Here is a 61,868-nt window from a genome sequence, read left to right on the forward strand (position 1 = left end):
GACCTGAGCCGAAGGCAGACGCTTAACGACTGAGCCACCCAGGCGACCCTGGCTTTAACCTTTAAATTAAAAGAAGAACCCATGAGCCCTATACTAATACAAATGAACAAATGAATAAATAAAGACATGGGGAGGAAGGGAAAACTCTTCCTTACTGTAAAATCCAAGCTATACATGTAAAAGAAAATCATCATTTGGCCACCATCATAGTGGTAATTGTTTCAGGTAAGAATCACCAACGGAGGGCGCCTGGGTGGCTCAGTTGGTTAAGCGACTGCCTTCGGCTCAGGTCATGATCCTGGAGTCCTGGGATCGAGTCCCGCATCGGGCTCCCTGCTCGGCAGGGAGTCTGCTTCTCCCTCTGACCCTCCTCCCTCTCGTGCTCTCTGTCTCTCATTCTCTCTCACAAATAAATAAATAAAATCTTAAAAAAAAAAAAAAAAGAATCACCAACGGATGCTAAATTAGTAAGTGGAAATTCAAGGAACAGTAGCAGAGTTATGTAATCTCAAAGTATGTCCCTACAAGATACACATTTTTTTTATGTTCTTTATTTTTTCTAATTTTTTAAAATTAACATGTACTGGGCGCCTGGGTGGCTTAGTTGGTTAAGCGACTGCCTTCGTTCGGCTCAGGTTACGATCCCAGAGTCCCAGGATCAAGCTCAGTGGGCTCCCAGCTCAGTGGGGAGTCTGCTTCTCCCTCTGACCCTCCCCCCTCTTATGCTCTCTCTCTCTCTCTCTCTTATAAATAAATAAATAAATAAATCTTTAAAAAATAAACAAATTTAGGGGGGCCTGGGTGGCTCAGTCATTAAGCATCTGCCTTCTGCTCAGGTCATGATCCCAGGGTCCTGGGATCGAGCCACGCATCGTGCTCCCTGCTCTGCGGGAAGCCTGCTTCTCCCTCTCCCATTCCCCCTGCTTGTGTTCCCTCTCTCACTGTGTCTCTCTCTGTCAAGTAAATAAATAAAATATTTTTAAAAAATAAATAAATTTTAAAAATAAATTAACATGTAGTGTATTATTAGTTTCAGAGATAGAGTTCAGTGATCCATCAGTCTTATATAACACCCAGTGCTCATTACATCCCATGCCCTCCTTAACGTCCATCACCCAGTTACCTCATCCCCCCAACCCCCTCCCCTCCAGCAACCCTCAGTTTGTTTTCTAGAGTTAAGAGTCTCTTGTAGTTTGTCTCCCTCTCTGATTTCGTCTTGCTTTATTTTCCCCTCCCTTCCGCTATGATCCTGTTTTGTTTCTTTTTTTTTTTTTAAAGATTTTATTTATTTATTTGAGAGAGAGAGTACAAGCTGGGAGAGAGGCAGAGAGAGGGGGAGAAGCAGACTCCCTGCTCAGCAGGGAGCCCGATGTGCAGCTCGATCCCAGGACCTGAACCGAAGGCAGATGCTTAACCGACTAAGCCACCCAGGCTCCCCTCTCTGTTTTGTTTCTTAAATTCTACATATGAGTGAAATCATATGATATTTGTCTTTGTCTGACTGACTTATTTCACTTAGCATAATACCCTCTAGTTCCATCCATGTTGTTGCAAATGGCAAGATTTTATTTTTTGATGGCTAATAGTCCAGTGTGTGTGTGTGTGTGTGTGTATCACATCCTTTTTTTTTAAGATTTTATTTATTTATTTGAGAGAGCGAGAGAGAGAGCGCAAAGCTGGGGGGAGAGGGAGAGGGAGAAGCAGACTCCCCCTGAGCAGGGAACCTGATGCAGGGCCTTATCCCAGGACCCTGAGATCATGACCTGAGCCGAAGGCAGCCACTTAACCAACTGAACCACCCAGGCACTCCCACATCTTTTTTATCCATTCATCTGTCAGTGGACATCTGGGCTCTTTCCATAGTTTGGCTATTGTGGACATTGCTGCTATAAACACTGGGGTGCAGGTGCCCCTTCAGATCACCATGTTTGTATCTTTGGGGTAAATACCTAGTATTGCAATTGCTGGGTCGTAGGGTAGCTCTGTTCTTAAGTTTTTGAGGAACCTCCATACTGTTTTCCAGAGTGGCCGCACCAGCTTGCGTTCCCACCAAAAGTGTAAGAGGGTTCCCCTTTCTCCGCATCCTCACCAATATCTGTTGTTTCCCGACTTGGTAATTTTAGCCATTCTGACCGGTGTGAGGTGGTATCTCATTGTGGTTTTGATTTGTATTTCCCTGATGCCGAGCATTTTTTCACGTGTCTGTTGGCCATTTGTATGTCTTCTTTGCAGAAATGTCTGTTCGTGTCTTCTGCCCGTCTTGATTGGATTATTTGTTTTTTGGGTGTTGAGTCTGATAAGTTCCTTATAGATTTTGGATACTGGCCTGATCTGATCTGATAAGACAGTTGCAAATATCTTCTCCCATTCTGTCGGTTGTCTTTTGGTTTTGTTGACTGTTTCCTTTGCAAAAGCTTTTTATCTTGGTGAAGTCCCAGTAGTTCATTTTTGCCTTTGTTTCCCTGGCCTTTGGAGACGCGTCTAGCAAGAAGTTGCTGCAGCCGTCACAGAGGTTGCTGCCTGTGTTCTCCTCTAGGATTTTGATGGATTCCTGTCTCACGTTTAGGTCTTTCATACAAGATACTCATTTATATTTTTTTAAGATTTTATTTATTTATTTGAGAGACAGAGAGTGTGAGCGAGAGAGTATAAGCAGGGCGAGCAGCAGAGGGAGAGGGAGAAGCAGGCTTCCTGCTGAGCAGGGAGCCCCACGCGGGACTCGATCCCAGGACCCTGAGATCAGGACCTGAGCCAAAGGCAGACGCTTAACCAACTGAGCCACCCAGGCGCCCCACAAGATACTCATTTAATTACAAAGGGGAAATAGTGCTTTTACAATGGAGAAACCTGGAAGGCACCACCTTAATCAAATGATCAAAGCTAACACCAACAATTTTGCAATTAACCAGTACTTTGAGCTTCCGGATATGCGGAAAAGAACACAGTCACTTCTGTGGAATTCCTGCCAAAAATGCATAATGCAAATCAAATCCTGAGGAAACATCAGATAAACCCAAATTGAAGGACATTCTTCCAAAGAACTGCCCTGTGCTCTTCAAAAACATTAAGATCATGCAAGTTAAGAGAAGACCGAGACATTGTTCCAGATTGAAAGAGATTAAAAAGACCAGATAACAGAATGTATCTTGTGACCTAGGATTTCCTTTAACTATAAAAGGACACGAGTGAAATAGGTGAGGGAAATTAAGAGGTACAAACTTCCAGTTATAAAATAAATAAGTCACAGGGATGAAAGGTACAGCATAGGGGATATAGTAAATAGTATTGTAATAACATTGCATGGTGACGGATGATAACTACACTTACAGAATAGTCAAATCATTGTGTGTACACCTGAGATTAACCGTAACATTGTATGTCGACTATACTTCATTTAAAAAAAAAAAGGACATTATTGACACACTCACTAGGATGGCTATAATCAAAAAGTCAAATAACAAAGTGTTGGTAAGGATGTGGATAAATTGGAACATTCATACTTCACTGGTAGGAACGGAAGAAAATGTCCTTGTTCTTAGTAAATTCATATTAAAGTATTCAGTTGAAAGGGTATCATGCTTGCAACTACTATCAAATATTTAGAAAAGGGAAGCCTGGGTGGCTCAGTTAAATGTCTGCCTTTGGCTCAGGTCATGATCCCGGGCTCCTGGGATCGAGCCCTGCATTGGGCTTGTTGCTCAGCGGGAAGCCTGCTTCTCTCTCTGCCTGCCGCTCCCCCTGCTTGTGCGTGCTCTCTCTCGCTCACTGACAAATAAATAAATGAAATCTTAAAAATATATATAAAAGGGCGCCTGGGTGGCTCAGTCGTTAAGCGTCTGCCTTCGGCTCAGGTCATGATCCCAGGGTCCCGGGATCGAGTCCCACATCGGGCTCCCTGGTCCGCGGGAAGCCTGCTTTTCCCTCTCCCACTCCCCCTGCTTGTGTTCCTTCTCTCACTGTGTCTCTCTCTGTCAAATAAATAAATAAAAAATCTTTAAAAATATATATATATATAAATAGTTTAGAAAAAATATAGATAGAGATGATAGAGATATAGAGGCAGAGACAGAAAGAAACAGAGAGAGATGTTGTTATTATTATGAGACTTGCATTTTTTTGCCAATCTATTAAGTGAAAAATGGGATCTCATTTGTCTTAATTTGCATCTCTTTAATTATGGGGAGACCATTTAAAATGCCCCAGGAACCATAATCTGGAATGACCACAAAGGCTAAAAGATTTGGCAGATAACCCCATCCTTTACTAAGCTCCAGTGATAAAAATATGAAACACCAATCTAGTAGATGTGAAATGGAATCTAATTGTTGTTTTAATTTTTTTTAAGATTTTATTTATTTATTTGACAGAGAGAGAGAGAGAGCACAAGCAGGGGGAGTGGGAGAGGGAGAAGCAGGCTTCCCGCTGAGCAGAGAGCGCCATGTGGGGCTGGATCCCAGGACCCTGGGATCATGACTTGAGCCGAAGGCAGACACTTAACCGACTGAGCCACCCAGGCACCCCTAGTTGTCATTTTAATTTTGCATTTCACTGACAACTAAAGAGATCGGGTTATTTTTTCATATACTATACATGTTGGTCATTTCAGGTGTCTTCTGCTCTGAATTACCTACTCGTGTCCACATTCCATTTTCTAGTGTGTTGTTTGTCTTTCTCTTATTGATTTGTAGATGTCCTTTAGATGTCCTAGGGTCTAGATACTAGTTCTTTGTCACACACATCAAAAGACTAGATGGAAACAATTAAGTCTGTGAAGCTCAGGGTCATCCATAGTGAGGATCTTCCAGTTTAAATGCTAGGTCTTACAACTAAGGGAAATATTTCTGGCATATGGTGCCAGTCACTCTTGACTCTACTTGAGTATGTTTGAAAACTGAGGAAAAAATTAAAATGATAATTCAAAAAATGTATGGTCTGTATTCTGCTGTTAAGGAAAGGAATTAGTGTTTGTATCTGGATCATGTAATCATTCATTATATATATGTGTATATATATATTCTTACTGTGTTAAATATTTTTCACTTATAATACATGAATATTAATTGTATGAGTTAAATGCCTATTTAACTTTATGTTAACATTTTTTATTTTTATTTTTTAAAGATTTTATTCATGTATTTGACAGAGAGAGAGAGAAAACAAGCAGAGGGAGCAGCAGAGGGAGAAGCAGGCTCTCCACTGAGCAGGGAGCCCCACGTGGGGCTTGATCCCAGGACTCGATCCCAGGACCCTGGGATCATGACTTGAGCAGAAGGCAGACGCTTAACCAACTGAGCCACCCAGGCGTCCCTATGTTAACATCTTTTAAGGAATTGAAGTATCCATTCTCTTCAACTGCCATTGGTATTTCCAAGCAAAGAAGAGGTAATCCCACTCTTGTTTAACAGAAAGGGACACTGAAGCCCGGTGTTTTATCAATCTGATTAGACCCTGTTTTCCTTAGTCCCTCAGGTCACGGTGGGGTCCAGCTTGACCTGGGCTTCCTTCTCTCTTCCAACTCCTGCTAAACATGCAGTATGTGCCCAATAAATGCCCCCCTTTGTAATAATAAACGCTTCATCAGCCTAGGGACAGAGTGGAGTGTCAGACACTGCAGGGTAAGGGAGGTAGACACCAGGTGCAGCATAAATCCTCAGTGTCGGTGCAGCTGGAACTCAAAAGAAATCATTGTTGAGGGGAACTGTTAAGCGCTTTTTAAACATGCTCCCGGATTGATGCTCTGTACTAGCCTCCTAGTTCACAGGGAACACTCACGACTAGTTGCTGGGGTCACCCTCAGGGCAGGAGTGAGTCCAGTAGGGAGCTATGCAGGCATATCAGTTCTCAACGACAAGCCAAGTGCTCACGAGGAATCCCTAGGGGAAGCACAGGCGCCTAATTCGTGCTCCTAGGTGACACAGTAATTACGCTTCTGGCCCGTCTCTGCGGGTGGGTAGGGTTGGAGATTCCTTTAGTTCCCTCACCGGATGGGGAAGGAGAGATCTCGATTTATTTTCCCATCTGGGAAATGGGGGCCGGGGGGGGACAAAAGTGGCCAGAGGACTTGCGCGGGTGGGCAGTCTGGCCGGCTCGCGGGAGCGGGCTTTCCTTCTCCCTCCCCCATCTCAGCTTCTTCAAGGATTAGGAATCCGACGCCTGGAAAGTTTGTTCCCGGGCCGCCAGAAGACCTCCCGGCGCGAACCCTCAAGGGGCTGGAACGGCCCCAAGAGGCCGGATAGGTGCGGGCGCGAACGTTCCGCGCGCCGACGTCCTCCCGCGCCCCGCTCCTCTCAACCTCCCGCTCCTCCTTCCCTCGCTCCTCCGGCTCCCCTCCTCCTCCGTCCCCGCCCCTCTCCTGCCCTCTCATTGGCCGAGCTGGCCGGCCGGGCCTCCCCGGGATTTAAAGGGCCCGCTCTCCGCGCCGCCCAGGGAGCCGCAGCTGGTCCCGGCCTTGCGGCCTGCGGGGGAGGCTGCCCGGAGGAGGCGGCGACGGTGGCGGCGGCGGTGCGTCCCCGGCCCCCAGGACCGCGGCTTCCTTCCTGCCAGGTAAGTCGCCAGCAGTCCGCGTGCGGCTGCCCGGCTCCCATCCTGAGCCGGCCTCCCCGCGCGGGTCTGCAGCGCGTGTCCTGGGGCCCCCTCTCCATCACCTTTCCCACTGCTCCAATTGCTACATCCCCTAGTGCCAACTTCACCTCCCTGCAGCTCCCGGGCTTGGGCAGAGCTTTGTTGGCGGCTGCAAGAGGCCAGGTGGGGGTGAGATGGGGCGCGCGGAGGATACAGGACACCCCCCACATCCGTAGAAGAAGAGATGCACACGGCCCCCAAGTGTCACAGGATCTCCCTCTTTGCCCTCCACACACAGTGACTCTACCTTGGAAACCAGGGGGGCCCCCGCATTTGATATGTGGGCCTAGAATGTACACCGTTCAATTACATCGGACCCGGACTGTTCACAGCATACGAGAGACACGGGTCCTTCATTCACCACAGGTCATGGGCTGTGTGTGTGTGCACCCAGGACGCCCATTCACACACACAGTTGGTGGCTCAGTCTGATGTACCTGACGTTCACACCCTCCCCCAGCCCCCCAGGACCACGACTCCACATGGACAGCCCCAAACTGAAATCTGAGTGTTCAAGTCCATCCCTTGAGCATGGTCTGCCCCATGGACATCCTGGCTCCCTCTGTCCCCACTTTGACAGGTCTGTCCATCTGTCCATCCATCCGTGGGGGTCCGCAATGGCCACTTTCAGCCGCCAGGAATTTTTCCAGCAACTGCTGCAGGGCTGTCTCCTGCCTACTGCCCAGCAGGGCCTTGACCAGATCTGGCTGCTCCTTGCCATCTGCCTCGCCTGCCGCCTCCTCTGGAGGCTTGGTAAGTGCTTGCCGCACCAGGTGCCGCCACACGAGGCCATATCACACCTACCACATTTCATCCATCCCAAGCCACATTTTATCCTGCTACATCTTGCCATGCCAAGCCGGACGCCAACGTGTCTAGCCCACCACATCCCACCAGCCCAAGTGCCATTCCATTACACCACGTCCCGCTATGCCCAGCCGCCCCATGCCACACCACACCAAGCTACGTCCTGCCATGGCGAGTCATGTCTTTCAGTACGCCTGGGTTCTGGGATTCTAGAAAGCTGAGCTTCTTGGATCTTGGGATCCTGAAATGTCTCCATCCCAAGGTTACAAGATTCTGGGATGCTGTCAGTTATAGAATCCCAAAGTACCATGTTACAGGGTTTGGGCATTTTGACAAATTGAAATTCTCACATCCTAGCCTTCCAAAATGCTGGCATTCTGGATTTCGAGACTCCGGGCATGATGAGATTTCTGGATTGTAGGATTCTGGAATGTTTCCACAATCGTGGCAAGCCTATATCCAAACGATAAGATTCCAAGTTCCCAAATTTCCCATAGGATGCTGAGAATTTTGGAAATCTGAGATTCAAAGCTTCTATTACTTTCTTTTTCTTTTCTTTTCTTTTTTTTTCAAGTTTATTATTATTACTTTTTTTAGTAATCTCTTCACCCAACGTGGGGCTCAAACTCATGACCCAAGATCAAGAGTTGCACGCTCCCCTGACTGAGCCAGCCAGGCGCCCCCCCCCTTTTTTCTTTTATTTTAAATGGATGTTTTTTTCCCCAGGTTCATCATTTTGAAATATTTCGAAGTTACTGAAAAGTTAAGCTGAGAGAATAATGTTATGAGCACCGATATATGCATTAGCAGATTCTCCAATTGTCAACATCTTGACACGTTCGCTCTATCTGTATATCAATCTACCTATCATCTTCCTAAATCTTGTGAAGAACGTGCTGACACTTCACCCCAAACCCTTCAGTGTGTGCGCCCCCCAAGAACAAGGACATCTTCCCCCAACAAGCACACCCTCCACCCTCACGTCTCAAGAAATGTAATCTGGGTGCAATAATAATTATCCAACAGAAGTTGATATTCACATTTCCCCCAGGGTTCCCAAAATGTCCTTTATAGATGTTTCTTTCCTTTAAACCCAAGCCCTGCCACCTCTCTGGCTCCCCTCTCAAACTCACTCGCTTCGGGGGCCCCCCTGCAATCTCACCGAACATTCCAGCCTCTCTTCTGCCCTCTGCCCACTTGCCCTCCCTTCCTCCCAGCCCACCCAACTTCCCTTTCCTGTTCTCTTTCTCTCTCTCTCTCTCTCTCGCCCCCGAAGGGTTGCCATCCTACCTGAAGCATGCAAGCACCGTGGCAGGTGGGTTCTTCAGCCTCTACCACTTCTTCCAGCTGCACATGGTTTGGGTCGTGCTGCTCAGCCTCCTGTGCTACCTCGTGCTGTTCCTCTGCCGACATTCCTCCCATCGCGGCGTCTTCCTCTCGGTCACCATCCTCATCTACCTACTCATGGGGTATGGGCACGAGTCCTCCTCCCCACGCCTTCGGCCAAGGGGCCAGCAGGGCCCCCAGGCCACTCCTCCATGAGGCTGTCCAGGACAAGGAGGGCATAGGGGATGGGGGGGCAATCTGGGAGACTGGTGCTTTCTGAAGGCTCCGGTACTGGACAGGCTGGGCTTGGGCTCCCCCTGGAGGAGGCAGTCCTGGAGAATTATTCCTCCAGGAGATTGTGCGGGACGGGAGGGGGGGGGATATATAGCCTTCTCTGCACCGTGGTTTCCCCCACTTTGTGGTCTCTGAGACCGTGGGAGTCATGGAGCCAAGACCACCTTTTTTCCGTAGTGAGATGCACATGGTGGACACTGTGACATGGCACAAGATGCGAGGTAGGCAGCCCTGGCCCTCTCACCTGCCCTGGTCGTCCTGCCCCACTCCACAGCTCCTAATTCCCCCAACCCTGTCTGTCCTTCCCCGCTTTTCTCCCTCATCCACCCGCCCCAGTGGACATGCGGGCCTCAGATTCCCCTTAAATCTGTGTCTCTCCCATGCCTCCCCCCCCCCCCCCCCCCCTCTTTGTCCTCCCCCCCCCCCCCCCCCCCCCCCCCCCCCCCCCCCCGCCGTTCGTCTGTCCTATCTCATGTATGCACGCGCCTGACACTTGAGTCAGGGCATCTGCCGGTCCTGGGCCCACCTGCTCACCTGCCTGTCTGACACCGTGCCCACCTGTTCACACTTGACCTCCTCTTTTCCTACCACCTCTCACCCGGTGCTCCCCATTCCCCAACGCGGACCTGCTCTTTGCCTGTCCACTTGACCATGGGCGCCACACATAGGGGCCCAGATGATCGTGGCCATGAAGGCGGTGTCTCTGGGCTTCGACCTGGACCGGGGCGAGGTGGGTGCCGTGCCCTCGCCCATGGAGTTCATGGGCTACCTCTACTTCGTGGGCACCATCGTCTTTGGGCCCTGGATATCCTTCCACAGCTACCTACAGGCTGTCCAAGGCCGCCCGCTGGTGAGGTCCTGGGTGGACAGGTGGGCAGGGACTGTGGGAGCCACCGTGGGGCAGTGTTCACGGAGCCTTGATCCCCACAGAGCCGCCGATGGCTGCAGAAGGTGGCCCGGAGCCTGGCGCTGGCCCTGCTGTGCCTTGTGCTGTCCACCTGTGTGGGCCCCTACCTCTTCCCATACTTCATCCCCCTTGATGGTGACCGCCTCCTTCGCAAGTGAGCACAGCCTTTGAGGCCTCTGCCCAACAGTGAGGGGGTTGGGTAGGGACTTGGGGTCTCCCCGGCTCTGAGCCTGTCTCTTAATCCTTCTATCTGTCTTCTGTTACTACAGCAAGAAACGCAAAGCCAGGTAAATGAAGGCAGGTGCTAAGGGCGAGTGGGGCTGACTGGGGGTTGGGGGGGTCACAGTCTGTGGCCGGTTTGTTCTGTAAGTCCGAGACTGGCCGACCATCTGTCCCACAGCTAGACAGAGACTGAGTGTCTATGGCTGTTGTTTGACCACGGTTGGCTCTGTGACTCTATATGACTGACACTCCCAACACATAACTGTGCCTGGCTGTCCATCTAGTCCACGGCTAGGAATAAATTATGTGACGACAATGGGGAGTGACAAGTATGTATTGGTGGGTGACGCCAACCTGCCTGTGACGCTGGCTGGGGGTGTATATGGGTTGTTTGCCCGTCAGCCACTCACCCTCCATGTGGGACTGGTGTTCCGGCTGTCTCGCTGTGCCATTGTCGATGATGGGATGTGTGCCTATCCCTGGATAAGATAAAGCGGGGTCGTCCATAACTCTGACTGGGAATGGGTCTGTTGTGTGTCTGTCTGTGATGGATTCCGCCTGTGAGTCTGCCTTCTCTGGCCACCTGGTGCTGTCTGGCTGAGGGCTCATGACCGACCGTGTGTCTGTGCCTGTCTGTGGGACCGACCATCCACCTCTGGTGCGACTGTAGGATTTCATCCGGCTGTTTGATTGTATGACCCAGTGCCCCACTCACTGGCCGCTGATGGTGGCTGATGCTGAATGAAGCTCCCAAAGGGTGGAAGGACTTGCCTGGGGTCACCCAGCTAAGCAGCCGGACATTATTCCCAGGCCCGATTCCAGAACCTACACTTTTTCCGGGACGCGGTCTCTTTTTCACCATGTCTGACTGTTCAGCTGACAGGATGACTGGATTGAGCGTAGCACTGTGTACGTGTACAAAGCAGGGTGCTTGGTGGTGTCTGTGCCGGAGTAAAGGACTCCGGGGTATCTTCCAGTCACTGGGTCAGACTGCAGAGCTGCGAGGCTGGGAGTCTGAGAGCGTTTGTGCCCGGCCCCGTGGCTGTGTCGGTGTGTGGCATGGTGAGGTCGGGCCTCTGATGGTGGCTGGGTCTGGATGTCTGGCCACGTGAGGCTACAGGACCGGGTCATACGGTAGGGCGGCTCACACTTCTGTTTGGGGCATACGTATGCGTGTGACTATCTTTTGCCGCCATGTTTCTGTCTTGTCTACAACAACTCCGGCCAGCCTCCAGGTCCTCTCTGACTCTCTTTCCTTTCTTCTCTGCTGCCTTCCTGAACCCTGGGGGCCCTAGGGGCACCATGGTAAGGTGAGTCTGCAGAGTGGGGCTGGGGATGCTGACACGTGGCGGGGTGTCATGCCGGGGGCCTAGGAGTGATCCCTCTCTCCCCCCCTACTTTCTCCCCAGGTGGCTGCGAGCCTACGAGAGTGCTGTCTCCTTCCACTTCAGCAACTATTTTGTGGGCTTTCTGTCCGAGGCCACGGCCACGTTGGCAGGGGCCGGCTTCACCGAGGAGAAGGATCACCTGGAATGGTGGGGAGGGCTGGGGGGGCCCCCCCTCCCACAGGGTGCTGCCTAGAGGAGCTGCAGGGAGGGGGGAGGGAGTCCCGGGGGAGGGAACCTCCAAGACGAAAGTATGGAGGTTAGATGGATGGGTTGAGACCCCAAATGAATTTGCAGGCCTCTTTTGCCTACAGGGACCTGACGGTGTCTAAGCCACTGAACGTGGAGCTGCCCCGGTCCATGGTAGAAGTTGTCACAAGCTGGAACCTGCCCATGTCTTATTGGCTAAATAACTGTGAGTCACCAAGTCACCACTCCAAGAGAGCTGGGAGTCCTCAACCCAGGCCCTTTTCCATTCATATATAACAAACATTTACTGAGAACCTATTGTGTACTAGGCACTGAAGATACTGCAGGGACGAGAAAAAAAAAAAAAAAAAGAACCAAAGTCCCTGGCCCCTGTGGAGTTGGCATTTTCGTGGGGCGAGCAGACAGAGAAAAAAAAAAAATATGTAATAGTTCAAGTAGTGACAGGTGCTATGGTAAAAAAAAAAAAAATGAAGCAGGTAAAGATGATCTGGGAGTGTTGGCAGGAGTGGGGGGAGGGAGTGTTGCAATTTTAAATAAATTAGCCAGAGCAAGTCCTACTGAGGAGGTGACATTTGAGCAAAGACCTGAGCAAGGTGAAAGAATAAGCAATGCCGACGTGTGGGGCAGGAGGGGAGCAGATGGAGGGAACAGCCAGTGCAAAGGCCCTGAGGCAGCACACTGGGCATGTGTCTGAGGAACAGGGAGGAGACCAGTGCAGTGGGAGCAGAGTGAGCGAGGGGACCAATGGCAGGAGGGGAGGGCAGAGAGGTGACAGGGGCCTGGAAGCCTTCATTGGCCACGGTGAGGATTGGGGCTTTTTCTCTGAGAAATGGAGGCACAGCAGGGGTGTGAGTGGGGCGGGGGCCGCTGAGGGCTGACTCAGGTTGTAACAGGGCCTTCTGGCTGCTGTGAGAGCAGACAGGGTGGAAGCTGTAAGGATGCCATGGCAGTAGTCCAAACAAGCTACGGTGGTGGTGGCAGGGGATGTGGAGAAGAGAGGGCAGATTCTGGATACGTTCTGAAGGTGGAACTGACAGGATTTGCTGAGAGTTTGCTTGTGGAATATGGGGGTGGGGGGGAAGAGCGAGGGTGATTCTAGGATTTTGCCCTGAGGACCTGGACGAATCTCTTGGACATTGGCTGAACTTGGGGGCGCTATGGGAGGAGCAGGTGGGGAGGGAAGATCAGGAGCTAAGTTTTGGACATGGGACGTTTGGGGCCATTATAAAGATTTTATCCTGGGGGCTCCAACAGGTTGCGGGTTCCTCGCCTTGCCCTCTGGCCCCCCGGGGAAGGGCAGAGGGGATCCCAGGAGACTCTTGACCCGCATCTCCCCCTTCCAGATGTTTTCAAGAATGCTCTCCGCCTGGGGACCTTCTCAGCGGTGCTGGTCACCTATGCGGCCAGTGCCCTCCTGCACGTGAGCAGGGCAGAGCGGGCTGTGGGGTGAGGAGAGCTGGGCGGGGGTGGGGGGGCAGGGCCTCCTCCTTACTCACCTCACTGCCCCCTGGGCCCTCCAGGGCTTCAGCTTCCATCTGGCCGCGGTGCTGCTGTCCCTGGCGTTTATCACTTACGTGGAACACGGTGAGTGCCGAGCCCAGCCCAGCAGATGGGACGGAAGGTGGGGACAGGGCTAGAACCACTGTCCCCTGAGGCTAACCTGACACCCCCCCCCCCCATTACCTCCCGGCATCCGCCCCAGTCCTCCGGAAGCGCCTGGCTCGGATCCTCAGTGCCTGCGTCTTGTCGAAACGGTGCCCACCAAACTGTTCGCACCAGCATCGCTTGGTGAGGGTTCAGCCCGGGCAACCTCATGCCCAACACTCCCCCTCAAAAACGTTACTTCCGTCTCCATCTTGTATCTGTCTCAGGGTGCCCAGCTTCCTCTTCTGGTGCCTGAGCAATCCCCAGAACCTCACTTCTACTCACTGGCATCCATTTCTCTCACAAACATTTATCAAGCCCCTGCTGTATACACACCTGGCATCCGTCTGCCCTTCCCCGCCCCTGAACATTTATTGAGCACTTGCTGACATCAGGCACTGTTCTAGGCACTGGAGACACAGTGGTGGACAAAAAAGACTAAAGTCCCAGCCCTATGGGACAACCATTTTAACAGATGAGACAGTAAATGTTTAAAGTCAGTAAAGTATAATAGTTTCTTAGATTGTGATGAATGCCAAGGAGAAAAGACATGAGGGAAAGGGGAAGGGAAGTATGGAGGGGGTGAGTGTCTTCAATTTTAAATAGGGAAGTGACTTTTGAGTTCTTTAACTGAAGGAGATGAGGCAGAGAAGCATTCCAGGCAAAGCGAGAACAATGGGTGTAAAAGCTCTGACATGGGAGAGAGCCTGGAATATTTGAGGGACAACAAGGAGGCCAGTGTGGCTTGAGCAGAGCAAGCGAAGGGGTAGAGTGATGGGTCTCGTAGGTCATGGTGGGAATTTGTTTCAGTTTGTTTTTTCATTGTTTGCAATAATATGGACAACCTCAGGTTTGTCTCCCACCCGGCAACCGACGTTTATCACCATAAGCCCCCAGCTCAAGCCCCTCCATTCTTCCTCTTCTGCCTGAGCAGTCGCATCTCCCCCTGGATGCCCTCAGGCTAACAGTACCCTCATCCTTGGATACCTCTGGAGCTCCCATAGGCAGTTCCAAACCATCTTTTTCCTACCCCAGGGGGTGCCCTGTGCCCTGGACATCCTCATTCCTGGGACCCACTGGGCCTTGTGCATCTCCCTGGGCTCCCCTGCCCAGGTGGGGCTGGGGGACAGTGAGTAGATCCAGCTGCCAAGCATATCCATCTGTCCCCCACAGGGCCTGGGGGTGCGAGCCTTAAACCTGCTCTTTGGGGCCCTGGCCATCTTCCACCTGGCCTACCTGGGCTCCCTGTTTGATGTCGATGTGGATGACACCACAGAGGAGCAGGTGAGGTGGGGCCCTGGGCTGGAGGTTACTTAGGGATGTGCTACCTGCTCATGGGAACCATGAGAACAAAGGTGAAGAGGCTGAGGCATTGAGGACCTGGTGTCATGTGTCCATCTAGCTTGCAAAGCTAGTGCTCCTCGCTCCTTCTTTCCCAGGGTCATTCTGGTTGATTTGTCCTGTAAGGGCTTTTATTAGGGTGAAGCGTGCAAACTATGTTTATTTTACTTATAAAATTTATTTTATGGAGATGGTGTGCAAAATCCAGGTTTTACTTTTTTTTAAAGATTCTATTTGAGAGAGAGAGAGAGAGAGAAAATGGGAGCAGAGGGAGGGGCAGAGGGAGAGGGAGAAGCAGGGTCCCTGCTGAGCAAGGACCCCAACGCAGGGGCTTGATCCTAGGACCCCAGGATCATGACCTGAGCCGAAGGCAGCCTCTTAACCAACTGAGCCACCCAGGTGTCCCCAGGTTTTACTTTTCAAAAAATTAATTATTTCATCATATTTTTGTTTAGGTAGAATTCGCAAGGTTTCTTTCTTATTTGATTAAGGAAGTATTTTTACTCAGGTTGAATGTGCAAACTCTGGATTCTGCTTTAAAAATGCACATTAAAATATATGTACTATTTTTATTCATGTGGAGTATGCACATTCCAGATTTTACTCCTTTTTAAATGAAAGACGATTTTAAAAATACTGTTTCTTCATATGGCTCTTGCAGGATCCAGGTTTTGCTTCTCTCTTAGTTGAATTTTTAATTTTTAATTGAAAATAAAACTTTTATTTTCTATTTTGTCATTAAAAACAATTTTTAATCTTCATTCAGGTTGAGTGTGCAAAATCTGGGTTTTATTTTTATTAAAACATTTAAAAATAGCTAATGCATATATCACAAGGTTCAAAAACAAAACAGTATTCAAGATGTTCAGGGAAAAGTCTTGCTCCTACTGTCTACTTCCCCTCTTACAGGTAACTACTTTTAATCATTTTATTAAAATATCCTTCTAAAATATAAGTGCAACAGTATATAATATATTTTAATTCCCTCCCTCACCCCAGGTTTTACCCTAAAATAACTCATGAATGAAACTGTTCTTGAAAATCTTCCACATAAGTACATGGAATGTCCTCATTCGTTTTCCATTGCGAGGATATGACAATATGACACAGTGTAGTTTGTTCCTTATCAGTGAACACCCAGGCGATTTCCAGCCCTTTCCTATTGCAAATGGTGTTGCAGCAAGTAATAATACCCCCGTACCCATGTGGATTCACACAGGTGCAGACAGGAACTATAGGACCTAGCCTCCATAGTTACAATGAAAAAGTTTCTTTTTTGCCTCCCCCACCAACCATGTGTGACCATATCTGTCGCCCTACCAACAGAGTGCCTCTCAGACTTCCTGGATAGGTTTGCTGGTTTGAGAGGAGGAAGATTATGAGTGAAGTTGAGTATCGTTTCATATATTTAAGAGCCAGTGGGGTTTTTCCTTAGTGAGAATGGCGTACTCTCCTCCTTTGCCAGTTTTTTTTTTCTTTTTGAAAAATCGCTTTCTAGGAGCTCCTCCTGTATTAGGGAGAGTATGGGGCAGAGGATGGAATTGCCTTGTTTTGTTTTTAAAATAATATTTAAAGAAGAAAACATGAAAGAAAAAAAACACACACACACCGGAATCTGCTTACCTTTTCTTTCTTTTTTTTTTTTTTTAAAGATTTTATTTATTCATTTGACAGAGAGAGAGACACAGCGAGAGAGGGGACACAAGCAGGGGGAGTGGGAAGGGAGAAGCAGGCTTCCCGCTGAGCAGGGAGCCCGATGCGGGGCTCGATCCCAGGACTCCGGGATCATGACCTGAGCCGAAGGCAGACGCTTAACGACTGAGCCACCCAGGCGCCCTCTGCTTACCTTTTCTATGTACCCAGTCTCTTCTCTGGGGCCTCACCTAGGGTTACCATGCAGTCACAGAAATGTCCTGGAACAAAGGATGGGTTTTCCTGAGACCTTTTTTCTTGCCAAGTGGGACTGTCACCTCTTTCTCTCCCACAGGGCTACGGCATGGCATACACTGTCCACAAGTGGTCAGAGCTCAGCTGGGCCAGTCACTGGGTCACTTTTGGATGTTGGATCTTCTATCGTCTCATAGGCTGAGGCACATCTGTGGACCCTCATAGCTCCCTCAAGACCCCTCAGGGTGCCAGCTCTGATGGGGGATGAGGGAAGGCCCTATCTCTAATTCTTGACCCCTCTCCATCCTTGACCCCCGACACCCCTACACACACACACACACACACACAATATTTCCATGCCTGTCGATCCCCACTCCACCACAAGGCGGGAAGGGGGTGGTCCCTGCTGGGGCCTGAGGTGGAGGATGCTCGGGGAAGCAGAGAGGGGGAGATCCAGGGCCTCCCCGCCTTCCTTCTCCCTTTTTATATACAGTTTGTTATTGTCAAATAAAAGTAGGAAAGATATAAAAGGCTCTTTCTTCACTGCTCAGTGGGGAATAGAATTGAGTGAGGAATGGGCACAGCACGGATAAAGGTTTGGAAGCTGGAAATCCTGAAGAGGGAGCAGGTCGTGATCGGTTCATGGTTTATTATTGTTCAGGGTTGGATGATGAGCCCGAGGACTGCACAGCCTGATTTGAGCGGAGCCAGGACACACTGGATAGTTGCATGTGCGGGGGGGCGGGGGGGGGGCTGATACTAGCTGATACCTGATACTAGCTGGCTGGAAAACTGATTGGTTTTCTGATTGGTTATTCTGACTAGGACAGGGAGGGGGAAAACAAGACAGATTGTGGGTTCTAACTGGATAGGAAGGTCTGGGATAGGTCTGGGTTTTGACTGCGCAGTCTGGGGTGCCCGCTGCCTTAGAGTTACGGAGTTCGGGTTGGCCCTTTAGAGTTGGCACAGGGAGACTAAGGGTCTCCATGCCAATTGGCCAGCAAGGCTGAGGAGCCTGGGTTTTGACTAGTTCTTCTGACTTTAAGTCGGGAGAGGTGGAGATGCCCGCTGAGGAGTTGAGCGCCCAGGGAGAGGGCAGAGGCACAGTGTACAAGATGTGATCTGCCTGTCATATTAAGTTTCCTTGCCGGCTCGGGCATTAGTATTGAGAGTGCGAGAGACTCATTGACTGCTCTGCCTAAAAAACGAGGGCAAAGGTGAGCGAACACAGAACAATGCTGACTCAACAGCAGATGGAAGATAAACACCCAATTTTCCGATACGACTGATTGACAATGGGATAGGGAAACTGAAGCCCGGACTCACTGCTGACGGGGTTCAGCCCCAAAACGCCCACCAACCTTGGCGGGTCCCAGCCTTCGCGCAACTCCTGACTGGGTCTCAACCAACAGCGAAAATGGCACCACGCATGGGGGCGGGGCCGGCGGCACAGGGAGAGCTCCTATTGGTTAGGAGCGGCACTGGCCGCCCTCCCAGCCCCTCCATTGGCCAGCTCCGTAAGGTGAGGAACCTGTGAGGGGATAAATCGGAACGAAGGAGTTTACGCAGCCAGCGCGCTAGCCTAGAGAGAGCCCGGAGCCTGCGAGCGAGGCCGCCAGGACCACGCTGCTGGGTGAGTGTCCTCCGCCCAGCCTGCCACTCCGTCCCCTAGCTCTCAGCTGCTAAACAGCCGGCCCTCGACGCCGGCGCTCGACCCTTCCTCTCCTCGCCCCCGCGCCGCCCCGTCCCACGCAGACACACACACTCCCACCGCCCCCCCTACGCGCCTGCGCGAGACCCCCTGCTACCGCGCGGTTGTCCGGACGACAGAGGATCTGCCTTCTCATTGGGCAGCTGGCCCAGAGGCTTCTGGTTCTAATTGGTGGTCTCTGAATTTGACCCTCGTTTTCCTGTTTAGAACTGCGCCCAAGACCCCTGCCTTCCGCTTTCCTCTTTCTCTCGCAGGTCGGTGGCCTTATGCACGATTTCAGGAAGGGTCTGGCTTTCCACACACTGAACCTGAGGGTTGTAGTTCTGATTAGTTTTCTCTCTCCTGTCCTGCAGTTTCCAGGACTATGGGGGAGGGAATAGCTTTCTGTTGAAAGATGCTAGACCCTGACCCCTGCAGTGGAACCCAGCCTGGTCGCTGTGTCTCCCCCAGCCGACTGTGACCCCTGAGGGTGGGGACCACGCCAGGCCCATGTGTGTCCCCTATCCGGGCATGATCAGTGAGAGCTGGGACCTAGTCTGGTTCTTGTGTCTGCCCACCAGACTGTGACCAATGAAGGCTAGAACCTGGCCTGGTTCCTGTGTCTTCCACATCATAGGACTCTTGGAGGACTTAAACAACCTTATAGTCATGATTTCAAAACAGCATATAATTAGATTACTTTTAATCCAGTCTATTAACTGATTATTTGAGTCCATTTACATGTCTTGTGATAATAAATTATTTGGATTTGATTTTATGATCTCGTTCTGTGCGTTCTATTTGCTCAGGTTTCTCTCTCTCTTTTTTTTTTCTCTCCTTTCTACTTATCCACACACAGCCATCAGCCTACAAAGACATGACCACCAACGCCAACCCCTTGCACCCATACTGGCCTCGACACCTGAGGCTGGACAACTTTGTGCCTAATGACTGCCCCACTTGGCATCTCCTGGCTGGCCTCTTCTCTGTCTCTGGGGTCTTGGTTGTGACCACGTGGCTGTTGTCAGGTCGTGCTGCGGTCGTCCCCCTGGGGACTTGGCGGCGACTGTCCCTGTGCTGGTTTGCCATATGTGGGTTCATTCACATGGTGATTGAGGGCTGGTTCAGCCTCTACCACGAAGACCTTCTTGGAGACCAAGCTTTCTTGTCCCAACTCTGTGAGTCCTGGGTTCTTTGATGTGCTGTGGGAGGGAATTTTCTGGGCAGGGATTGGCTTAGATGTTTATTTCACCCACCAACTCTAACGTTAATTTATTTTAAAAACGTATTCAACTTTTTTTGTTGGATATATATTCATATGGGTCCAAAAAAACCAAACCATTTAAAGAGGTGTGCAGTGAAAATCTACCTTCTGTCTACCAAGTTTCTGTAGTTATTAACCAATGTTAATAATTGTGTATGGTTTTTTCCAGGATTTATTTACACAAAATTACACGGATAAGCCTCAATTTACTATTTGTAAAAGAGGGATAACGGTAATACCCAAATATCTGTAAGTCACTTACAACAGTGTTGGCAGGGGAGCCTGCATGGCACAGTCCATTAAGCATCTGGCTCTTGGTTTCAGCTCAGGTCATGAGATCGAGCCCTGTGTCAGGCTCTGAGCTCAGCCTGGAGTCCACTTGAGATTCCCTCTCCCTCTCCCTCTGCCCCTCCTGCTCATGCACACACACTCTCTCTCTCTCAAATAAATCTTAAAAAAAAAAAAAAAGACTTTAAGAACAGTGTTGGCAGATAGTAGATGCCTTAATTGTTTATCGTCATCATCATCATTGTTTTTTTTTTCCCCTTCTATGCAAACAAATAGTAATATGGTATATACACCTCTGAACTTTGCTTTTTTTCAACGCGGTCACTCCTCATCAGTTCATAAAAAGCTTTCAAAGCGGGCGCCTGGGTGGCTCAGTTGGTTAAGCGACTGCCTTCGGCTCAGGTCATGATCCCGGAGTCCTGGGATCGAGTCCCACATCGGGCTCCCGGCTCAGCAGGGAGCCTGCTTCTCCCTCTGACCCTATCCCCTCTCATGCTGTTTCTCTCTCTCTCTCTCTCTCTCTCTCAAATAAATAAATAAATAAATAAAATCTTTAAAAAAAAAATCATAAAAAAAAAAAGCTTTCAAAGCATGGATGTTACAGAATTATTTGACTTGTCCAGTATTTTGGGGTATTTCCCTCCAATCTTTTTTTTTTCTTCAAGATTTTATTTATTTATTTGAGAGACAACAAGCAGAGCGAGAGGGAGAAGCAGACTCCCCGCTGAGCAGGGAGCCCAACGCGGGGCTCGATCCCAGGCCCCTGGGATCATGACCTGAGCCAAAGGCAGATGCTCAACCGACTGAGCCACCCAGGCACCCCCAATCTTTTGCTATTATAAATAATATTCCTTTTTGGCCTCATGAATAAATTATTTTTCTGCTATTCTTTTTTTTTTTTCAAAGATTTTATTTATTTGAGAGAGAGCACGTGCACACGAGCAGGGGGGAAGGGCAGAGGGAGAGGGAGAAGCAGACTCTTCACTGAGCAGGGAGCCCGACGTGGGACTCCATCCCAGGACCCTGAGATCATGACCTGAGCCGAAGGCAGATGCTTACTATTCTTATATAAAACTTTGATCTAACACAAGTCTGTGTGGAGATCTGCTTTCATTTCTCTTGGGTAAATATGGAAGAGAAGAATGGTAGGTGTGTGTTTAACTTTATGAAAAACTGCCAAACGGTTTTTAAAAATGGCTGCACCATTTTATTTTCCCACCAGCAGTATATGGGAGTTCTAGTTCTTCCACATCCTCACCAACACTTGGTATGGTCAGGTGTTTCTTCAGTTTTAGTCGTAGTGGATGCAAGTGATATCTCATTACGGTTTTAATTTGCTTTTTCTTAATAACTCATTAAAGTTTGAGCATGTTTCATATGTTGATTGACCATTTTGGAATCCTCTTTATTTTATTTAAAAAAATTTTTTTAATCCTCTTTTATGAAGAACCTATTCTTGTCTCCTGTCTGTTTTTATATTGAGTGGTCTTTTTCTTATTAATTCTCTGCTCATTTTTCACTCACTCATCTGTTCACCTTTGTGCTTGCTTGCTCGCTTGTGCGCTCTCTCTCTCTCTCTCTCTCTCTCTCACGCTCGCACACTCGCACACTCACTCACTCATTGGCTTCTTCACTCACCCCATCACCTACACTTGCCTTCTTTTATTCCACATTTACTGAATACCAGACATTCACAGCATTACTTATTGTTCTATGTCAGGTCCGCACACATTATCTTGTATACATATGTTCACTCTAGAATCCAGACAGCTACCCCACTTCTCAGATGAGGAAACTGAGGCATGGAGAGGTTATGAAGCCCACCTTACATGGGCCCTCAACTCTTGCACATCCAAGTTCCTTTTCTTGCCTTTATTCTTCATGTATGTCTCTTACCTTCTTCAGGGAAAGAGTATGCCAAAGGAGACAGCCGATACATCCTGTAAGTATTTGCCTCCATCAAGGGAGACCTCCATTGATTGGGGTGGGGGGTGAGTCGGGGAGTACTCATGGGGTGCCCTGTGGGTAGAGCACAGTGATGCCAGTGTTCCCCAACCCTTTCTCCCCCCACAGGAGTGACAACTTCACAATATGCATGGAGACCATCACAGCTTGCCTTTGGGGACCACTCAGCCTATGGGTGGTAATCGCCTTTCTCCGCCAGCAGCCCCTCCGCTTTGTCTTACAGCTCGTGGTCTCTGTGGGTGAGGAGAGGGCCCACACTGGGTGCTGGAGGGGTTGATGGGGGATCCACAGACACAGGGTATCTCTGCAGGGAGCATCGCTCAGTTGTGCCCATCCAGGGCTGAGTCAGGCTGAATGACATCCTCCTGAGGTTCTGGAACAGCCATGACCCTCTCGGTCTGTGTTCTCAAGTGGGAAAGGTTCATTTCCCCCTCCTCCTCCTTCATCACAGCGTCTCCTGTGAAGGTTATATGAGGTGGCGGGAAGCCCCTGGATCCTCCAGGGTTAGGATTCTGAGCTCCCTTCATCTGGCATTCAGTCCTCTTGTGTTCTTACATTGCTAGCTTTCTTTAGTTCTGGAATCATGCGCTGTCTTGAATTAAAGGATTTTGAGCTTCCTTAAATTCTGGAGATGGGAACTCTCCTGAGTTGAGAAATTCTCAGCTTCTGATTTCTGGAATTCTCACTTTTCTAATTCCTCAGATTTTCAGCTATATGATTTCAGAATTCTTAGCTCTCTAAATTTGGGAATCCTGAGCTCTGAGACCTTGAATGATGACTTAGAAAATGCCTTGGAATACCTTTTCCTCCTGACTGGGTTTCCCCTTCCCCTTCTGCCTCCCACAGGTCAAATCTATGGGGATGTGCTCTATTTTCTAACAGAGCACCGGGACGGATTCCAGCATGGGGAGCTGGGCCACCCACTCTACTTCTGGTTTTACTTTGTCTTCATGAATGGCCTGTGGCTGGTGCTGCCTGGAATCCTCGTGCTCGATTCTGTAAAGCAGCTCACTCATGCCCAGAGCATGCTGGACACCAAAACCACAATATCCAAGAGCAAGCTGAACTAATAAGTAGTAGGCTGGGCTTGAACACTGGACGATGAGGAACCCTCCACCAGGAAGAAGAGTCCAGTCCCATAGGTTGGGGGGACAAAGCAAATTGATCTGTCAAACTCGGGTTAATGGGTAAGCACCAGAAGGGCCAGAGGCAGGGACAAAAAAGGAGCTGTGTGGAGCTACGGCCAGGAGCCACTGGGACAAAGGTACAGAAGAAACTAGAAGGGCCATAATGGTGGCAGTTTTTAAAATCAGGAAATAAAAGATCTTGACCCTAACACTGAGAGATCTTTAATTACTAACCCCAGAGATGCCCTATGACTGACCCCACAAACCCCTCCCTCACTCACTCATTTCACAGACCACTGTTCTCTCAGCCATAGACCCCCCCCCCATTATCATCACTTAGACCTCCAATCTATAACCTCACGGGACCCCACAGAGTCCCGTGATGACTAATTAGATCCACGAGATGCCCATTATCTCACACCCTCAGTGTTCTCTCCAGAACACACTTTCTCATTTTTTGTAATATGGACAGGCTGAGAACTCGTGTCTCCTGATCAGGTGCCCCACAGACACCCCATCAATAACTCCATAGATCTTTCCTCACTCCCCTCAGACTCCCCCATTACTCCAAAGACCCCACCATCACTTACCCCACAGACACCCATCAGTACCCTAAAGATCCCCATCACTCACCCCAGAGACCCCAGAAAACTCACACAAGACCCATCACTCACTTCACATACCCCATAACTTACCCCAACAGGCCTCTAGTCATACACCCTACAACCCCATGACTCACCCCATAGACCCCCCTCATCGTGTATAACACAGACCCTCTCAGTCTCCCCACAAATCCCCTATTATTTACCCTATAGGCTGTCATTACTTACCCTACAAACCCCTCTAAACTCACCTTGCAGAATTTGTCACCTCATACCCCTCAGGTCCCCAATTACCCCACAGATCTTCCATCACTCACCCCGCATCCTATCCTGCAGACCACCTACCTATCATGTATCCACAGATTCTCATCATTCACCCCACAGATACCTCTCACCCTATAGACCCACCCCCATCGCTCCTCCCTTAGTCTCTCTGTCATTAACCTCACAGACCTTGAGTCATAAAACAAATGGGTACTTGAGGAATTTTGAGGAGATGACAAAGAATGAAAAAAAACTGCAGATACCTGTAGACTGGCTCCTGGTGACCTGTACAGAGCAGGACTTCAATTCAAATCCTGGTTCTGCTCAAGCCTCCAGTATAGCTTTTGAGAAATGCCTCACTGTTAAAGCCAACGCCAGGCACAGCCACCTTCTGTCCATTGCACCTACTCTCTGTGCCACTTACTATCCCTTTGACCTTGAGCATGTTTCTCCCTGACCTTCAGTGCTCTCATATGTAAAATTCTAATTAGAGTACCTACCTCATTGGATTTTTATGCAGATTAAATGAATTAATATATGTAGACCACCTGGTATACACTTTGTATTTGTTGAATGGAAGAATAAATAAATGAAAGAGAAAGTTCTCCCCAGGACTATGATAAGGACCTCCTTTTTTGTTTCCTTGCTTCCAATAAGCAGTCTTTCCATCCAAGGCCCTCTCCACAACCAAGACAGGCATCTGACCACATTATACCCCCATTTAAAACCTGGGCTCCAGGGCCATCACTATTGAACTCCAGGCTAGTCTTTTGTTCATCCCACCCTATGTTAATTGTAATGAGAAGCAGACTCTCAAATTTCTTTCTTTTTTTTTTTTTTTAAGATTTTATTTATTTATTTGAGAGAGAGAGAATGAGAGACAGACAGCACGAGAGGGAAGAGGGTCAGAGGGAGAAGCAGACCCCCTGCTGAGCAGGGAGCCGGATGCGGGACTCGATCCCGGGACTCCAGGATCATGACCTGAGCCGAAGGCAGTCGCTTAACCAACTGAGCCACCCAGGCGCCCCAAATTTCTAATTTCCTTCAGAAAATCCAGCAGAGCCATAAGAAGTGTTGTTTACTCAAGCACATGGGTCCGAAGAAATGTGCCAAAAACCCTTCTCTGGCTTTCAAAAAAAAAATTCCCCATTATTTATACCTTCTAAAAAATTGACATCTATCTAATATTAATACCAAGGAAACAAATTATTTAAAAAGATACCAGAATAGGGGCACCTGGGTGGCTCAGTTGATTAAGTGTCTGCTGGGATCGTGATCCTGGGGTCCTGGGATCAAACCCCGTGTTGGGCTTCCTGTTCAGCAGGGAGTCTGCTTCTCCCTCTCCTGCCCCTCCACCCCAGCTCGTGCTCTATCAATCTCTCTCTTTCAAATAAATAAAATCTTTTTTAAAAAGATACCAGAATAGAATTGCAGACTTCTCTAAAAAGTTAAGAGTAGCATTCATACAACACTGCAACAATAACTCAAGTCCAGTCATCTTACAGGACTCCTTTGTTAGAAATTACACTTGTAAGGGCAGTCTGTATTTTGTCCAGACCAGATGGGTATGCAATGAAGTGAGAATGCCTTCATGTATTTTGTGATTTGAGGAATCTATAAGATGTTCAATCATTCAGCTGATATTCAGTAGACATACACTGTTTAAATTTTTTTTTTTTAAGATTTATTTATTTGACAGAGAAAGACACAGCGAGAGAGGGAACACAAGCAGGGCTAATGGGAGAGGGAGAAGCAGGCCTCCCGTGGAGCAGGGAGCCCGATGTGGGACTCGATCCTAGGACCCCGGGACCACGACCCGAGCCGAAGGCAGACGCCTAACGACTGAGCCACCCAGGCGCCCAACATACACTGTTTAATAACAGAACTGACCTCAACGTGTTGCGAGGATTAAGTAAAATGAAGGCAAACTTAAAAAGCTAGGACCTGGGGCACCTGGGTGGCTCAGTCGCTGGTCGTCTGCCTTCGGCTCCAGGGTCCTGGGTTCGAGCCCCAGATTGGGCTCCCTGCTCAGCAGGAGGCCTGCTTCTCCCTCTCCCACTCCCCCTGCTTGTGTTCCCTCTCTCGCTGTGTCTCTCTCAAATAAATAAAATCTTAAAAAAAAAAAGCTAGGACCTCCAGAGAGCCTAAAAATAGCTTTTTTTTAGTAAATTATTTATTGAAATATATCATGCAGGGGCGCCTGGGTGGTTCAGTCAGTTAAGCATCTGCCTTCAGTTCAGGTCATGATGCCGGGGTCCTGGGATCAAGCCCCACGGTAGGGCTCTCTGCTCAGTGGGGAGTCCGCTTCTCCCTCTTCCTCTGCCCCTTCCCCTGGCTTATGCACTCTCTCTCTCGCAAATAAATACAATCTTTAAAAAAAAAAGAAATATGCAGACAGAAACTGCAAAAGTCATAAATGTGCAGCTCTATGAATTTTCACAAAGTGGAAACTATTTTTAAGAGATTCTGGAAAAGGATTATTTTCCATTCAGCAGACTCATTTGAAGCAAGGGCCACAGGCTTTTGAAATAGATGACATCATCTGTTAAGCAGAGGCACGAGGCAACTCGGGGCGGGATGTGGGGCCTGACGTCATCGCACAGCAGCTTCTTTTCCCCGCCCACTTCTCTCGCCTGAGTAGGTCGTCATTGTAATACGTAGGTGAATCGGGAATTATGCTGCCCAGACAACCGAACCGCAGGCTCGGGGAGGTGGGACCTCAGTGGGCGCCTGCGTACTGGTGGAAGTGAGGCACAATGCACCGCTTTTGGGGGCGGGACACCTGGGTAGAGCATCTTAAGCGCGTGCGCAGAGGCCATCTCCACCCTGTGCTGGGTGGGAGGGGCAGTGGGGGGGCAGGGTCGCACAGCGCCCTCTGCGCCTGCGCCGGGGCGCAAGGTGGGGCCGCGGGCGCCCGCACTGTGGAGTGCTCACAGAGGTGGGGGGCAACGGTCAACCGTCGCCCTGAGGCGGGTGGCGGCGGGATGGCGGCGGCCTCTGGATCCTCGGATTTGGCCGGCTCTGGAGCGCCCCCACCTGGTGGGGGAGCTCAGGCGGCGGCGGCTGAGGAGGAGGAGCGAGAGGTGGTACGGGTCCGAGTCAAGGTGAGGCTGACAGTTGGTTGGCCTGCCCTCCTGGGGTGCCCAGGGGAGGGGAAGGCGGTGACTCTCCCAGGTTGGAGGGCGGGACCCGAGATTTGGGGTGTTAACCTGAGGGGCGAGGCTTGAGGGCAGAGTGATAGTGGTGGGGACGAGCGGGGGGGGGGGGGGGGCTGGACCTGGAAATGCTGGGCAGGGCCTGAGGACGTAGGGACTGAAGATGGAAGGGTAGGGGGCCTAAGGAATGGATAGGTGGAGATTATTGGTAGAGAGGAGGGGCCATAGGGCTGGAGGAGGGGCCTTAAATAGTTAAGGAGTGAGGGGGGCTGTTGGTGTCTGAAAAGGAGGTGCTGAAGTCAATTAACATGTATATTGAGACTGCACTTGTGTGCAGATTTACAGTCTCACCCAGGATGAGCTGACCTGCTTGTCGGGGAGACAGCTAAATAAATGAGATGCTTTGGACACTGGTGAATGTTGTAAGGAGATAAGGAAAAAGCTTCTGAACTAGGGAGTTACTTTAGCCAAGGTTGTAGCGGGAAGTCCCTAGAGAGGTATTGAAGGAGCAGAGACCCAAATACAAAAGGAGTCAGCCCTGTGCGTTTTGGAGGAAGAGTGGAAGCAGAGAGAACACCAAGGGCAAAGGCTAGGAGGTGGGGATGAGTTTGGCATGTTACCTTAGGTTCCCACATTGCTGAAGCGAGAGAGCAAGGGCAGGAGTGGGTAGGGGGTAAAACAATGAGGCGAAAGAGGGGCAGATTGTGAAGGGCCTTTGTTATGTATTCTAAGAAAGCTGTTGCCATAGCTCCAGCAAGTGGTCATGGTCGCTGAGACTAGAGTGGTGGCACTGGTGTTGGTGAGAAGGTAGATTCTGGAAAGAGGTAAACAGATTACCTCAGGGTAATACAGGAAGCTCTAAGGTCGAGGTTTGGGAATTCAGAAAAGAGATGATGGCCGAGCTGTGGGTGAGCCAGTTGGAAGAAAGTGGGAAGGACTTTCCAAACAGGGGGATCAGCACAAGCAAAGTCCTGGAGCCAGGATGTGTTCAAAGTAACTTCCAGCAGTTTGGTGGTACCAGAGTGTAAAGTTCAAAAAAGCTGACTGAAGAGAGGCTGGCCAGCGTCCTATAGGCCCACCTTCTGGGGACGCTGGGGTTGCCTTTGAAGAGATTTAAGCAGGGTAGTATTGTAGATAGATGTGCTAAATTGATGCAGCATGGAGTATTGATTTAACGGGGGCCAGACTGGACATGGTAATCCTGACAACCATCGTTGGGGGAACAAAGAAGGATTGGGTGCTTGGACCATTACAATAGCCTCCTCCTCACTGGACTGCTGTTTTCTCCCTTGCCCCCATAGTCTGTTCTTCTAAGAGCAGCCAGAAAGATCCTGTTAAATGCTAAGTCAGATCACATCCCTCCTCTGCACAGAACCCTCCAAGTCTTACCCCTCACTCAGAGCAAAAACCATGACCCAGAACACCCACCTCCATGTGCCCCTGCCCACAACTTACCTGACCTTGCCTCCTATCCCTCACTCCGCTTCAGTGTGGTGATGTGGCACCTGATGGCCCACCCTGTGTCTTCTCTCCCCAGAAGTGTGAGAGCTTTTTGTCACCTGAGTTCCGCTCTTTTGCCGTCGACCCCCAGATCACCTCACTCGATGTATTACAGCACATCCTCATCCGAGCGTTTGATTTGAATGGGTGAGTTATGGGATGCTGGGGGACCAACCATGGGGCCACCTACCTCAACAGTGGTTGTTTGGCTTTTTTGTTTTTGTTTGTTTCATTATTACAAATAATCCCACAGTGAACTGCCACATTTGCATATCCTGGGATATTTGGGGAAATCTAGTCATAGGATAAATTCCTAGCAGTGGTATTGCTGGGTTAAAGGGTGTATGCTTTTTAAAATTTCAATGGATGTTTCCAAAATGCTCTCCAGACAGGTTTTTGCCAATTTACAATCTCCCAGCAGCATATAAAATGCCTGTTTCCCTCAGAAACACTGGTTACTAGAAAACATTGGAAAATTTGCTGACCTGATGGATGAAAAGTGGTGTCTCTTGGGGACAGGTGTGATGGTTATTTTGTTGTGGTTGTTATTTTGGAGGAATACATGCACATAGTAACAAAATCAAAGAGTACACAAGTGATGTCTACTTAGGACGTTTCCCTGGTTACAGTAGTTACACAACATACTTCATCACACAATTGCTCAAGTGTATCTGAAGAACAAATTCTTAGTTGTTATTTGACTTTTTTGCATAAATATTTTTTGTTGTGAAAAATAACAAACACACAGCTTGCTTTATTTTTATGCAGTAGGAAGGCTGCTTTCTTCCCACTTCTATCCCTCAACTACCTGTCACCCTCCCTAGAAGGGATCAACATTTTAAGTTTTCAGTGTGCCCTCTAGATACAAGCAGGTGTGTATCCGTTTCTGTGTTTGTGTAACAAAGTAGAGGTAAACCATCTGACCTCAGGCAGCCCGAAATCCTTGGCACAGTACCCAACACATAGCAGAGAGTTGTTCAACATCATCTCTGCCTTCCCTGGCTTTTTGTGGAAACTGTCCCTGAGGCCTCCAGGGCTCTGGGGGCACGTGAGAGCTGCCACACCTCCTCTGTCCAGGAAGAAGAACTTTGGCATCAGCTACCTGGGCCGGGATCGGCTGGGGCAGGAAACTTACCTCTCACTCCTGTCTGACTGGGACCTCAGCACAGCCTTCACCACAGCCTCCAAACCTTACCTGCAGCTGCGGGTAGACATTCGGCCCACTGAGGACAGTGAGTACCTGGCTCCGGGCCCCACCCTTTCCCCATGGGATGACTCCCCCCATTACAATACACTCCTTCACAGTGGGCTTGAAAGGAAGAAGGTATCCTAGGTCCACATCCTGCCTTGGCCACTGGGCCTCGATTTCTTTACCTGTAAAGTAGAAATAATGGTATCTTAGGGCCATCATGAGGATTAAACAGGGAAATTCATGTAAAATGCCTGGAACAATGCATGGCTGCATAGTGAATGCTCAAAAAATATTAGCTCTAGGGGCGCCTGGGTGGCTCAGTCAGTTGAGCATCCAACTCTTGGTTTCGGCTCAGGTTATGATCTCAGGATCATGAGATTGAGCCCTGTGTTGGGCTCTGCGCTGAGTGCAGAGTCTGCTTGAGATTCTCTCTCTCTCTCCCCCCCCCGCCTCACCCCCCCAAAATAAAAATATTTAAAAAATATTAGTTCTAACAATAACTTATATTATATTTATTATTATATAATCTAGTAATATAAGTTATAATTATATAATGCAGCATAACAATGGAAATGTAGTATTGTATGTTTCCATTATAATAACACCTAACTATATAATGCTGATTATAATAACGATGGTTGTATTCATTCATTCATTCATTCATCCTGCACTCATATTTGTTTGGACTCTTGCTCACTCACTCACTGTTCCCTTGATCTCTCAGCCACTTCCTCTCTTCTCATATTTGTTCCCTGACACTTATTTGTGTTGGTCCCTGGGAGCACACAGATAAATTAAGACATGGGCCCAAAAATTTGATTACAAACCATACATTAGATGATAATATTGTATCAGTGTTAAATGTCCTGGGTATGGTAATGGTATCATGGTTATTGAAGGAAGATGTCCTTGTTCTTGGGAAAAACACAGTTAAGTATTAAGGGGTAAAGTGTCATGATGTCTGCAAATAATTCAGCAAAAAAATAATATGTATTGGGGCACTTGGGTGGCTAACTCAGTTAAGCAGCCAGCTCTTGATTTCAGCTCAGGTCATGATCTCAGGGTCCTGGGATCCAGCCTCACGTCGGGCTCCACGATCTGTGGGGAGTCTGCTCAAGCATTCTCTCACCCTCTGTCCCTCCACCCATTTGCTCTCTCTCTGAAATAAGTAAATAGATCTTTAAAAAAAAAAAAACAATATGTATCCACACAGAGCAAGATGAAGCAAGTGTGGCAAAAAATGTGAATAGTTAGGGGAGCTAGATGAAGGATGTATGGGTATTCAATGAATTCATCTTTTTAACTTTATTGTAGATTTGAAATTTATTTCTTTATTTGACAGAGAGAGAGAGAGCATGAGCAGGGGAAGGGGCAGAGGGAGAGGGAAAGGGAGAAACAGGCTCCCCGCTAAGCAGAGAGCCCGAAGTGGGGCTCAATCCCAGGACCCCAAGATCACAACCTGAGCTGAAGGCAGATGCTCAACCAACTGAGCCACCCAGGCTCCTCCAAATTTTTATTGGGGTGCCTGGGTGGCTCAGTTGGTTAAGCATCTGCCTTCAGCTCAGGTCATGATCCCAGGATCCTGGGATCGAGCCCTGCCTTGGGCTCTGTGCTCAGCAAGGAGTCTGCTTCTCCCTCTCCCTCTCCCTCTGCCCCTTCCCCTGCTCATGCTCTCTCTCCCTCTCATTCTCTCTCAGACAAACAAATAAAATTTGGGGGCGCCTGGGTGGCTCAGTCAGTTGAGCGTCCAACTCTTGGTTTTGGCTCAGGTGATAGTCTCATGGGTCATGGGATCAAGCCCCACGTCAGACTCCATGCTCAGTGGGGAGTCTGCTGGAAGATTCTCTCCCTCTGCCCCTCCCTCCACTCTGTCTCTGTCTCTCTCTCTCTAAAATAAATAAATAAATCTTTTTAAAAAATAATAAAATAGAGGGCACATTCTGCATGGAGCACTGGGTGTTAAGCACAAATAATGAATCATGGAACACTACATCAAAAACTAATGATGTAATGTATGGTGATTAACATAACAATAAAAATTTTTTAAATAATAAAATATTAAAAAATAAATAATAAAATAAAACGTTGTAGAGTGGAAGACATGGTTCCCAGCCTCAGGGAATTCATATGCTCATTTGGGATGACTGAGGTCTTTTATGGACGTCTTAGTAACATATAAATAGCTGACATGTGTTGAACACTTAGGACCATTCTACACACGTAATATTTATTCATTGGATTGTCAAAACAACCTTACAGGGTAGGCATGATGGTCATCCCTATGTTATAGTTGAGGAAACCGAGGCTCAGAGAGGGGAACAGGACTTGTGCATGTCACACAGACAGTAAGTGCAAGAGCAGGATTTGAACCCAGATGGTGGCTCCAGATTCCTTGCTTTTAACCATTTGATTCTATGAAATTGTGGGCTTGTTAAGATTGGCAGCCTTGAGAAAAAGAGCAAGAGGGGGAGAGAGGGAGAGAAAAACTGGAGTCAGGGAAAAAGATAGTGACAGAGATGGGCAAAAGACAGAAACAGGTTTGTTTACCAAATGCAGGAATGTGGTAAATGAGACAACAGTAGGAAAAGAATGCACTTATCAATAACTGGAAAGTTGATTCTCTAAAAAAAATAGCATTTAAATGTCTTTTTGCCAAATTGAGAAGGGTCCGTCTCTCTGCTTTATTTGCATTCCTCTCAGTTCTTTTTATTTATTTAATTTTTAAAAAAGATTTTATTTATTTATTTGATGGAGAGAAAGAGAGAGCACAAGCAGGGGGAGCGGGAGAGGGAGAGGGAGAAGCAGGCTGCCCGCTGAGCAGAGAGCCCGATGCAGGACTCGATCCCAGGACCCCAGGATTGTGACCTGAGCCAAAGGCAGACGCTTAACCGACTGAGCCACCCATGCGTCCCTGCGTTCCCCTCAGTTCCTATGCAGTTGGGGTTTTCTTCATGTTTATTAGCTGTGCAGATCTGATTTCTTTACTGAAACAGTGCTACTGTGTCTATTTTGCAGGTGAGGAAACCAAGGCTTGGGGAATTAGTTAAGTGACTGAGCTAAGCACACAGGGCTACTCTGGCAGAAGTTCCTGTCTCTGGCTACCTGTCTTTGCCATTTGTCTGAATTGCTGGTCTTTTTACAGTTGATCTCTTTGTTAAAGCCAGACCAGTTCATGTTGTTTCAATCACATAGCTTTATGATAGGTTTTAATGTTTTCCTTTTTTTTTTTTTTTAAAGATTTTATTTTTATTTATTTAACTGACAGAGAGAGAGAGAGAGACAGCGAGAGAGGGAACATAAGCAGGGGGAGTGGGAGAGGGAGAAGCAAGCTCCCTGCTGAGCAGGGAGCCCGATGCGGGGCTCGATCCCACGACCCTGGGATCATGACCTGAGCCAAAGGCAGTCGCTTAACCAACTGAGCCACCCAGGCGCCCCTAATGTTTTCCTTTTTATTTTTATTTTTTTAAAGATTTTATTTATTTGACAGAGAGACAGTGAGAGAGGGAACACAAGCAGGGGGAGTGGGAGAGGGAGAAGCAGGCTTCCCGCTGAGCAGGGAACCCGATATGGGGCTCGATCCCAGGACCCCAGGATCATGACCTGAGCAGAAGGTAGCCGCTTAACCGACTGAGCCACCCAGGCGCCCCTGTTTTCCTTTTTAAAAATTTTTCTTGGGCGCCTGGGTGGCTCAGTTGGTTGGGCAACTGCCTTCGGCTCAGGTCATGATCCTGGAGTCCTGGGATCGAGTCCCGCATCGGGCTCCTTGCTCAGCAGGGGGTCTGCTTCTCCCTCTGACCCTTCCCCTTCTCATGTGCTCTCTCTCATTCTCTCTCTCAAATAAATAAATAAAATCTTTAAAAAAAAATTTTTTTTTCTTAAATATTCTTGTGCACTTACTGTTCTTTTCATCTAATAGAATTAGCTTATCAGTTCATTAAAATCCTAATGGGAATTTGATTTAAGTTGCATTTTTTAAAAGAAATTAATTTTTTAGTTACCTAGTAAATAAATTTTCCTTATGAAAAATGAAAACATTTCAAATAATGCTGAAGTCTCCTGGAACCACTGTGCCTAACCTTTTTTTTTTTTTAATTTATTTGTTTATTTGAGAGGGAGAGAGAGAGAGAGAGCGAGCAAGCAGGAGCCCGGGGAGAGGGGCAGAGGGAGAGGGAGAAGCAGCCTCCCTGCTGAGCAGAGAGCCTGATGCGGGGCTCAATCCCAGGACCCTGGGATCATGACCTGAGCCCAAGGCAGCTGCTTCACTGACTGAGCCACCCAGGCACCCTGCACTGTGCCTAATCTTGATCCCCTACTCTTTTGCCCTACAGGAACCACTTTGATTAGCTTGATGTGTAATTTTGCAGTTCCTTTACTTATTCGTACACGCACACATATTTATCCACACATAAACCTAAGTATATTTGTATTTGTATATATACACAAATGGTATGTGTTTAACATAAATGGTCTCAGACTCTATGTTTGTAAGTATCCAATAGATGTGGCTGTCATTATAAATATTATTAATGATGTTCTTGTGATCATGTTCATGACTGTGAAAGCAACAGGCATGTTGTGACAACGTGGACGGCCAGTCCCTCTTTCTGGGAAGAAGCCCGTTTCTGCCATCTCTACAGATGGAAGATCACCCAGCCTAGATCTTCAACCACTGTGTGCAGCTGGGATATGAATCCTCTCTCTGTCATATGTACTGCAAACATTTTTTTCCCAGCTTATCATTTGTTTTATGACTTTGCTTACAGTGTCTTTTTTTTGTCCTACTGAAAACTATAATTTGTATGCAGTCTTATACATAATACCTATCTCTCCCTTTATGATTTCTGAGTATCTTCCCTTACTTTGGAACATCTTCCCCATCCCCGAGCTTATACAAATATTCTCCTACGTTTTCTTCTAATGTGCTTATTATTTTCTTTTTTTACATATAAATCTCTACGCTGTGAACATTGTGCTAAGTACACCTGGTTCTTTAAAAAAATGCCAGATAAACAGTTATGCCAGCATCATTTATTAAAGAACCACCATGTTTACACTGATTTGAAATGACACTTTTATCATAGACTGAGTTCCCATGTGTACTTGGGATTTATTTCTGGGCTGTTTACCACATTCCACCGGTTGACTCCATTTGTCTATTGCTGTGCTAACACCATATTTTTATCACCGTGGTTTTGTGGTTAATTTTAATAAGGCAAGCATTGCCATCCTCCCACTGTTCTTTTCTTGGCTCTTTTTTTTCTTAACTGTTCTTAAATGTAAATTCTTCCATATGATCGTTAAGATAGTTTTTATCCAGTTCCAGGAAAAACCCCATTAGATTTCTGATTGGCATTGCACAGAATTTATGTATTAATTTAGGGTTTGGGAAGTTTGACAATTTTAGGAAAATGTAGTACGCATAGCATCTATTATGTAATACCACAAGTAGGGCCTGGGCGGCACCCCATAATGAGACATTTGGATGCTTCTCCAGGGAAATGTGTACGCATTCACGCTTAGTAGGTTATATAAAGACTTTATATAGTCTTATGGCAGTTCAGATCAGGCTTTGCCACTGGATGAGTTTGTGCTTATAGAAATCCTTTGCCCGTCCTATTAATGGGTTCTGTCTTTTTTTAATCAATATAGAATGTCTTTCTTTTCCTGTAATACTTTTGGCCTCAAGCGGTGGTCTTTCTGACATTCACATGGCTGTGCTTGCTTTCTGTTTGTTGATGTTTGCCGGGAATACCTTTAGGTTTCTTCAGCTTTCAGCCTTTCTTTGTCACTTAGTTTTAGATATGTCTCTCACAAAAACCCCATACCAGGATTTATGTTTTCTTAAGCAATTGACAGTGAAATCTTTTTCCCTCCAGTCTCTCCCACCCTCCCAGGCCCTTGAAATGGAAGCTTTAGAACACTTTTAATTCTTATTTTTACTCTGATCCCTAACCTTTAACTTCTGGGTTTTGGTTAGATAGTAATTTCTTTTTAAATTCCAGGCTGTCATATTTTCTTTATAGTAGTTCACTTATGTTTCAGGAATCCTACAAACTCCCAATCACAGTACCTTTGTCTTTCATGTGTAACTACACATATTAAAAACTTGTGGCCTGTTGCCATTTACCCTCCCTTTTGCCTTTCCCCACTTGGAGCCCTGGTAGTCATTCAGGAGTCATTTGCTTAGAGAACTTCTTGTTCTCCAACAAGGTGCATGGATTGGATGTACTCCAATGACCAAAAATGTCTTTCTTTGGCCATGATAGATATGTACTGTCTTGGCTGGGCGGGGGGGGCTTGCGTCTCAAGGCTTTCTTAACAGTGCTCCATGGGCGTGGGAAGCCACTGTCTTCTTGCTTCCAGAGTTGAGGAACAGCACTACTTGCATCTTAAGTCTCCTGGACTTGTCTTCCGGGACTCTCTACATTTTCACTCAAATCATCAAGCTCTAGCTCTGCACCTTTTGAAGGGGTTCTTCTATTTGGTCTTTCAGACCATTAGTTTGACCTTCTTTCTTTTGCCTGTTAAGTGTTTTCATACTTTGTTTCCAAAGTATGTACTTTCTTTCCAAAGTACCACTCTGGCAGCTGTTGGGAGAGAGTGGAGAGGAGCAAAGAGGCAGTTTCAGGTGAGAGATGTGGTGGCTCAGACAGGTGACAAGGCAGAGATGAGAGAAGAGGTGGAATTGAAGTATGTTTTGCATGCAGAAGCCATGGGGCTTAGCGACAGTTTGGCCCTGGGAGTTGAGAGAGTGGGAGGCGGCAAGGATGTCTCTGAGGTTTCTGGCTCAAGCAAATGAACAGATAGAGGAGCAGAGGAGGAGGTCATGTCCAGAGTGGATCTTTGGCTCTCCTTTTGGACTCTGTAGGTTCTCAGTGCTCTATGAGACATCCAGGGAGAGGCAGTGACATCCACATATGGCCTAGGGTTTGCTCCCCACTCAGCTCTGTGGGAGAACGTACAGTGGACTCTATGGACAGGCTGCTTAGGGACAGCACTGGCCTGCAAATGATGATGGCTGAAACAAATCAAAGCTGATTTGTTTCATATAGTAGAGTTTGAAATCCACTGGACATTGCTGTTGTCAGCTTAGCAGCTCTGTGGCGCCGGGGCTGACATCTCTTAAGTCTCTCGAACTTCCCTGCATGTGGCCACTGCCACTGCGGCCATCACATCACAGTTGAGGCAAGAAGAAGGGCTGTGAGGGCAAGTGAGGGAGAGAAGGAAGGGAGAGACTTCTGCTGATGCTCCTAGGGCCAAAACTGCGTAGAGTCAGGAAAGCGCTATTTCCTCTGTGTAAAGATACACGAAATTGCTGTTCCACAAATACCTCTCCTTAAAATATGTCTGGGCTCTGGAGTAAGGTAAACAAGGTACAGATCTAGCCAGCCCTCCCATTTCCCAGCTGTAGAATCTTGGCTCATTGTTAATTGTCCCAACCTTTTTTATCATCATCTACAAAATGAGAATGATACAGTAATCTGTACCAACTGTGGGATGGAGACTAGCGTGAATATAAGATTAAGAGTTTGGGCTCTCGAGCTTTGGGCCTGGGCTTCAAATTTAGTTCTTTCACTTACTTAGCTGTGAGGCCTCAGGCAACTATCTCATTTTTTTTTTAAAGATTTTATTTATTTATTTGACAGAGAGAGACACAGCGAGAGAGGGAACACAAGCAGGGGGAGTGGGGGAGGGAGAAGCAGGCTTCCCACTGAGCAGGGAACCCGACGTGGGGCTCGATCCCAGGACCCTGGGACCATGACCTGAGCCGAAGGCAGACGTTCAACCACCGAACCATCCAGGTGCCCCAGGCAAGTATCTTATATTGACTGTGCCTATTTCCTCATAGAAAGAATGGTGTTAATAATAGTGCCTAACTGGGGGCGCCTGGCTGGCTCAGTCAGCGGAGCATGTGACTCTTGATATTGGGGTTGTGAGTTCAAGCCCCATGTTGGGTGTGGCAATTACTTAGACATAAAAATATTTATAATAGGGCGCCTGGGTGGCTCAGTTGGTTAAGCGACTGCCTTTGACTCAGGTCATGATCCTGGAGTCCCGGGATCGAGTCCCGCATCGGGCTCCCTGCTCGGTGGGAAGTCTGCTTCTCCCTCTGACCCTACCCCCTCTCATGGTCTCTCTTTATCTCATTCTCTCTCAAATAAATAAATAAAATCTTTATAAAAAATATTTGTAGTAATAATAATAGGGCGCCTGGGTGGCTCAGTCATTAAGCGTCTGCCTTCGGCTCAGATCATGATCCCAGGGTCCTGGGATTGAGCCCCGCATCAGGCTCCCTGCTCTGCGGGAAGCCTGCTTCTCCCTCTCCCTCTCCCCCTGCTTGTGTTCCCTCTCTCGCTGTGTCTCTCTCTGTCAAATAAATAATAAAATCTCTAAAAATAATAATCATAATAATAGTAGTAGTAGTAGTAGTAATGGTGCCGGATGCCTGGGTGGCTCAGTTGTTAAGCGTCTGCCCTCGGCTCAGATCATGATCCCAGGGTCCTGGGATCGAGCCCCGCATCGGGCTCCCTGCTCGGCGGGAGGCCTGCTTCTCCCTCTCCCACTCCCTCTGCTTGTGTTCCCTCTCCCGCTGTCTCTCTCTGTCAAATAAATAAATAAAATTAAAAAAAAAATAGTGCCCAACTTATAGAAAGGATGTGAATACGAAATGAGTCCGTATTTGCAAAGGGCTCAGAACACTTCCTGGTATAAAGTGAAGCCCCTGTCACAGTGCTTGGCACATAGTAAGTGCTCAATAACTATTACTTTATACCATTAAAGTACTGCTTAGAGTCTGCCGAGCCATTTTGTAGGACAGTTACCACAAAAGAATTAGTCACAGTTTTATGTTTTGCCTGATTTAGATGACATGGGAAGAGAGGGCGGGAGTCATTCATTGCCCCGGCGGGGGGGTGGGGAGTGGCCTGGCTTTGGTAGGAGAGGAACCCAGCTCTGAGGTGTGGGACTCTCACCCTGTTCTTGAATCGTGTCATTCTGTGTGCCTAGGCCCTCTGCTGGAAGACTGGGACATAATCAGCCCCAAGGATGTCATTGGTTCTGACGTGCTACTGGCTGAGAAAAGGTCATCGCTGACGACAGCTGCCCTGCCCTTCACGCAGTCTATCCTCTCTCAGGTGGCTTCAGGGACCCCTGTGGCCCACTGCAGGGGGAGGGCAGGCCTACCTGGCACCCCCGATTCTGAGCATGCTTGTCGGCACCTGCCCGTAGCCTGCCCAGCTGACTGGTGGCCTTTCTCCCTCCTTCTTTCACAGGTGGGCCGCACCTTGTCTAAGGTCCAACAGGTGCTAAGCTGGTCATATGGGGAAGATGTCAAGCCCTTCAAGCCTCCCCTGAGCGATGCCGAGTTTCACACATACCTGAACCACGAGGGCCAGCTCTCCCGCCCTGAGGAGTTGCGCCTGCGGATCTATCACGGTGGTGTGGAGCCCTCCCTGCGAAAGGTGAGCCGCCTCGGTCACTCATCGGATCCGTCACTCCTGCAATCCATGACTAGCTCACGAGACACAGGCAGTGGACCACGCTGTCACGGGATGGCGTGGCGCCATTCCAGGACAGCCAGCTCTCCTTTGGGAGGGGCTGGGAGGCAGAGGTGGGAAGGCCGACTTTTCCGAAGGAAGACAAAGGCCCCAAGGCAGCAGGGTGGGTGGCAACGGATAGCCACTGGGATGTGGTGGCTCATTTGTAGAAGCTCAGCCTTTTCCCTTTTGTCCGTGGCCAGGTGGTGTGGCGGTACCTGTTGAACGTCTACCCAGATGGGCTGACGGGCCGCGAGCGGATGGACTACATGAAACGCAAGAGTCGCGAGTATGAACAGCTCAAGAGTGAGTGGGCACAACGAGCGAGCCCTGAAGACTTGGAATTCATCCGCAGCACAGTCCTCAAGGATGTGCTGCGGACGGACCGGGCCCACCCCTACTATGCAGGGCCCGAGGACGGCCCACACCTGCGGGCGCTGCACGACTTGCTCACCACCTACGCCGTCACCCACCCGCAGGTGTCCTACTGCCAGGGCATGAGCGACCTCGCCTCGCCCATCCTTGCCGTCATGGACCACGAAGGCCATGCCTTCGTCTGCTTTTGTGGCATCATGAAGCGCCTGGCCGCGAACTTCCATCCTGATGGCCGCGCCATGGCCACCAAGTTTGCCCACCTCAAGCTGCTGCTACGACATGCCGACCCTGACTTCTACCAGTACCTACAAGAAGCCGGTGCCGACGACCTGTTCTTCTGCTACCGCTGGCTGCTGCTTGAACTCAAGCGCGAGTTTGCCTTTGACGATGCCCTCCGCATGCTCGAGGTCACCTGGAGTTCGCTGCCCCCCGATCCTCCTGAACATGAGGTAGAGCTCGTTGGACCCCCCAGCCAAGTGGCAGACCCTGGCTTCAGTGGCCACAGGGGGCGGCCCGTGAGACAGAGGCACATGCTGAGGCCTGCCGAGGGAGGGGGCAGTGCTTTCGAAGATGCTGTTGACCACTTGGTCACGACCAGCCAGGGGCCTGGTGGCGGGGGCCGTCTCCTGAGACAAGCCAGTCTGGATGACCTCCAGCAACTCAGGGATAACACAGGCTCCAGGAGGGACCCTCTGGTCCAGCTGCCCCACCCAGCTGCCCTCATCAGCTCCAAGTCCCTCTCCGAGCCCTTGTTGAACTCCTCAGACCCACTCTCCTCCTCTTCCCGCCCTGATTCCCCATCCTCCTCATCTCCGCCATCCACCCAAGAGGCCTCTCCCGCTGGTGATGTGGCTGCGGGATCCCCCTTGATGCCAGAGTTGGGCTCCCCACAAGAACCTGGAAAGTCCCTGCCACCCCCACCCCCACTGGGCTTGCCCCCACCCCAGGAATTTGGCCGAGGGAACCCATTTATGCTCTTCCTCTGCCTCGCCATCCTGCTGGAGCACCGCGACCACATCATGCGCAACGGGCTAGATTACAACGAGCTGGCCATGCACTTTGACCGCCTTGTGCGAAAACACCACCTGGGGCGCGTCCTTCGCCGGGCCAAGGCTCTCTTTGCTGATTACCTGCAGTCAGAGGTGTGGGACTCAGAGGAGGGGGCCGAGGCCACAGCCCCATCTTGATCAGGCTCCTTGCAGCCCACCATGAGCCCCACGTGCTCTCTGTTCTTTACCATGGGGGCCTATACATGAGACCCCAGCTCCCTGCCTGCCAGCCTTCAACCTGCTGGAGTGCAGGCCCCTTTCTCCCCAGGTCTGAGAGTATGGGGCTCTGCCTTGGCACTGCCCCATGGAGGCCATGGCCGCCTTTCTCAGTTTATGTTGTATCGTTTTTAACAACTGGACTTTGCACACATGAAGGTCACTGTGGTCTGTGTATTTCTCTGCCCTCTCTCTGGTTTTTGTTATAGACGGAGTCCCCAGGGCTCCTGCCCTGAGGGAGCGGAAACACCTCACATGGTGGAGGGTGGCCCCCGCTTCCCCAGTGGCAGGAGAGTGGGTGCTGAGAATTGGTTCTAGAAGGTGAGCCCAGGTCGAGGACTGCTTGGGGAGGCCTGAGGCCGTTTTGTGGTACATCTGTCTGCCGGTAAGGGTCTGGATTATGGCTGTGAATGTACGTTTTCAGGACAGGTCCCCAAATGAGGCATGAGAGAGGGAGTTCCTGACTCCAAAAGGACAAGTCTCATTACACAGACAGGCTACTTAGAAATGTTGGGCCAGCCACTTCTGCCATTCCACGTGTCACCATTTCTAGGATCCAGACCCTCCCCTGTGAGTCTCATGCACTAATGCTGGCGGTCCTGGGCAGGGGTCTGAGGCGCCTATTCTTATCACTGCTTTGGGACCAGTTCGAGGGTCGGTGGCCTTGCCATGTCTAGGGCTCTAAGCCCTAACTTGGGTCTGCAGCTCATGAGGGCCTGTCTTAACCATGTTAGCAACAGAAACCATTCCTTAGCCTTCTCCATCCCACTTATGTTGGCACACAAATCAAGCACTGATAAAACTCAGGCCCTAAAAGATGTCACCTACTTATTGGGAAGATAATGATCAAAAGAAGACCCTTTTCCCCACTTACCTTCTCAGAAGGTAGATTCTTCCATGGGCCAGGTGCTGTTCTCCACAAAGGACGTGGCAGATGATGGGTTAGGTAACTGGGTTCCTTCAGGCTATGGCCTGGCTATGGCAGGTTCTGGCCAGAAGTCGCTGCTGCACTAGGCACAGAGATGAGAGGCATTGGGGCAGCCATCCTCTCATCTGTCTCCCCCAAGAATGCCATATGAAGCTGGAGAGAAACCCTTAAAAGGTTCCCATCATGCCCCAGTTTTTAGAGGGGAAGCTGACCACTCTTCCGATGAGGGCTCGCTTCGCTGGAAGAGCAGGACAAGACCATCCTGTGTCCAGGGTACTCCAAGACTACAGGTCTAATGAGTATGGAAAGGTGCTCAGACACACACATCCCATCCAAGGGCCATCCAAGATACGAGGGTATCTGGCCCTCTGAGGACCTGAACTGGCCCCTTTATCAGGCACCAGCTGATACCCTCTGGGTGCATTCTGTGATTGATGAGCTCAGATATTTGAGGGGCCAGACACGTCAATTCTGTGTATGGCAGCTTGGGACCTCTGAGGGTCAGAGGAGTCCTTTCTGTGAATAGGAAGCTCAGAGACACTGAAGGGCAGAAACCTCTTATTAGTCCCCGAGAATACTTGGGGCTTCTAGTTCCTGCCATAGTGGCAAACAGCACAAGGCACCGATTCCCTTGCCCAAAAGTAACCCGGGAGAAACTACAGAGGGAAATGTGAGTTCCAGAAACTGCAGCACAGCTATGTAGACCTATGGGAAAATGGAAGGCTGTCTCTAAGTGGCCTACGTTTTGAGTGGCAATGGCTGAAGGCAGCAAATACAGGATAGGTTTACATTCCGGCTCTTAACCTCTCCCCCATGTTGTGTTGGGAAGGTCCTTGTCTGCCCCTCACTGCAGACATCATCCAAACCACTTACAGTTGTCGGAGGGGGGGACTACTATCAGGGCAGCAAGAACCCTGTTGAGGGGAGGAAATGAGCAGCCATAGGCCATCATTCTCCCACCTGTCCCCCTCCAAACACCAGGGCTGGTGGTGACACTTAGGGAGATGGCCTCCTCTTGGAGTTTAAAGATGAAACTCCTATCAGAGGACCTGCCAAGCGGTGCGCCAGCAGATGAGTGGTAGCTGTCCTGTGGTGCGCGGGGCTGCCCACCCTCTGGTTCATCTCCCCACCCGTCTCTTTACACTTTGAACTCCTGGGGGTTGAGCAGAGTCCAGTCTGGCCTTCAGCCTTCCCTCAATACATTGTACGTGCCACAATAGCTGCTCCCATCCGGGGAACTTGAGCTCACCACTGAAACGACTAGACACCGGGGCAGCAAAACCGCCTCCAGAGAAAATTAAACTGGAGGTATTAGTTATCTACTGCTATATAACAAATGACCCCCAAATTTGGCAGCTTAAAACAACAAACATTTATTTTCTCAGTTTCTGGAGTGTCAGGAATCTGGGTGCTACTCAGCTGGGTGGTTTTGACTCAGTCTCATCTGAGGTTTCAGGCAAGTTGTCAGGACTGAAGACATGACCACTTGGCTAAAGGACCCACCTCCAACATGGCCCACTCAGGAGGCTGTCGGGAGAAGGCTTCAGTTTTTCACCACCTGAGCCTCTCCACGGAGCTCCTCACAACACATGGTCCCAACAAGCAGGCAGGAGACCATGAGCAAGACGGAACTGTAGTGTCTGTTATAACTTAACCTCAGAAATGACATACCATCACTACTGCTATATTTCCTTGGTCACACCGACCAACCCTAGGACATGGGAAGGAACTACACAGGACGTGAATACCAGCAGGCAGGGATCATTGGGTGCTATATTGGAGGCTGGCTACCATACCGGTGACGTATAATATCCAAAGCAGAAGTATTGGGACACACGTAAAGAATTTTAAGTAAATACAATAAGTAAGAGATAAAAGTAGAATATAAAACCGGAACAAGTGATATAAAAGGGACCTAAAGAAAATATTAGGTGTGACTATGAAAGGAAAAAAGGGAACAGAAAAGTACTATAAATGGAGAATATGAAATGGGATGTCAGAAGTTTTACTATAAATAGCAATCACAAAAATATTTAGAACGGGGTGGGGGGATGGGTTAGCCTGGTGATGGGTATTAAGGAGGGCACATATTGAATGGAGCACTGGGTGTTATATGCAAACAATGAATCATGGAACACGACATCAAAAAAAAAAATTTGGAACACCGAGACCCTCATTGGATTAAAAAAAAAGGTCCAACAACACCCACACAAAGATTGGTAAATGCTGAAAATCAAAGGATGGGGGCGCCTGGGTGGCTCAGATGGTTGAGCGTCTGCCTTCGGCTCAGGTCATGATCCTAGGGTCCTAGGATCGAGTCCCCCATCGGGCTCCCTGCTAGGCAGGGAGCCTGCTTCTCCCTCTGCCTCTGCCTCTCTCTCTCTCTCTCTCTCTCTGACTCTCATGAATAAATAAATAAAACATTTAAAAAAATAAAAGAAAATGAAAGGATGAAGAGAGGATAGAGCACGTTAATAAAAGCCCAAAGAAAGCTGGGATAGCCATCCCAATAGTTAACAATAAAATTTAAGATCACAAAAGACAAAGAAGGACATACACTCATTGACAGGAAGATACATCTACCACAAACACATATACACCTAAGGAGCACTGAACAATAAATTTTTTTAAGATTTTTTTATTAGTGCACAAGTGGGGGCGGGCAGAGGCAGAGGGAGAAGCAGGAAGCAGACTTCCTGCTGAGCACTGAACCTGACACAGGCTCGATCCCAGGACCCTGGGATCATGACCTGAGCCAAAGGCAGACACTTAACCAACTGAGCCACCCAAGCGCCCATGAACAATACATTTTTTTTTTTAATGCCCAGTTGAGCCTGGGGAAATCCCATCTTTTTTTTTTTTTTTAAAGATTTTATTTATTTATTTGAGACAGAGAATGAGAGACAGAGAGCATGAGAGGGAGGAGGGTCAGAGGGAGAAGCAGACTCCCCGCCGAGCAGGGAGCCCGATGCGGGACTCGATCCCGGGACTCCAGGATCATGACCTGAGCCGAAGGCAGTCGCTTAACCAACTGAGCCACCCAGGCGCCCCGAACAATACATTTTTAAGCTTGATATTTTATATATATATGTATAATATATATATTATACATAATATATATGATTTATATATTAACATATATATAAGAACACATTCCTGTATAACCCACACTTAACATACGGAGAAGACTACTTTTTTTTTTAAAGATTTTATTTATTTGACAGAGAGAGAGATAGCAAGAGCAGGAACACAAGCAAGGGGAGTGGGAGACGGAGAAGCAGGCTTCCCGCAAAGCAGGGAGCCTGATGCGGGGCTCGATCCCAGGACCCTGGGATCATGACCTGAGCCGAAGGCAGACGCTTAACGACTGAGCCACCCAGGCGCCCCTGGAGAAGACTACTTTTATGTTTACACTTAAACAATTACAAAAATAGACCACGTTAGGGCACTAACACCTGGATGAATTCAAAAGTATCAATATTAAGCATTATCTCTGACCATAATACAATGAAATTAGCACAGCAAAAAGCTAAAAAAAAAACCCACCATCTTTGGAAACTAACATTACTAAATAACCCTTAGATGAAAGAACAAATCATAAAGGAACTTTAGAAATATTTACAACTAGGCAGCATCTGGGTGGCTCAGTTGGTTCGGCAACCGACTCTTGGTTTTGGCTCAGGTCATGATCTCAGGGTTGTGGGAACAAGCGTGTGTCCAGCTCTGAGGTGAGCACTAAGTCCGCTTGAGATTCTCTCCCTTTCCCTCTGCCCCTCCCCCTGCTCGCACTCTCTTTCTCTCTCTCTAAAATAAAATAAATAGGGGCATCTGGGTGGCTCAGTCAGTTGAGCATCTGCCTTCAGCTCGGGTCATGATCTTGGGGGTCCTCCAATCGAGCCCTGCATTGGGCTCCCTGCTCGGTGGGGAGTCTGCTTCTCCCTCTCCCTCTGCCTCTGCCCTGCTCACGCACTCACTCACTCTCAAACAAATCTAAATAATTAATTAATTAATTAATTAAAATATTAAAAAAAGAAAGGGGGCCCTGGGTGGTGCAGCCGGTTAAGCATCTGACTCTTGGTTTCAGCTCAGGTCATGATCTCAGGGTCTTGAGATCAAGTCCTGAGTAGGGCTCCGAGCTCAGCAAGAAGTCTGCTAAAGTTTTTCTCTCCCTCTGCCCCTCCCTGTGTTCGTTCTCTTCCTCTGTCTCTCAAATAAATAAATCTTAAAAAAAAAAAAAAGATTAACAACTAGGGTACCTGCCTGGCTCAGTCCGTAGAGCATGGGACTCTTGATCTTGGGGTCGAGAGTTCAAGCCCCATGTTGGGCATAGAGCTTACTTAAAAATATAAATAAATAAGGACGCTTGGGTGGCTCAGTCAGTTAAGCATCCGATTCTTGATTTCATGACTCAGGTCATGATCTCAGGGTCCAAGGGTCGAGCCCCACATAAGGCCCCATGCTTGGTGGGGATTCTCCTTGGGATTCTCTCTCTCCCTCTTCCTCTGTCCCTCCCTGCCCTGCTCCCCCCGCCCCCACGCTATCGCAAATAAATAAATAAATAAGAATCTTAAAATAATAAAATGTTAAAAAAGGAAATATTTACAACTAAATAATATAAAAACACTATGTGCAAAATTTGTAGGACACAGCAAGATCAGTTAATACAAGAAACCTGTAGCTTTAAATACATTTATCAGGAAAGAAAGGTTGAAAAAATACACTTTAGGGGCGCCTGGGTGGCTCAGTCGTTAAGCATCTGCCTTTGGCTCAGGTCGTGATCCCAGGGTCCTGGGATCGAGCCCCGCATTGGGCTCCCTGCTCCGCGGGAAGCCTGCTTCTCCCTCTCCCACTCCCCCTGCTTATGTTCCCTCTCTCGCTGTGTCTCTCTCTGTCAAATAAATAAATAAAATCTTTAAAAAAAATACACTTTAAACCCAATAAAATGGTTAACTGTGGAAGGAAGAGAACAAAAGTTGGGTGCAGGATTAAAAGAGAATAAATAAAATGAGAGGCTTTTCATGGAACAACAATGAGGATGTGTCATGAACTGTAGAGTATGATCAGAGCTCAGACACTCTGAGAGGCAAGCGAGTACTTCTTTTTTGCATGGGGGCTCAGATTCTCCAAAGGCTACCTAAGACCATTATGTATATGCACAATGTGAAATCTAATCATGTCCATCCTGGGCATAGGAGGCCTGGATATGGCAAAAGTCAGACAAGTTCATTTTGTGGATGCATACAATTGTGCACTCTGAAAGTTAACAAATCTAGTCTGTATTTGGAGGGCTGATCCTTAGAAAGCTGGACAAGTCCATCCTATGGATAAGAAATGTAGAGTTTCTGAGAGCTGACTAACCCAGTCTTCCTTGACGGGGAGCTTAGACACCCTTTGAAAGCTGGACAAGACCAAATCGTGGGCAGTGAGCTCAGCCCCTCCTTGCTTTGGGTAAGTCCACTGTGTACTGTGAAAGTCTTTTCTGTGGCTCAAGGGCTCAGGAACCCTGAGTGACAACAAAAATTGTTCTGTGGATTGGAATTTACTCCCTCTGAAGACTGGAGCATCCTGTTTTGTAGAAAGCATCTCAGGCAGTCTACTGGCAGGGAAATCAAGAGACTGGCTTCAGGAGGCTGTCAGATAAGGAGGAGGGCTGAAGTCAGAAATGAGAGGGAATGACGCCAGGCAAAAGGATCCCAGGACAGGCGGCTAGATGCTGGGCAGAGAAGAAAACGTAGGGATCTGCATCAGACACTGAGAAAATGCAGGATCTGACGTTAAGGACTGTGAAGGGTTAGGACGACAGGGAAAGTGTCGAATAAAACATCGGGCCCTTGAGGGATATGAGAGGACTGAGAGGTGAAGGAGGTTACAGTAATTACGTCTTGGGGACCTACAGGAAAATAATTGAGATGGTGAGGAAGACGCCACAACCAATGGGGGACTATGACGTCAAGGATGGCCAGGGTGATGTCAGGGCCGGAAAGGGGCGTGAGAGCGAAAGGGTTCGCGCGCATAAGTGAGAAGATGGCTGGGCCAGCGAACGTATACGACCCCAGGGTGCACCAATCGCACAAGGCTCGCCTCCGTTCCCGGAAGCATGCTGAGCTTATTGGTCCGTTTGCTCTGCCGTCCCTTCCTCCCACCCCCTTGCTGGCTTCAGCCAATAAGCATGAACGCTGGTGCGCGCGGGGGGACGTCTCGTGACGTGTACGCTACGTACGCTTTATCAAGCGTCTTCCCGCGCGGCAATCTTCCCAGTCTCTCCGCTCCTCGACCGTAGCTCTTCTTCTGGTCTTTTTGCTTAATTTGCAGGTAAGCAGCACATGTCTTGTGAGGCGGCTGCTCCTCGCCTCACTGATGTGCGCCGCGCCGGCCAGGAGCTAGGTGCGCGAGTAGGGAGAGCAGCGGCTTCTGACACGTAGGCTCGGGCTTCTCCCGAGTGGGCGGGTCCCGTGCTGAGAGGTGACACTTTTCTGTTGGTGGGAGGCTGGCGCCTTATATCAGTGCGAGGAATGCTGGGAAGGACTGGAGACGTCGGTGGCGGGAGTGACCGCGCGACAGCCGAGATTTGCGGGCGCCCTTCTCCCCCCGCCACCACGTGACCGCCGCCATCTTATTCTGCGGGCGCAGAGAGAACGCGAGGGTGTTCTGGACTTGCGCAGCGGCACAAAATGACGGGCGTGGTGGTGATGATATGGGCATGCGCGAAGGCCGCCCCCAAATGGCTGCCTCCTTGATGCGGCACCTCCAATTCCCGCCTTTTCTGCTTTTCTTTTTGGTCTGCAGTCGCCTGTTTTCTTCTTCCTGTGGTCTCCTTTTCTTCATCCTTTCTTGGTCCTGCTTTTTTCTCTCATCTCCACGGTTTCTCCCACCCCTTTTCGTACTCTTCTCCGCAGTACTCGAATTCGCTGCCATGTCTTCTGAAGAAGGGAAGCTTTTCGTGGGAGGGCTCAACTTCAACACCGATGAGCAGGCTCTGGAAGACCACTTCAGCAGCTTCGGTCCTATTTCCGAGGGTGAGACATGGGCCAGATGTATGATGACCTGGGTATTTGTGAAAGTCTGGGGCCCTTGCGTTTCAAGGAATGGAAGGGGAAAAATCAGGACCCTAGGCTTTCACATACTCCTTTTTCTGTTCCTAGGTCTAAGGTGTAGTCTTACGAGAACCCCCTAACTTTCAATTGAGGACTGGTGGGAGGGGTCCATCCTCTACCTGACACCCTTTGTCGCTTATGTTTTTCTTACCCACATTCTCTCTTTTACCCAGTGGTCGTTGTCAAGGACCGGGAGACTCAGCGATCCCGGGGTTTTGGTTTCATCACCTTCACCAATCCAGAACATGCCTCAGATGCCATGAGAGCCATGAATGGAGAGGTGAGGTCTCCTGCCTACATAGGGGCCCTGCCCCCATCTGCCACTTCCACCATTCTTTCTGTTTTTCCCTCTGTGTCTGCTAGGGGCAGCGCGGCCACCAAACCCCGCAGTGCCCACTCACAGGAGCATGACTGCCTTCTGTTCTAGGGGGTGGAGGGCAGCGGCAGACAGAGCCGGGCTGCCTGGGAGGCGACGACTGGTCCTGCATGAGGCCGAGAAGCCACCTGTGGATGGTTGACCTGCCCTGGGCTTAGGTAGTAGAGTCTGCAGACCTGCGGGCCTGGCCCGGAGAGGACCTCGTGAGTCTTCTGGGATGGACTCTGAAGTCTCAAACCAAGAGAGGTGTCTTTCTAGCCCTAATAGTGGGGCAGCTTATAGGAGTGGGGAGGAGAACTCAGCCTGAGTTCAGTCAAGATGTAAGTAGTAGCAGGGGGAACACGGTGGATTTAGGTCATTTTGTGGGGTTCTATAGCTCCTGATAAAACCGTTCTGGTCAAAGGAGCTTGTTATGGAACATGGCACCCAGAACCTGGTGCCCAGCAGGAGTTTCTGGGCTCTTTTGCCTACCTGCCCTACCCATTCTTCCCTTACTACTGCCCTGTTTGACCACTAACCCATCCTCCTTGTGTCTCCCCACACATAGTCTCTGGATGGTCGCCAGATCCGTGTGGATCACGCGGGCAAGTCGGCCAGGGGAACTAGAGGGGGTGCCTTTGGGGCCCATGGGCGTGGTCGCAGCTACTCTAGAGGTAAGTGCAGTAGTAAGTTTGGATATGGGGGAAAGTGGCTTATTAGTGACTTAATCTGGACAGCTGCCTTTAAACTTTTTCTTAATCTGCTATAGGTGGTGGGGACCAGGGCTATGGGAGTGGCAGATACGACAGTCGACCTGGAGGATATGGGTATGGATATGGAAGGTCCAGAGACTATGGTGGCAGGTGGGTAGCCAAGGGATTGGGGTACTGTGGTGGTGCTGTTTTCTTTTTAAGATCTCAGCTGCCTGAGAGTTCATACATACCTCATTTTGGTGTTAGCTAATGTTAGCTTTTACAAATTGTAATGAAACTCTTTAAGTATGTCACTCAGTACGTTTTGAGTTCTGTGTAATGCACTAGTAAATTGAAAGATGAAGTTGTAATAGGGTAGATGGTAATAACATGTTTATCGTGTCATGTTGGTTTTATGTTTATATTATTAGTGTTTAGTATGTTGTATGCAAGTTATATGTCAAGTAATTATGTGATTTCTGTACTGTATATGTTTGATACATTTGTTTTACACGTTAAAGTACGTATAATAACATACAGAACATGATAGGATGTGTAAATGCGTATGGTTTTTAATACTAAGGTGTCTAGGATATATTCGTGCTAACTGCTATGTATGTTTTCTCCCAGAAGCCAGGGTGGTTATGACCGCTACTCAGGAGGAAATTACAGAGACAATTACGACAACTGAGATGAGGCATGTGCACCTAATGTAGGTGAGGCTTATATGTTGCCACTGAGCGGACCTCTGTCCACCAGCCCTGTTATGTTCCACTCAACCTTTCCTCCTGCCTGCACTTAGTTCACCTGGCCCACCTGACACCATTCCTAGGCCTCCTTTGCTCTCAGGTGCCTGTCAGAATTAGTCTGCTGTTGGGAGGGGATGTCTAAAAATCTGTCTCCCTTGTAATCTCTTGCTGGGCATGGAGGAGATGAAGCAGCATTGCTCAGCAATCCTTATCGACCCTGGGAGGTGAGCGTGTGTGCCTCTGCCTTCCCAACATTACAATTCTCCCCCTTCTTGCTGTTCTCAGATACACAAGGAATAAAACTTCTGGTCCAGGATCATCCTTCCAAATGGCTGTATTTATAAAGATTTTTGGAGCTGCACTGACACATCTGTTTTAGTACATCAACTTCTATTTTTGAACTGAGCTCCCAAGGTAGCTTGTCACAAAGACCTTTTAGAAAGCTCCATGTGTTTTCTAAAATTTTCTCCCTTTTAAATACTAATCTTGGGACATTTGTAGAGTCTGGGTATTTTCCTTTTATCAGTTTTTCAGTTTGGACTCTCAGGATTACTGATTATGGCAAAAAAATGTTTGTTCAGACTGCTTTAAAAAAATAACAGGCATTTAAAAGCCTGTATACAATGTTTATCATGATGAGGAAGAAATTTACAAATAGCAAGTACAAGAAATCAAAATAATGAGAGGTGGGTTTTTTTATTCAAGGTCACCACCCTAAGTATACAGAAATTTCTTAAAATATTTGTGAATGTCCTTTTTTTAGTACTGGAAGAAAAAATATTCTGTTGTGTCTCATTTAGCATTTTAGGATGTCCACGGAGCTGATTAAAAAGTTGAAACATGAAAACAAACGGATACTGATACGTGTTTTTTCCTTGCTCAACCCAGTTTTCAAACTAAAAATGGAAGATCAAGAAGGGAGGCTTTTAGGAAAGAATTTAGTTGGGGGTAGGCAGCAGTTGCCATAAGAGTAGACCTCTCCAGCTCAAAGTTTGGTTGCGTTTGGGTATAATGTGAAACGTGGGGGTGGTAGGAGTTACAGAGGAAATAAATAGTCTTGCTGGAATTGGGTTTCCTGAGATGGCCTCTTGGTCCCATTGTTTTGATCAGTGTCAGCTTGGGAATTAGACTGCTTGGGTTTGAGTCTCCCTAGCTTCTCAGCATCAGTGGGTGCCCTTTGCAGGATTGTTCTGAGAATTCAAGCACCTGGTGGGAGTTAAACTCTGTCATAAACAGCATTTCAGTTTCTTCGGACTCTGAAATGTTGGGAGGTGGAGGAAATGTACTAAACTCCCCTTTGTTTAGTACATTCTTTGTTTAGAATCCTGGTTTGAAAACAAGGTTCTAAAAGCTCTGGATTCAGATTCCAGGATTCGAACGAAGTCTCTGCTGCTCTCCAGCTATATTTGACCTTGGGTAGGACACTTAACCCGGTGCGCCTCAGCCTCATGGGCATTTCACATTTCTTCTTGAGGGTTAAGTACATTTAATAGGCATATACAGTCATTGAGAATAGTTAGCAAACCTCTTAGTCACAGGGATTCAGTCTTTGGTGCTATGAGGGTCTTTGGTGGTAAGGTGGTGGTAATGGTTGGGCCTGCTTTTGCACCTGTAGCTGGTCTTCATTCCTTGGTCCTGGTCCTGGTTCTGGCGGTTGCGTTGGAGTCCTATTAGCTTTATCCCTCCTTTTGGAATTTCTAATCAGTTCTGTGAGTGGCTTCCACCTAGTTGTTGGAAAAGTCAAGTACCACCGGATCGCCAGTTCCAGGACACTTTTAACTGCCTTATTTCCTCACTCATGGAGAGTGTTAAGGAACTCAAGGTGTTCCCTCAGAAGTCCAATATTGAAACCCCAATATGATGCTATTAGGAGGTGAGGTCCTTGGGGGGGCAGGGGTGATGAGGATTAGATAAGGTCGTGAAGGGTGGTGCCCTCATGAGTCACAAGAAAACTTCCCCCTTCTGTTCTCAGCCACGTGAGGATACCAGAAGTTGGTAGTCTGGGAAAGCACTCACCAGAGCTCAACTACACTGGCACCCTGATAGACTTCAGCCTCCAGAACTGAGAAATTGATAAGCCACCCAGTCTGGTGTTTTTACGGTTCCCTGAACTGACTGAAACTATAGGTTCCTGTTTTGGAAGAGTCCCAGTATTAGAAGCCTACCTCCCTGGTCCCAGCTAGTTGGGACAGGCTCCAAGGACTCTTCCACCCAAGTAATCATGAATCTGCTTTGGCCGGTGGGTAGAGACTAGAGAACTTTTCACAACTCCTCACTGGCCCACTGAGCCAGGAAAGGGGGCATTGGGGCTACCACCATTGGTTAGGTACTGGGTACTTGGTGTGAGGAGGCTTTCTGTGCTGGGCCTTTGGGGAGCCAAGGCAGTGGGGGCTGGCAGGAGGAGCACCATTACCACCTGCAAGTAGGCTATGGTGGGAGGCACCTGCTCCCTGCCTGTTGGGAAGTGAAATGGTGTGGCTTGAGGCAAAATTCCATAATCAGCTGCAGAGTTCCTACAACAAAGTGATCCCTAAGTGACATCAATAAAGACCACAGCCACCTGCACCTGCTCTGCTCTCCTGATGTTAGAAAGGTGCCTTGCTGGCTCAGTTGGTAGAGCATGTGATCCTTGATTCTCAGGGTTGTGAGTTCAAGCCCCACATTGGGCATAGAGCTTACTTAAATAGAAGATCCCTTGTAATCCAGCCCAGAAAGGCCGTCTCTTGCTGATTATTTGCTTTAAAGAAAAGGGCTTAGAGGACTCTGTTTTCTCACTGCAATTGCTGAATCAATAAAATTTGCAGATATGGGAGTCAAAGCCCCCTTAAAATACTTGTCCTCTGCTTCAGTTTGACCAGAATCTCACTAGTGTGCATGCTCATCAAGAACCCATGGAGACCAGAAACTCCATGCAGAGGTTCCTAAAGAACCTCTGTCCCAAGGCCTGTGAAGACCAGATCCTGGTCTGCAAATACTTGTATTTTCAAGCCTTGGATCTTGTCTAGACCAAAAACTTTGACCCAAACCTTTCTTTTTTTTTTTTAAGATTTTATTTGAGAGAGAGAGAAACAGCATGAGAGGGGATAGGGTCAGAGGGAGAAGCAGGCTCTCCGACGAGCCGGGAGCCCGATGTGGGACTCGATCCCGGGACTCCAGGATCGTGACCTGAGCCGAAGGCAGTCGGTTAACCGACTGAGCCACCCAGGCGCCCTGACCCAAACCTTTCTTTTAAAACACCCCACCCCCTGCCCATTTCAAGAATAAATCCAAGGCCCTAACCCCTCCCACCCCATGTGAGTTGAAAACACTGTTTTCACATCCTGCTTCACAGTTTCATTTCTCTGCCTCCGGTTCAATGTGAAAAATAGGAATAGTAGTACCCACCAGACGGACATTTTAGGACATGGCAAATTACTGATAGTACACCCATAACCTTGCCCCACACACTCCTGGATTTGGGGGTGTAGGAAACTTGCAATAAGCTTTTCAAAATAAGCTGCTGTGAATACTCAAGGTATGTTAAGAAGGCATATTGGGTAATGATCAGTAGCCAGTGTTGCATGACCGCTTCTCAGGACAAAACCTGCCCCTGCCCAGCTGCGTTCTTCCACTGCCCCCCCCTCTCCGCTAACATAAAGGCCGTGATCCTTTATAATTCAGAGTGCATAAATATCTGAGAAACTGGAAGTGTTTTTAGTTTTTTTCAAATTGGGTACAAGACCTGACATGGAGCTTTTCATAATCTTTTTAAGTTTGTTTTTTTTTAAAGATCTTATTTATTCATTAGAGCGTGCACACAAGCATGGGGGGAGGGATAGGGAGAAGCAGACTCCCCGCCGAGCTGGGAGCCCGATACGGGGCTCCATCCCAGGACCTAGAGATCATGACCTGAGTCAGAAGCAGACGCTTAACCATCTGAGCCACCCAGGCGCCCCTTAAGTTTATTTTTTTAAGTAATCGCTACACCCACTGTGGGGCTCAAACTCAACCCCAAGACAGTCGCATGCTCTTCCAACTGAACCAGCCAAGCACCCCAGAGCTTCTGCAAAATGTGGTTATGGAGAGCTGCCCCATATCCTAATGGGTGGTCTTAACATACAGAGAATGCACAAAAGAAAGTTAAGGCTTCTAAATTGTCAAGAGCAGTGGCATTCTGTATAAGCATTCCTAGTACAATGTTGAGTCAAATTTTTTTAGCTCAATTTTAAGCTTCCTTTAAGTAAAACTCATCTTTGGAATTTTCCTTTGCTTTTTCTAGTTCTTAATAGTTGAACACAAGATTTGCAGTCTTTGTTTTTAACCCTTATGACTGTAATCCATAGTAACAGGTATATTTTTCTTCACTGGAGTCCAGTCCACCCATTTGTCTATGTAAGTGGAAGAAAGGCTTAATGAATGAAGCCCATATCGGGCTCCCAGCTCAGCAGGGAGTCTGCTGCTCCCTCTTCCTCTGCCTTTCCCTCTGATTGTGCTCTCTCTGTCTCTCTCTCAAATGAATAAAATATTTTTTTAAAAAAGATTTTATTTAGGGGTGCCTGGGTGGCTCAGTCGTTAAGCATCTGCCTTCGGCTCAGGTCATGATCCCAGGGTCCTGGGATTGAGTCCCGCATCGAGTCCCGCATCGGGCTCCCTGCTTCGCGGGAAGCCTGCTTCTCCCTCTCCCACTCCCCCTGCTTCTGTTCCCTCTCTCGCTGTGTTTCTCTCTGTCAAATAAATTTAAAAAATCTTTAAAAAGATTTTATTTACTTGACAGAGCACAAGCAGGGGAGTGACAGGCAGAGGAAGAAGCAGGCTCCCCACTGAGGGATGTAGGACTCGATCCCAGGACTTGGAGATCATGACCTGAGCCTAAGGCAGATGCTTAACCAACTGAGCTACCCAGGCACCCCCACTTCATTGTACTTAACAAAACAGCTGACCCAAACCTCTCAAATGCTTGTGAAGCCTGCATTTTGAAAAAATGCTTTGTGTTTATAATTGTTGAATCTCTGTGATAGGTACATGAAAGTCATTATATCAACACTCTTGTAAGTTCAAGATTTTCTATAACAAACTGTGAGGGATGTGGTTTGTCAGACCTCAGCATTGGCAGGGGAGGTGGGTAGCCGTCAGCTGTCTTCTGCTGGCCTGCCCTGTCCCCCAAAGGCTTCTCCATAGTCACAGGCATTTCTACTCCAAAGGCCTCAAGAAACCCCGTTCTATAAATGCTAGCTTCCCTTTCTTGGCATCTGACACTGTTATTTTCCAGATACTGGCCCTAGAATCCCATCCTGCTTCCCTGCCCCGATCACAGATCTCAGGACCCCTCTGGCTTTTCCAGGCAGAAGGACTACCCTTTGCCCAGCACTGGAGGTCCTGCCTTCCAACCTCCATACCCAGGACCCCTTAAAACCTCTCTCCTGGTCTATAAAAAGGGGGATAATAAAGGCAGTAGCCCATTAAATGAGTTAAGACATGGGAAACACCTAGAACAGTGGTAGTTTCATGTGGTCAATAAATGTTAGCATTTGGGTTTTTTTTTTTTCTTTTTTTAAGATTTTATTTATTTGAGAGCACAAGCAGGGATAAGGGGCAGAGGGAGAAGGACAAGCACACTCCCCACTGAGTGTGGAGCCAGATGCAGGGCTCTGTTCCAGGACCCTGAGACCACGACCTGAGCCAAAGTCAGATGCTCAACCGACGGACCATGACCTGAGCCGGTCAGACGCTCAACAGACTGAGCCATCCAGGCGTCCCAAATGTTAGCATTTGTTATGTGTGACATAATTGTAGGGACAGCAATGGATACAACATTTCTTTCCCTCAGGAGTCATGTCATGGTGGGGTCTAAAGACAGTAAAGTAATAAATCAGTGCGTAACATAATGTCAGGGAGTGGCAAGAACTAAAGCCGGGGTTGTGGAGAGTGATGGGATGTGCTATTTTATGCAAGCTGGTCAGGGAAGGCTACTCAGGAGGTGGTCTTTCAACAGACTTGAAGATAGTGATAGCAGGGGAGAGCAAGCAAGGAGGATATCTGGTGCAGAGGAATGGTTCCGCCATGGCACTCTGGCTGCCCTGCACGTCCCCACATAGACCACGTAGGCAGGCTGATCTAGGTATTGGCAGAACGCCCTGTGATCCTCAGAACACAGAGCACAAGAGGCTAGTGAGGAACTGCTGTGAGGCCATTTCTCACTCCTTGTCTACCAAAGAGGCTGTCATGAGGCAGTTTTGCATCAGCCATGGATCTGGTCAGGTATGAGGCTTTCTGTCCCTTTCCTCCCCTGACCTACGGCTGTAGAACTGCCTAGCATGGCATTTGCTCCTTGGCAATGGGCTGTGCTACCATCCGTGCTGCAGTAATCCGGCCCCTTTCATTTTGGTGTTACCCAGAATGTGGGGCATGGGCTGGCATCTGTGGCTGGTCCTGCTTTCACTGTAAGTAACAAATCTCTCGATCGAAGGAGGGCTCGTTTCCTTCCTGGCCAAATCTGTCAGCCTAACCTTGCCTTGCCATCTGGGAGAGAATTAGAGGCAGAAGAAAAAGCAAGCAAGTACAAAGGCCCCGAGGTGGGAGCTTGTTTGGAACAGCAAGAAGGTCAGGGTGGCAGGAGGCGAGCTTGGAGAAGTGACAGGGGCCTGGTCCTTTAAGGCCTCACTGGCCACAGGGAGAACTGTGGGCTTTTCTCTGAGAGGTGGAGGCAGGACGGGTGTGAGCAGAGGAGGGCTGAGGGCTGCCTTGGGTTGTAGTAGGACCCTCTGGCTGCTGTGAGAGCCAACAGGGAGGGCTTAGGGTAGTTGAGGCGGTGGTGGCAGTGGACATGAAGAGGAGAGGTTGCATTCTGGATGCATTCTGAAGGTGGAACTGACGGGACTTGCTGACAGCTCAAATGGTAGTGGTTAAGAGCAAGGATTCCCAGAGCCAGGTGGCCTGGGTACAAATCCAGCCCCAGCGCTTACTGACCGGCTTTGGGCAGGTCACTTAAGCCCTTTCCCTCCATTTCCCCATCTCTGACACGGCATAATAGTACCCATTTCATAGGGTTGCTGTGAGGATTAAAGGTTTTCTATGTCCATGAAGTGCTTAGGACAGTGCCTGGCACAGAGCACTTGTGATTAGTAGGATGAGTAGAAGTGTTTGCTGAGAGTGCATGGGAGAGAGCGTTCCAGAGCCCAAGAACAGTTTGTGCAGCTTTCAAAGGATGTGCGAGAAAGCCAGCGTGGCTGGAACCTAACAGGATTGAGTAAGAGCAACAAGGGGGCGAAGTTGGAGAGGAGGCCCGAGAGCTGCTCCTCACCACAGCTGGGAGCCATTGTGGATTTCGGGGTGGACCTGTCAGTGCAGAAGGTCAAAAGACAGGAGGGGAAATGGATGTGAGACTCGGTGCCAGGGATGTATAGAGAAGAGAGGGATGGAGCGCTATTGTCAACACTGCTGGCTGGTTACCAGGGGTTGCTGGTTTCTGGTGTCCAGGATAAGAAAATGAGTCTAGTTCGACCTCTTGCCTGAGTCCACATGCTAGTTCTAATATCTTTTGCTTCTGTGACCATGGGTGGTTAAACCCCTCCAGGGCTCACTTTCCTCATCTTCACAGCGGGGCTAAATGTCACACCTACCTCACTAGGGTGGTTTGTGACAGTTACAGAAGACGGATGTAGTAAGAGCCTGGTAAATTCAGGCTGACCAGGCAAGGCTGATCTCAGGAAAGCAAGGGCGCCTTAATATTCGAAGAGCAATGAGATGTAGTTCAGTGTTTTAGCAGAAAAAAATGTGAAGAATCAAGGGCTGTATTGCCGGGGTCCAGTCTTTCCCAGGCCCACAATCTGGCCCCAAATCCTTCACTGAGTAAATGGAATTGAGATCTTAAGAGCAGAGCGACCCCAGTCCTGCCCTGTGAAGTGATTTCATCCCCCTCTCTGGGTCAGTCACTGACCAGCTTCATTGGCCTTATCTACACACTCAGCGTCCAGAGCTGTGTGTATCTGGCTCCTTTTCATTCAGGTTCCAACTTAAATTTCTTTCTCATCCCTCCTCCCTTCCCCCACAGCTCAGCAACACTAACCAAACTTCTATTTTAATGATAGTAAGTACCAATTTCTTATATGATCTTACTATTTATCTTTCCAATTACAGCGGCAGCTCCGTGAGAGCAGAAACTGTTTGTTTCAGTTACTACTGTTTTCCCAGGGCCTGGCACCTAGTAGGGGCTTGACAAATAAATACTGGTTGGAAGGCTGGCTCTCTGTTTCAGCTTGCTGGGGGCTGCTCAAGTGGTCTTGAGGCTTCTCCCAACTGCAGGAATCTTGTTTCTGACTCAGGCTATGGAGAGTCCTATTACCATTAGGACTTTGCAGAATAGGGGGCGCCTGGGTGGCTCAGTCGTTAAGCATCTGCCTTCAGCTCAGGTGATGATCCCAGGGTCCTGGGATCGAGCCCCACATCGGGCTCCCTGCTCAGCAGGAAGCCTGCTTCTCCCTCTCCCACTCCCCCTGCTTGTGTTCCCACTCTCACTGTCTCTCTCTGTGTCAAATAAATAAATAAAATCTTAAAAAGACTTTGGAGATTAGGAGAACTTTGGCTTCAGAAGCAAATGTTTTCCCATCAGGAAATGGTAAGATTTCAGTTACGACCTTATGTCCTAACCCCTACTTGTCCCGTTTAGGAAGAAACTTCAGGGGTAAGATAAGTGAGTAAGAACTCTGCACTCCAGGGGCGCCTGGGTGGCTCAGTCATTAAGCGTCTGCCTTCGGCTCAGGTCATGATCCCAGGGTCCTGGGATCGAGCCCCGCATCGGGCTCCCTGCTTCGCGGGAAACCTGCTTCTCCCTCCCACTCCCCCTGCTTGTGTTCCCTCTCTGGCTGTGTCTCTGTCAAATAAATAAATAAAATCTTTAAAAAAAAACCTCTACACTCCAGTTACACCTCAGCTCCATGTCTCCCATTTTGCTCTTTGGTCTTGATTCTCAGCATACCCTTGTCACCCCAAGCCACCCAGGCTTTCCCTCAAATTACACTGCTTTTTGTTCCTGAGGATGGGGCCCAGCTTCAGGCTTGGTGTCAGCCTGTCTTAGTAATGGAAAGTGGACACAGCTAGTGTGGTCCAGTGCTTGCCTTTGCATTTCTAAACTAGGGGGTGCTGAATGGGCAAGAGGCACATGAAGGTAGGAAGAGTCCAGGAAAGACATAGCCCCTGACCGTTTCTGCCACCACTCAAGTCGCTATTGTGATGTGGTGTTATCGTCAAAGAGCTCTGGCGTACCGTCTTTTCTGTCATCTGGCTAGGACCCTTAACCTTAACCATCAGTCTGACAGTAAAATAGCCCAGGTCCTGTTAGAGTGAGTAGGACTTGTGGTCCCCTATGGGCTTCAGCTTTTTTATCTAGATGTCATGTTTGCAACCAAGGTCATTCCCAGCCTCCACGAGCTGCCTCTGATGACTTGATATGCCCAGACCTGAGATCCTCCTGTCCCTACCCACTGACCTGCTGCCATTCTTGCAGATAAATTCTGCAACTTTCTCACCAAGCTCCCAGCAAACTGAAAGTGCCTTCTGTTACCAACTTGTTCAAAACCCCTTTTTAATCCAGTGAGAGTGTGTAAATATTTTAGGAAAAAAAAATGCAAAACACAACAAATGCAAGAGGTGGCTGTGGTTGTTAATTCACATTATTTCTGCACCAGAACTACCTCTGGCAGGTGGATCTGTTATTGGGAAAAGTTCTTTTTTTTTTAAAGATTTTATTTATTTGAGACAGAATGAGAGACAGAGAGCATGAGAGGGAGGAGGGTCAGAGGGAGAAGCAGACTCCCTGCCGAGCAGGGAGCCCATTGTGGGACTCGATCCCGGGACTCCAGGATCATGACCTGAGCCGAAGGCAGCCGCTTAACCAACTGAGCCACCCAGGCGCCCCGGGAAAAGTTCTTAAAACAACTGAGCATAGATAACCTTTAGTGGGTATTTTCTCTTCTCCAGACGCTCATCTAAGCTTTACAAGTATTAACTCATTTAGTCCTCCCTATAACCCTATGAGGCATTTTTTTTCCAGATGAGACTGAGTCACAAAAGGATTAAGTGATTTCCCCAAGATCACAGCTCCTATTTGGCAGAGCCTACAGCAGTGGCCAAGTTATACTGCCTTCTTTTTTTTTTTTTATTTAAAGATTTTATTTTATTTTTATTTGACACAGCACAAGCAGGGGCAGAGGCAGGGAGAGGGAGAAGCAGACTCCCCGCTGAGCAGGGAGCCCGATGTGGGACTCGATCCCAGGACCCCGGGATCATGACCTGAGTTGAAGGCAGCCGCTTAACCAACTGAGCCACCCAGGCGCCCCTTATACTGCCTTCTTAAAAGTACTGTAGTACTGGGGCGCCTGGGTGGCTCAGTCGTTAAGCGTCTGCCTTCAGCTCAGGTCCTGATCCCGGGGTCCTGGGATGGAGACCCCCATCGGGCTCCCTGCTCGGCAGGAAGCCTGCTTCTCCCTCTCCTGCTCCCCCTGCTTGTGTTCCCTCTCTCGCTGTGTCTCTGTCAAATAAATAAAATCTTAAAAAAAAAAAGTACTGTAGTACTTGAAAAACAAACTGAGGGTTCTAGAGGGGAGGGGGGTGGGAGGATGGGATAGCCTGGTGATGGGTATTAAAGAGGGCATGTTCTGCATGGAGCACTGGGTGTTATGCAAACAATGAATCATGGAACACTAAAAAAAAAAAGTACTATAGTACTCAGAAAAACAGCAAACGTTCACGCAACAGGTGTTGTGAACACTTTCTATGCATTAGCTCATTCCTACTTACATCAACCCTGTCATTAGGTTTTATGTAGTATAGCATTACAGGGGTGAAATTTTAAAATAATTTTTGAAATTTTAACATACAGAATATCGTAAAAACAAAAATCAATTCCAGCAGTTTAAGAGGGTAAGTCTCACTGGCATCCCTGACTTTCCTGTACTTTTTTCCCCCCACCATGTTTTTTGGAAGCTGAGTGGTGGTATGAAGGGGTAGGGCCCCATCCAGGGAGGGTCAAGGTGTGAATGGGAAAGGCTTCATTGGTCATAGCATCCTTTATGGCAAGAAAAATACTTGAAAATAAACCCAATGCTGGTCACAAATAGGAGACCAGTTCAATAAGATGTCACCCTTGAACTCCCTGGGCTTCAGCTTTCTTCATCTGTGAAATGGGGGTAGTAAGGGAACCCACAACA

The 61,868-nt window shown here is 48.5% G+C and overlaps 4 protein-coding genes across 6 annotated transcripts; all 4 read left to right on the forward strand.

Annotated features, from left to right (window-relative positions):
- The first annotated feature begins 5,344 nt into the window (after positions 1-5,344).
- On the forward strand, positions 5,345-17,166 carry PORCN (porcupine O-acyltransferase). Its single transcript, XM_035004101.1, has 16 exons — positions 5,345-5,382; positions 6,127-6,543; positions 7,202-7,374; positions 8,705-8,897; positions 9,226-9,269; positions 9,717-9,898; positions 9,979-10,109; positions 10,225-10,242; positions 11,473-11,487; positions 11,587-11,712; positions 11,877-11,977; positions 13,116-13,192; positions 13,293-13,356; positions 13,475-13,560; positions 14,590-14,700; positions 16,745-17,166. Exons 3-16 carry the CDS (start codon positions 7,239-7,241, stop codon positions 16,844-16,846), a joined length of 1,386 nt encoding a protein of 461 aa, XP_034859992.1. The 5' UTR covers positions 5,345-5,382; positions 6,127-6,543; positions 7,202-7,238; the 3' UTR covers positions 16,847-17,166.
- A 970-nt stretch (positions 17,167-18,136) lies between these two features.
- EBP (EBP cholestenol delta-isomerase) lies at positions 18,137-23,187 on the forward strand. The gene is made up of 5 exons (XM_035004112.1): positions 18,137-18,277; positions 19,194-19,512; positions 21,792-21,828; positions 21,960-22,090; positions 22,698-23,187. The coding sequence occupies exons 2-5, from the start codon at positions 19,212-19,214 to the stop codon at positions 22,919-22,921; spliced, it is 693 nt and encodes a 230-aa protein (XP_034860003.1). The 5' UTR covers positions 18,137-18,277; positions 19,194-19,211; the 3' UTR covers positions 22,922-23,187.
- Positions 23,188-26,720: 3,533 nt separating this feature from the next.
- Positions 26,721-41,025, forward strand: TBC1D25 (TBC1 domain family member 25). Its single transcript, XM_035004123.1, has 6 exons — positions 26,721-26,948; positions 28,537-28,646; positions 29,577-29,731; positions 38,698-38,825; positions 38,964-39,152; positions 39,431-41,025. The coding sequence occupies exons 1-6, from the start codon at positions 26,829-26,831 to the stop codon at positions 40,787-40,789; spliced, it is 2,061 nt and encodes a 686-aa protein (XP_034860014.1). The 5' UTR covers positions 26,721-26,828; the 3' UTR covers positions 40,790-41,025.
- Positions 41,026-47,993: 6,968 nt separating this feature from the next.
- RBM3 (RNA binding motif protein 3) lies at positions 47,994-51,536 on the forward strand. Of its 3 annotated transcripts, none has more exons than XM_035004130.1 (7): positions 47,994-48,107; positions 48,692-48,811; positions 49,063-49,169; positions 49,813-49,918; positions 50,014-50,107; positions 50,567-50,652; positions 50,971-51,536. In XM_035004130.1, exons 2-6 carry the CDS (start codon positions 48,709-48,711, stop codon positions 50,625-50,627), a joined length of 471 nt encoding a protein of 156 aa, XP_034860021.1. In that variant the 5' UTR covers positions 47,994-48,107; positions 48,692-48,708; the 3' UTR covers positions 50,628-50,652; positions 50,971-51,536. The 3 variants fall into 3 exon arrangements, with proteins under 3 accessions (XP_034860021.1, XP_034860028.1, XP_034860035.1); XM_035004137.1 differs by having other exon boundaries at positions 47,996-48,107; positions 50,567-50,648; XM_035004144.1 differs by having other exon boundaries at positions 47,996-48,107; positions 50,570-50,652.
- The last annotated feature ends 10,332 nt before the right edge of the window (positions 51,537-61,868 follow it).

The sequence above is a fragment of the Mirounga leonina genome, unplaced genomic scaffold (genome assembly GCF_011800145.1).
Source record: "Mirounga leonina isolate KUSES-001 unplaced genomic scaffold, KU_Mleo_1.0 Mir_101609, whole genome shotgun sequence".
NCBI classification, from domain to species: domain Eukaryota; kingdom Metazoa; phylum Chordata; class Mammalia; order Carnivora; family Phocidae; genus Mirounga; species Mirounga leonina.

Bases quoted from the DNA above. Each gene is read 5' to 3' on its own strand.
- PORCN (XM_035004101.1), top strand. From the start codon at position 7,239: ATGGCCACTTTCAGCCGCCAGGAATTTTTCCAGCAACTGCTGCAGGGC. The intron at 7,375-8,704 runs GTAAGTGCTTGC...TCGCCCCCGAAG, and splicing joins CCGCCTCCTCTGGAGGCTTG to GGTTGCCATCCTACCTGAAG. The intron at 13,357-13,474 runs GTGAGTGCCGAG...CATCCGCCCCAG, and splicing joins TATCACTTACGTGGAACACG to TCCTCCGGAAGCGCCTGGCT.
- EBP (XM_035004112.1), top strand. From the start codon at position 19,212: ATGACCACCAACGCCAACCCCTTGCACCCATACTGGCCTCGACACCTG. The intron at 21,829-21,959 runs GTAAGTATTTGC...CTCCCCCCACAG, and splicing joins GGAGACAGCCGATACATCCT to GAGTGACAACTTCACAATAT. The intron at 22,091-22,697 runs GTGAGGAGAGGG...TGCCTCCCACAG, and splicing joins ACAGCTCGTGGTCTCTGTGG to GTCAAATCTATGGGGATGTG.
- TBC1D25 (XM_035004123.1), top strand. From the start codon at position 26,829: ATGGCGGCGGCCTCTGGATCCTCGGATTTGGCCGGCTCTGGAGCGCCC. The intron at 29,732-38,697 runs GTGAGTACCTGG...CTGTGTGCCTAG, and splicing joins CATTCGGCCCACTGAGGACA to GCCCTCTGCTGGAAGACTGG. The intron at 39,153-39,430 runs GTGAGCCGCCTC...GTCCGTGGCCAG, and splicing joins TGGAGCCCTCCCTGCGAAAG to GTGGTGTGGCGGTACCTGTT.
- RBM3 (XM_035004130.1), top strand. From the start codon at position 48,709: ATGTCTTCTGAAGAAGGGAAGCTTTTCGTGGGAGGGCTCAACTTCAAC. The intron at 49,170-49,812 runs GTGAGGTCTCCT...CCCCACACATAG, and splicing joins TGAGAGCCATGAATGGAGAG to TCTCTGGATGGTCGCCAGAT. The intron at 49,919-50,013 runs GTAAGTGCAGTA...AATCTGCTATAG, and splicing joins TGGTCGCAGCTACTCTAGAG to GTGGTGGGGACCAGGGCTAT.